The sequence below is a fragment of the Schistocerca serialis genome, chromosome 3 (assembly GCF_023864345.2).
Source record: "Schistocerca serialis cubense isolate TAMUIC-IGC-003099 chromosome 3, iqSchSeri2.2, whole genome shotgun sequence".
Taxonomy (NCBI): domain Eukaryota; kingdom Metazoa; phylum Arthropoda; class Insecta; order Orthoptera; family Acrididae; genus Schistocerca; species Schistocerca serialis.
The window spans coordinates 475,812,083-475,884,171 of record NC_064640.1 but is presented as its reverse complement, the minus strand read 5'-3'; the positions used below and the strand labels follow the sequence as shown (position 1 = coordinate 475,884,171).

General features: G+C 39.3%; 1 protein-coding gene across 1 annotated transcript; it reads left to right on the top strand.

Annotated features, from left to right (window-relative positions):
• Nucleotides 1-39,510: 39,510 nt before the first annotated feature.
• LOC126469519 (uncharacterized) lies at nucleotides 39,511-41,995 on the top strand. Its single transcript, XM_050096639.1, has 3 exons — nucleotides 39,511-39,629; nucleotides 40,179-40,269; nucleotides 41,333-41,995. Exons 1-3 carry the CDS (start codon nucleotides 39,596-39,598, stop codon nucleotides 41,880-41,882), a joined length of 675 nt encoding a protein of 224 aa, XP_049952596.1. The 5' UTR covers nucleotides 39,511-39,595; the 3' UTR covers nucleotides 41,883-41,995.
• Nucleotides 41,996-72,089: the final 30,094 nt, after the last annotated feature.

Sequence of the window (72,089 nt, the reverse complement as noted above, 5' to 3'; positions counted from 1 at the left end):
AATAGGGAGGGATCTAAAATAGTTGCTCCATATTCTCCACATGGATGCTGTGATTAGAGCAGTACCGAGTAATATTACCATGATTGTGGTTAATTTGAGAAGAGTGGTAGCTGAATACAAGGGCATGTTTTCCATCTGTAATACTGATGTGTCATTCCATACTGTTGTATTGCGCTCTGATTGAGGGGTAAGTGTGCCCAGTTTATCTTGATCTGTTGTCACATTGTACACATTGTACCCTTTTTTGAGGTGTCCTGTTCCAGCAAGAAATGTGTCTGTGGTATACAGTTGGATATGTTCCACAGTTTCCACTTCAGATCTCAGTGTTTTTGTGGTCTGAATAACAGTAGTCTCCTTGGTGAAATCAAGTCCATCATGATGTTTAGTGAAGCCCCCCATGTCAGTAGATACTTTGTAATTATCTACTGCCAGTGACACTCTGGATACTTGGCTGAAGTCTGAAGCATTCCTGAAACCCAGAAAAGTAAAATTATTAGTAATGTTTGACAGGAATATGCTAAAATTGTCACAGCAGCTAAACATCATTGTAGCTATTAAATTAATTAAATAAATAACAGTGGTGTCATAATGATAATTTTAAAATCAACCAAGAGGATTTATTAAGTATGATACGAATTTCCTTATCGAAAGGTATTGGAACATTCTGTATAAAACAGAATGTAGCTGAAAAATAATATTACAGTAGTAGAAAATTTAGATAGTTCTATGCAATGTTGAACAACTTAGACATAAGAGTATTTTCATAGAGGTAGCTACAAGTATAGATCACCCTCATGACTGTGCAACCTAGTTGCATTGTCTTTGTTTGAGAGTATAAAGTAGTATATGTTCGAATTAATGCACCAAATCATGAGAAACTCCTGTAATGAGTATCCCATGTACGGGACCACCCATATCGTCTTGTCAATTAAGATGGCAGGAAGTGAAGCAAATGCCTGTGTGTAGCTTTAGAGCGTTTTTGTTATATGTAGTATGTATACAGCAATCAGTTTAGTTTCCTTTAAGAAATAGTTTCCCTGTATCAATTAATTATAATTTGATGAGCAATTCGTTATAAGATTAGGCAGATAATTTTAGTAATAAATAGAAGTGAAAATCGTGTGGCATAATTGTCGTAACACACAAGACAAGCAAATAATAGTGATGACTTCATGTATGATAGTAAACATAACTCATTTTCTGTTGTTATTAAATTATAAAACATTGTACCCTTAAACACTGATTAATATGTAAAAGGAGGTTGTAACTTGCTAGCTGGGATTGCCTATAAGCCAAATGCCAAATCATAAATAAAATAAAATGACTACAACCAACATGGTAATCATACCTAATAAAAATACAGCGAATTCTTTGTCCTTAGACAGACCTTTGCTTAGTATCTATATTGTACACTTAATCTCTAAGTCCATTCATTCCTGTCCAAAACTGATTAAGATTCAAATGAAGCTATCAGAAGAACCATAAAGGGTAGGAACATGCTATGTAGTACTTACTCAAATTGACGATCAGACAGCTTATATCCAGGAACGATGGGTGTGAAATTCTCAGAATTTGTGGTAGGTTCTATAAGTGCAGCTGTAAAAACTGAAACAGAAGGAAGTCTGTAAGTACAAACATAAAATTACAATTGGGTAACGTTTTGCAATTCCTAACAATTTATCACAATGTGACTGTAGCAATCAATACAAACTGTAAATAAAAACATTGTTCGTAATGGGGGACCATAAACTGGGCTATCCTTTATGTGAGTAGGCCACATTTAATTATGACTGTTCAGCAATATTAAAATGGCGAAAAATGTTTGTTTAAGGTATCAACGAGTTCATCACCTGCAAAATATTTTAAAAAGTAGTCTCAGGGTTATATTTTTAGCAGATTTATTGTGAGCCTTCTACCACCGATCCTGCCACCAAAATTTTAAAACTATTTCAATAATTGCTCACCTTCACTGGGACCCAACACATTCATCACATACCAAATTTGGTTTGAGAAACTGAAATAAGCTGCAGTAGTCTGAGGAATCGATTCAAAACATTTCGTAAACAATGAAAAGCAACCAATAATTCGGAAGCTCAAATCAAAATGGTAGTAGTAGAAAGAAATGATTCATTGAGTAATGGTACTTACCAAAAATACTTAGCAAGGATGAGAAAAGATCCATGTCTGTAGTCAGATGGCAAATCAAACAAATTGGCCTGCACTAACGAATAGCTCACGTCTTCTCTACAAAATGGACAGCTCGGGAATGACGCGAGTCACTGCTGGCTTTTCGATGACGTGGTCAAATGAAGCGGTGGGCTGCTGGCGAGCGAGCCTAAAGCTGATAGTAGAGGTCGCCTTTACAGCGGAGACGCCAGCTCCCTCTCTTGGATAATCTTGGTATCAACCAAGTGAGTCCTTCATGCACACTCTTTTATACTGGCCTCCTAATTTTCTGCAACAAGTGACTTGCACATCACAAGAAAACAGTGGTTTTTAAACGGAAATAACCTGCTTTTTGAAATGAGGAATAGATTTAAGAGACATCAGTGAAAAAGTTTAACCATGCTGTGGTACATTAGCCCTGTTTCAGCTAAACATGCTTAATTCGTTATTATCGACATCATTACATATTATTTCGTTTAGAGAGTGATGTGGCTGTAGTAGACAGTGAAATACACAATCTCCCACATTTCATGAATCACAAGTAGGCATACACAAGCGGGATTTCGTAGTCTAAATCTGTTGCAGTTTTCATGCCTATAAAATATTTTTTACGTGTTAATGGTGTATATTGCTCAGTGTTACATAACACTATTAAGATGGTGTGAAAATTAGACACGTTGAACTGTTTTAAGGTAGTTATACTGTCTTAGCTCCTTTATATTCGTTGTTTTGGATGCTCTGTCACCAGTAGAAATTGGTCCAGGATCTCAACAGGTGTGAAATGGGGAGCTGACCTCAACCGTGTGCAAGAATTATTCTGCAGATTATATAACTGTAGGAAAGACCAACGAAGATGAAACAATGAAAATGTTGAAAAAGTGTATAATGTATTAGTGAATGAACAGCAAACACAAGTTTATGCACATATCATGCTAGTTAGTTATACAAAAGGTGTGTGTCATTTTTTTTTATCTTACAGTAAAACGGTTTTCAGTAACAACGGAAAATGGTGAATTTGGTATGCAGTAACTGAGTGAAACGTTTCTGTGCTGACGAGGATGGACTACAACAGCACATAAAGAAAAAAAAATCACCATAATTCAATCAGCAGCCGCACGTTCCTTTGCAACCGACAGATCACTCATACTAGATTTTTGATGTTTAATGACCATCTGGCGATAGTACCAGACTGCCCATTTTTTCTACACGAGCATTAATGTGAACAGATGCGTGTAGTGGAATATTCGAAACTTGCAATTTTGGAAAGTAATCATCTTATGTAATAGTGATTTAAAGCATACCACAATTAGCTTTTCTTCTTTGAAAATGTCTCATAATGAGACACTTGATTTTAATACTTAGTCTATCGTGTGCCTAACTTTTCTCCTTGTATGTGTTATATACTCATAGTCCCTCTACTCACTATTTCGCCAAAACTGAAGTGCTTCTTGCGTAACCATGCCTATCCACACAAAATATTTAAAATCGTTGTGTTTGTTTCATCTTCATTACTATTCATTACGCGTTTTGTGAAATTGGGTGAACATCTATAATCAGATACAGCGGATTTTCACATGTATGTTTCAGGTGCAGGTGGATAATTGTATGTTATCTTTTTCATTAAGGATTCCATTAAGAAGAAAACAGCAAACAAATACCACTTGCACGTTTGTATAACACTTTTGGAAAGCAGTAATAGTACATCCATCTTATAATATATTTATAATAACACCACACAGGCACCTCATTTAATCCAGCGTAGTGCATGAACCAGACGTGGCATGGATTTCAAAAATGGTGGGGAGTCCCTGCAGAAATATTGAAAAATCCTACCTCTATAGCCGTCCATCATTTCATGATTTTATGCACAAATTGACCTCTCAGTTACGTTCGGTATCTGGGGATATGGTTTGACGAATAATTCCATCAAATTGTCCAGAATGTTCTTCAAACCAGAGACGAACAGTTGAGGCCTAGTACCAAGACGCATTGTCAACCACCAGAACGTCATCGTTTTTTAAGAACATGAAGTCCATGAATAGCAGCAGATGGTCCTCAAGTAGCCAAACATAACAATTTCGAGTCAACGATCAGTTCAGTTGGACCAGAGGATCCAGTCCATTCCATGTAAACACAGCTCACACTGTTATGGAACCACCATCAGCATGCACTGAGCCTTGTTAAAAACTTGGCTCTGTGGCCACACTCGAGCTCTACCAACAGCTCTTCCCAACTGAAATCGTCACCCATCTGAGAAGGCCACGGTTTTCCAGTAGTCTAGGAACCAATCAATATCGTCACAAGCCCAAGGGAGGCACTGCAGGCGACAACCTGCTGTTAACGAAGTTAGTCGCATGGGTAACTACTGTCATAGCCAATTAACGCCGAATTTCGCCCCACTGACCTATGTCCAACAATGATTGCTCCAACTGATACATGCTGTGCTGCTTTGCTGTTACCACTGACGACTCTACGCAGGCGCCGCTGCTCTCGGTCGTTAAATGAAAGCTGTCAGCCACTGTGTTGGCAGTGTTGAGAGGAAATGCCTGAAATCTGGTATCTTCCGCACACTCTGGACATTTATGGTGTCGAAATACTGAATTTCCAGACTGACGATTCCTAGAAGCCTGGATGTGTCTTTTCAATCGATGCTTCCTTTTGGTGGAACTGTATAAGAAGTTCATTTTTTTTACAAATACAATTCAGTACTTCCAAATTAGTTACATGGTCTACCCATTTGTTATTCAGCATTACTTTGTAGCTCCCCATTTCGGTGGCTGCCATTGTCTTCTTGTCTGAGGTAATTATCGTCCAAGTTTCTCTTCCAGAGAAGGTTAAACTTATTAGAAAAATTGTCAGCGAAAATTCTCAATACTTCAATTTATATTTCATGTCAATAATTTTCTTACTATAAGTAAAGTAGAGTTCACACAGCAAAAAAGCAGCACCCGACGTAATTCGACTGTATTCCATTACCATTGACTGACTTTTGATTATGGTCATCTGGGAACATCATTTCAAAAGTGATCCTCGTGCAGCTAAGATTTTCTTTCTACTCTCTGATCATCATTTCCTTGGCCGAATTTCTCCCTAGTACTGTTTATTGGGGTTTGAATGTACACAATGAATAAAATGGAAGAGAAAGAACGAACCCGTATTACTCCCTTCTGAGACATTATCATGCTTTCAGGCATCCTGCTTTTATAACGACGGTCTCCTTTGTGCACAAGTTGTAGATAGTTTTTGCTTCTTGTATTATTCCCGCTACCTCGAGAATGTGAATGACCACATTACAGCGAACATTCTCCTAAGCGAATCTTCAGGTTATGGTGGCGCAAACACTGTTCCATTAAGTTTCAGGTATGCAGCCGCAAGAATTCTCCTTCTTCTTCTAACATTTCGGCTGTATAACGTTCAGCTATCTTCAGAGTGAGCCGCAAGACTGCCGCTCCACTGCTCGCTTCTTCCCTTAATACCCGTGTACCGCGCAACTGCGCATATGGCAACAGATGCACATGCGCCAGAGACGTTGGTCGGCATCAGAGACGTGCACAATGTGCGAGTTACATCTATGACTCCACAGTCGATCTGTGTTGGCATGTCGATATATCACTGTGAGTTGCGCTATGACGACGTATTTGTAAGTTTATTACACCAAGTGCCGGATTCCATGATTTATCAAGGTTGTGGCATGTTGAAGTCGAGAGAGGATGTGACCAAATCTGCCCTACGTGTTTTGAAATTTTGTTCGAGTTCCTGTATTATTGTACGCTAAATGTAGTTACTTATGTGGGTGTGTGCTATGTCAACCTTAGGTTCAGTATTATTTTAACAATATTCTCGTATTGATGCTCTGGTGATATGTGCCTCGAAATCAAATTGAATAACCCAAAAAGAAGTGAAGAATTATTATGAAATGAAATTGGTGATTTTCGATTTACAGTTTCATAATGCCATTCGTGTTGAATAATAGCACATCTCCTACAGATTTTGTTCACTTCAGTAATGACATCTTTAAAATCAAAACAAAAAAACGTGTGACAGTGATGTTAGTAATCAGTTACTGCCACGCTACTTACTTAATGAGAGACTCAATCGTTTCATTCACACGCACTATATTTGTGAATCACAACAGAAGTGTGTTCAAGACAAAAATCTGTCTGGTATCAGCAACGCGTTAGGAACTGCTCACATTGACGCAGTGAACAGAGCATTTTACAAATGTTAAGAAATTAGTTCATTAATGTGTTACCTCACTGTATATCAATCGCAAAGTACGAAAGTTTAAATCCAGCAATTTCAGAAGGTGATAATTGGGTTCTGTATTTGTTACTGCCAAACTTTTCGTGTGAGATCGACCCCTGGGGTTGATATCTCTCAAGGTAGCTTTCTTCTCCTTAAAATAAGAGGTCATGTTGGTGATGTTCTCTTTGTAAGATACGTCGTAGCGTCAGTAGGTGCTAGTCTGTTCTAATATTTGTCTGGCACAGTAATTTCGTGTTCCCAAAGTGTGGTGTCAAGCAATTTCTCTATTCTTCTACAAGTAATTCACATCAACGATTTGTTCAAATGGTTCAAATGACTCTAAGCACTATAGGACTTTACATCTGAGGTCATCAGTCCCCTACACTTAGAACTACTTAAACCTAAGTAACCTAAGGACATCATACACACATCTATTCCCGAGGAAGGATTCGAACCTGCGACCGTAGCTGCAGCGCAGTTCCAGACTGAAGCGCCTAGAACTGCTCGGCCATAGCGGCCGGCCAATTTTTTGTAATCAAGAGTGATTAAATATAGGTAGGTAATGTTTACACATTCCGGTATTTACCATTTTCAGAATTGCAATTGTTACATTCTTCCTGATGTCTGAGCGTATGCACCTGTCTGATATACCTCGCACATCAGGTGAAATAGCATTTTCGCAGCTCGCTCTCTCAAGGATCTCAAACATTCTTAGGGAATATCGTGTGCTCCAGAAGCAGCGTTTCGGCTCAGGACTTTCAGAGCTTTGTCACATTTTCCTCGCAGAATCACATATACCAATGTTTGCTCAGTTAGTGACTCAAATGGCTCTAAGAACTATGGGACTTAACATCTGTGGTCATCAGTCCCCTAGAACTTAGAACTACTTAAACCTAACTAACCTAAGGACATCAAACACATCCATGCCCGAGGCAGGATTCGAATCTGCGACCGTAGCAGCTGCGCGGTTCCGGACTGCGCGCCTAGAACCGCTAGACCACCGCGGCCGGCTGCTCAGTTAGTTCCTCTTCCCTTTGCATAGTATTGTCTTTAAGTTAATTTCCACTGTAAAGCCATTCTTCACATTCCTTAAGACTTTCAGTCTTTCCTTTATTGCTTAGAATTAGTTTGACATTTGAGCTCCTGAAATTCATACAGCTGCTCTTATTTTGTTCAAAAGTCTCTGCCCGTTTCCTACAGGCAGCAATCATTTTTTCTTGGTGATAGACAGTTCTGCAATTTTGCATTTGTCCTCTGATAATTCCTAGTTTTTTTCATTTTTTATAATCGCTCTGAGTCTAGTATGTTACACATCTTCATTTCACTTCCTAGATTAATTTATTGCGTTTTTATAACTTCTATTTTTTTAACTATGTTTAATACGCGACGTGTGAATAAGTACCGATGGACAAAAACCGATTCGGCTTAAAAAAACAACAAAAACTCAGGAAAAACCCCGAATTAAGTTCTATGTGCCGAAAACCGCAATACTTGTTTTAGCTATATTCGTGAATGGGAGTATGCAGGCTTGAAAGACGATATCCGAACTTTCAATACAACCGCCTGGCTCTATATTTGTTTCCTCCAAGGGGTTAATGGATATATAAATGTGACGTATATCGTGATGTATGAACTGTGGCATAAGACAAGACTGTGTGTTGGCACCTACACTTTTTGGAATTTTCCTCTCGTGTCTGCTCCAAGTGGCTTTCGAGAACTGCAGTGTTGGAGTACATCTGCATACTAGGAAAGATGGAAGGCTTTTCAATGTCAGTCTTCTAAACAGTAAGACAAAGCGCTACGAGATAGTCGCTCGTGAACCCCTGTATACTGATGATACTGCAATAGTTGCGAACTCATAAAATAGTTTGTTCAAATGGCTCTGAGAACTATGCGACTTAACGTCTGAGGTAATCAGTTACCTAGAGCTTAGAACTAATTAAACCTAACTAACCTATGGACATCACACACATCCATTCCCGAGGCAGGATTCGAACCAGCGACAGTAGCGGTCGCCCGGTTCCAGACTGTACCGACTAGTGCCGCACGGCCCCTCCTGCCGGCTGTTGCGAACTCCGCAGAAGAGCTGCAAGAGCTAGTATCAAGATTTAGTCAAGCATGCCACCTATTCTCGATGAGTGTAAACAGCAGTAAGACCGGAATTATGGGTCAGGGTGCTAACACTAATCCGAATATCACACTAGATGGCACTACTCTGCAGTCGTGGATCACTTCTGCTATTTTGGATCTATTATAGAATCAAACACGTCTGTTCACAAGGAAATTGATGCTCGTATTGGAAGAGCTGCGACAACTTTTGGCAAACTCTCTACCCGTGGTTTGAAGAACAACAAACTTTCTTTAACCACCAAAATTCTTGTATATCAAACTTGCGTCCTCATCATTCTTTTGTATGCATCGGAAACATGGGCTACCTATGCCAAACAAGAACGTCGCCTTAATGCTTTCCACATGCGGTGCCTCAGATCCATCCTCGGAGTAACGTGCAGTGACCAACGAAGCAGTGCTATCTAAAACTAACTGCAACAGTATTTCAGATATCTTGAAGCAGAGACGACTCCGCTAGCTGGGACACGTCCACCGTATGGATGCTGACAGAATACCACGTGAGGTGATGCTTGGAGTGATCTCTGTAGCCAAAAGACCTGTAGGACGTCCTGTATTGAGGTTCAAGGACTCCTGTAAAACGAAATATGGAGAGCTTTGGAATCGACACCAACAGATGGAAGGCACGGGCTAGCATGAGACCAGAGTGGCGTGATATATCATCTGGAATGTGGAAGCATGATGAAGGCTTGTTAGACAGATTAACGCAGAAAAAGCTTCGCAGTGCTGCCACTGCTCCTGCCTCAGCAGCCAGATACACTTTTGACAATTGCGGTAAGAGATGCTGTGTTGCCATTGTCTGGACAAGTCATATGCAAAAATTCAACCCATAAACACACAGACACTGCAACAATCATCTACCAAGACGTCGTGGCCAACATACAGGGTGTTACAAAAAGTTATGGCCAAACTTTCAGGAAACATTTCTCACACACAAAGAAAGAAAATATGTTATGTGGACATGTGTCTGGAAACGCTTACTTTCCATGTTAGAGCTCATTTTATTACTTCTCTTCAAATCACATTAATCAAGGAATGGAAACACACAGCCACAGAACGTACCAGCGTGACTTCAAACACTTTGTTACAGGAAATGTTCAAAATGTCCTCCGTTAGCGAGGATACATGCATCCACCCTCCGTCGCATGGAATCCCTGATGCGCTGATGCAGCCCTGGCGAATGGCGTATTGTATCACAGCCGTCCACAATACGAGCACGAAGAGTGTTTACATTTGGTACCGGGGTTGCGTAGACAGGAGCTTTCAAATGCTCCCATAAATGAAAGTGAAGAGGTTTGAGGTCAGTAGAGAGTAGAGGCCTTGGAATTGGTCCGCCTCTACCAATCCATCGGTCACCGAATTTGTTGTTGAGAAGCGTACGAACACTTCGACTGAAATGTGCAGGAACCACATGTTGTGTCGTGCTTGTAAAGGCACATGTTCTAGCAGCACAGGTAGAGTATCCCGTATGAAATCATGATAACGTGCTCCATTGAGCGTAGGTGGAAGAACATGGGGCCCAATCAAGACATCACCAACAATGCCTGCCCAAACGTTCACAGAAAATCTGTGTTGATGACGTGATTGCACAATTGCGTGCGGATTCTCTTCAGCTCACACATGTTGATTGTGAAAATTTAAAATTTGATCATCAGAATCGAGGAAGTGCAGTACATACTGACGAAACTAAAATGAGCTCTAACATAAAAATTAAACATTTCCGGACACATGTCCACATAACATCTTTTCTTTATTTGTGTGTGAGGAATGTTTCCTGAAAGTTTGGCTGTACCTTTTTGTAACACTCTGTATATCGTGATGCATGGAGCAACAGCAGCTGAAAGGACAACTACATTGACAAGTGAGATACACTATGACCATTGCCCACCGCGGTCCTGAACGCCGCAGGGGTGCGTTGTAACAACGTGACGTACTGAAGGGAGTACATAATAGATCATAAATGCACTCCGTGGACTATCTTTAAATGCGCTAGGGGGTCCTCTGACGTCATCTCCGAGCTCGTCGTTTTCGTGTGCTCGGAGAATCCACACGCGATTCTCCTCCGCTGAACCTGTAACCGACAACACGACACGTGTGCTGTTGTCGGATACAACTGTACTGTGGCAGTGTGGAAATGAGAGCAAGTACATGAGTTCGCGAGTATAACCGAGGGCTTGTGGCACTACAGTTACACGTTATTGCCTGTATGCATGTGAACGCAAACGCACACACACACACGCACACACACACACACACACACACACACACACACACACACACACACACATATATATATATATATACGTCTCCAGGCGGGGCAAGATGGGGAAGCTAATTTTAACCCTTAGAAAATGGTAAAAAGTAAACAAATTTATGTAGGTTTGATTATCATTTGTTTAGTTAACCATTGAATTACAATAACATGCAAAGAAACTGCAAACTTCTTACACTTAGTTAGAAATATCTCGATTTGAAACATAAACTACCAATTCCCCGTCTTGCCCCACTTGCGGGGTAAGATAGGGAGCTAGCATGACTTCATCTCTGAAGCTTAAATAAGGACTGGAATAACGATATCATGTGACGATAAGGTTTCGAAACATGGTTCTGCGAATTGTAGAATCAGGTATTACGTTTTATTTCTCTTACTCTCACATAGTACACAAGTGTGGACAGCCTCGCCATCATCACTTTCTATCCCTGCACAAGTGTCGTGGGCCCAGCGTCCGCAGCTAATACACCGTATCCAACCTCCTTCAGAGAAGTCATAGCAGTATAAACATTCTTCACTCTCTTCCTCGTTGTCATTCGACCTCAGTTTATTATCCCTTGAGCATGAAGGGGTGGTTAAGACGTCAGTAACGTTCGTCACTTTTTCGTTGTCATTATGTACTTTTGGTGGTATCCTAGGTTTATTAAACGTATTTGAGAAGAGTTTTCGTTTACATGCAGCACGTTCGGGGAGTCATTTTCGTTTAATCTCTTCAGATAGTTCACTCCTATATGGAGATTCGGTTAAAACAATGGGTTTTCCACGCCTGTTAGATGGTTTCCATTTGGTTTTTTATCCACCTTTGGAATAGCTAACATCATTTCAGGGCTTGTAACCTGAAAGTTAGACGAAACAGAGGCTTGATCGTCAGTTGTTAATTGTTCAGATGTTTTACGTCTTGACAGCATCTCTGGTATTTGGTCTTCCGTTTCTGTAACTTCAGATGTGTGAGCTTGATGAATGTCTGTAGTTGAACAGGGAAGGTAATCACTTTCCCGGAACACATTTCTGTTTACAGGCCAAATGCCTGTTTTCCGAAACCCGTTCACTGCTGTGGACACTGTAGATGAATGAATGAAGGCTTTGCCGAATAAACTTCAACGTATAATTTACGTGTTGACAACCCACAGCGAGGTAAACACACGAGACATTAAGAACGAAATGGTTGGATAGATAGTAGGCGCAAGACGGGGAAGCTCCCCATCATGCCCCACCCCGTCTTGCCCCCTACCATGCTGTCAGGTTATGTTACGCCTACATGAACTCTATTTAGTGAACATTGACTATTGACACAGCAGTTTACTGTTAATAAGACGTACTATTCAGAGCTATATATACAGTCTGGACAAATGTTCACGAAACACATGTTTTAGGACCTCGAAAGGTGTAAAACATTGCAAATCAGTATAAAAATTGTACGTACCTTGAAAAGCTCGCAGAAACCGCTGCGAAACTAAGGTTCAGCAATGTCAACACACTGAGACCTGTGTATTGATGATGTTGACGTAGCTATCCACAGATGACAGCACTCTAACTGTAGCTTATAGCCCTTCCCCGTCTTACCCCACCTCCCCGTCTTGCCCCACCTTCCCCTATATATATATATATATATATATATATATATATATATATATATATATATATATATATATACCTTGAAGAAATTATTGCGAAAAGCTTAGATGAGAAAAGAGGAATATCTATTGGTGGAAAGATAACAGAATGTATATGAGTTGCTGATGGCATGGTATTATTGGCAGAAAGTGAGCGGACAGTGAATCACATGCTGAAAGATATGAATGAAGCTTGTGTGGAATATGGGATGCAAATCAACACCGCAAAACCAAATAGTATGGTCATCAGTTCAAGACGCAGATCGTCCAATATTAAAATAGGACAATCTACCATTAGCCAAGTAAGTGCATTTAAACATCTTGGAAGCACAATAACTGAAGACTTTAGACGTCACCAGAAGGTGAAAACTCGGATTGCCATAGCGAAGGAGGCATTCAACAGAAAGACGAGACTCTTATGTGGCAAATTAGATAAAGGACTAAGGAAAAGGCTTGGCAAATGTTTTGTCTGGAGTGTGGCTCTATACGTGGGCAGAAACATGGACGCTGAGACGAGAGGATGAAAAAAGGTTAGAAGCATTTGAGATGTGGATGTGGAGGAGAATGGAGAGAATAAGCTGGATGGAAAGAGTGAGTAATGAAAGAGTATTGGAAAGGGTTGGTGACATGGTCTCGACTAATATATGAGGTAGTGCTGGAGGGAATTGACTCAATGAATCCAGCACGGACATCTCCTCTGAACATCAAGATGCAAGGCATCGCAGATATGCTCGATAATATTCATGCCTGGGAAGTTTGGTTGTCAGCGGAAGTGTTTAAAGTCAGAAGAGTGTTTCTGAACCCACTGTGGACACGTGGGGCGTCGAACTGTCCTGCTGGAATTGCCCAAGTCCTTCGGTATCCACAGTGGACATGAATCGACGCAGGTGATCAGACAGGATGCTTACGTACGTGTCACCTGTCAGAGTCTTATGTAGACGTATCAGGGGTCCTATATCACTCCAAATACACACGCCCCACTCCATTACGGAGCCTCCACCAGCTTTAACAGCCCCTGCTGACATCCAGGTACCACTGATTCATGAGGATTTCTCCATACCTGTACATGTCCATCCGCTCGATACCATCTGAAACGGGACTCGTCAGACCGAGCAACATGATTCCAGTATCAACAGTGCAATGACGGTATTGACGGGCCCAGGCATAAAGCTTTGTGTCGTGTAGTCATCAAGGGTACAGGAACGGCCCTTCGGCTCCGAAATCCCATGTCGATGATGTTTCGTGTAATGATTTGCTCCCTGACACCTACTGATGCCCCAGCCGCGCGGGATTATCGGAGCGGTCTAGGGTGCTGCAGTCATGGACTACGCGGCTGGTCCCGGCGGAGGCTCGAGTCCTCTTTCGGGCATGGGTGTGCGTGTCTGTCCTTAAGATAATTTGGGTTAATTAGTGTGTAAGCTTAGTTACTGATGACCTTAGCAGTTAAGTCCCATAATATTTCACACCCATTTATTTATTTATTTATTTTTCCGTGAGACCAAATTAATGAGAAACCTCCATGGTCATGGAACGAGTCAATACATGAAATTATAACACGATATTAGAAATAGATGAAATGAAATATAAAAGAACATATTCAGGTGACAAGTCGTAAGTTTAAATAAAGAAAATCAACAATGTAACACTGGAATTTGCTTAATTTCTTAGCTCTTCCAGGAGCTCCTCGACAGAATAGAATGGATGCAGCAGAATACTGCACTCCTTTCTGCGTAAGAGTCAAGGAAGTGCATTCCACATGCAGATTGGATTTCTTCCTAGTATTAACTGAGTGAAAGCTGTTAACTCTTGGGAATAGGCTAATATTGCTAACAACAAACGACATTAAAAAAAATATACACTGTGAGAGCAATGTCAGAATTCCCAGACTACTGAATAGGGGTCGATAAGAGGTTCTCGAACTTACACCACATATAGATCGAACAGCCCGTTTTTGAGCCAAAAATACCCTTTTTGAATCAGAAGAATTACCCCAAAAAATAATACCATATGACATAAGCGTATGAAAATATGCGAAGTAGACTACTTTTCGTGTTGAAGTGTCACTTATTTCAGATACTCTTCTAATGGTAAATAAAGCAGCATTTAGTTTCTGATCAAGATCCTGGACATGGGCTTTCCACAACAGCCTATTATCTATCTGAACGCCTAGGAACTTGAACGGTTCCGTCTCGCTTATAATACGCCCATTCTGTCTGATCAAAATATCGGTACTTGTTGAATTGTGTTAGAAACTCTAAAAACTGAGTCTTACTGTGATTTAGCATCAAATTATTTTCCACAAGCCACGAACTTATTTCATGAACATTTTTGAACTGATGCCCCAGCACTGAATTCTGCAGCAATTTGCGGAAGGGATGCACTTCTGTCACTTTGAACGATTCTCTTCAGTCGTCATTGGCGCCGTTCTTTAAGGCTCTTATTCCGGCGGTAGCGATGTCGGAGAATTGATGTTTTGCCGGATTCCTGATATTCGCAGTACACTCGTGAGATGGTCGTACGGGAAAATTCACAGTTAATCGATACCTCGGAGATGCTGTGCCCCATCTCTCGTGCGCCGACTATAACACCACGTTCAGAATCACGTAAATCTTGATAACCTACCATTGTAGCAGCAGTAACCAATCTAACACCTGCGCGTGAAACTTGTTGTCTTATAAAGTAGGTGCTGAGCGCTACATCCTATTCAACCTGTTTATATCTCTATGTATTTGAATACGTATATTTACACCAGTTTGTTTGGCGTTTCATTATATATATGTGTGTGTGTGTGGGTGTGTGTTTGTGTACAAGTAGCAACAAGACAGCACGAGTCACGTTTCTGTTTCATTGCTGTTCTGCAATGATTAGCTCATTTGAAGAGTGACGTTATTGTGGATTGGCATTATTTATAGCACAAGAAGCAAAACAAAGTAGTACTGTGTGCCTCATACCACGTTATAAATATCAAACATAATTTGCTTTCTAATGAACTCTCCAATCCCAAGCAGAAATTCTACGAATTATACAGAATGGGTCCAGATCGTTTCCACGTTTTGGAGTAAGTGGCATTAGCTACTTTGAGAAAGCTCCAAAGATACTTTGCAACCTTTCATGGTGAGAAACTACTCATTGTAATAAAGCAATCAGAGACAAGTATTTGGGTAACATTAGAACGTCACACTGAAAAGCTTATTTTTAGTAAGACCACTTTGTCCAAGTGGTATGTTTCCAAATATTTGCTAGAAATTAATGAAGGGAGGACAGTACGTCTACAACGGTTCAGTTTCGTCAAGTAATACACGAGTCCGCTTCAGCAGCATTCAGAAGCAACGTTCCTGAATTAGATGTGAGATTAATTGCCATCAGTGGAGTAGCAGTGGGTGGAGGACTCTGAGCAGGTGTAGACAATGCGTTTGAAGAAATCGAAGAAACCGTTGATGATAAGTATAATATCCAATGTGTACATTTCGTCTTCATTCAGTGCACATTCACAGGTGAAAGGAATTTAGTTTTCAGATCTCATCAGCTGATGACTCCTGGTGTCTTTTCATATCAGTAAATTTAGCATTGCCAGCCTTGGATTGTATCGGCAACATATAAAAAAACATAAACACGAGGCAGTTCTACACGTCGCATAACAGGGCGTAACAGGCGATAGGTGATAAGTCGTAAGTTTAAATAAAGAAAATCAACAATGTAACACTGGAATTTGCTTAAATTTTTAGCTCTTCCAGGAGCTCCTCGACAGAATAGGAGTGAGCCATGAGGTAACTCTTCAGTTTAGACTTAAAAGAGTTTGGGCTACTGCTTAGATTTTTGAGTTCTTGTGATAGCTTATTGAAAATGGATGCAGCAGAATACTGCACTCCTTTCTGCGCAAGAGTCAAGGAAGTGCATTCCACATGCAGATTGAATTTCTTCCTAGTATTAACTGAGTGAAAGCTGTTAACTCTTGGGAATAGGTACAGAAAGCTGGCCGAAGCCAGAGACAAAATCTGCCGAAATTTTACAAAGGCACAGACGCTGTTTAGAAAGGATAGATTGCATGCAACCGGTGGTGGAGTGTTCGTCGCTGTTAGTAGTAGTTTATCCTGTAATGAAGTAGAAGTGGATGGTTCCTGCGAATTCTTATGAGTGGAGATGGCACTCAACAATCGAACTAGGTTAATAATTGGCTACTTTTACCGACCTCCCGACTCAGCAGCATAAGTGGCAGAACAACTGAGAGAAAATTTGGAATACATTTCAAATAAATTCTCTCAGCATGTTATAGTCTTAGGTGGAGATTTCAATTTACCAGATATAGACTGGGACACTCAGATGTTTAGGACGGGTGGTAGGGACAGAGCATCGAGTGACATTATACTGAGTGCACTATCCGAAAATTACCTCGAGCAATTGAACAGAGAACCGACTCGTGGAGATAACATCTTGGACCTACTGATAACAAACAGATCCGAACTTTTCGACTCTGTATGTGCAGAACAGGGAATCAGTGATCATAAGGCCGTTGCTGCATCCCTGAATATAGAAGTTAATAGGAATATAAAAAAAGGGAGGAAGGTTTATCTGTTTAGCAAGAGTAATAGAAGGCAGATTTCAGACTACCTAACAGATCAAAACGAAAATTTCTGTTCCGACACTGACAATGTTGAGTGTTTATGGAAAAAGTTCAAGGCAATTGTAAAATGCGTTTTAGACAGGTACGTGCCGAGTAAAACTGTGAGAGACGGGAAAAACCCACCGTGGTACAACAACAAAGTTAGGAAACTACTGCGAAAGCAAAGAGAGCTTCATTCCAAGTTTAAACGCAGCCAAAACCTCTCAGACAAACAGAAGATAAACGATGTCAAAGTTAGCGTAAGGAGGGCTATGCGTGAAGCGTTCGGTGAATTCGAAAGTAAAATTCTATGTACCGACTTAACAGAAAATCCTCGGAAGTTCTGGTCTTACGTTAAATCAGTAAGTGGCTCGAAACAGCATATCCAGACACTCCGGGATGATGATGGCATTGAAACAGAGGATGACAATCGTAAAGCTGAAATACTAAACACCTTTTTCCAAAGCTGTTTCACAGAGGAAGACCGTACTGCAGTTCCTTCTCTAAATCCTCGCACAAACGAGAAAATGGCTGACATCGAAATAAGTGTCCAAGGAATAGAAAAGCAACTGGAATCACTCAACAGAGGAAAGTCCACTGGACCTGACGGGATACCAATTCGATTCTACACAGAGTACGCGAAAGAACTTGCCCCCCTTCTAAGAGCCGTGTACCGCAAGGCTCTAGAGGAACGGAAGGTTCCAAATGATTGGAAAAGAGCACAGGTAGTCCCAGTCTTCAAGAAGGGTCGTCGAGCAGATGCGCAAAACTATAGACCTATATCTCTGACGTCGATCTGTTGTAGAATTTTAGAACATGTCTTTTGCTCGAGTATCATGTCGTTTTTGGAAACCCAGAATCTACTTTGTGGGAATCAACATGCATTCCGGAAACAGCGATCGTGTGAGACCCAACACGCTTCATTTGTTCATGAGACCCAGAAAATATTAGATACATGCTCCCTGATAGATGCTATTTTTCCTGACTTCCGCAAGGCGTTCGATACAGTTCCGCACTGTCGCATGATAAACAAAGTAAGAGCCTACGGAATATCAGACCAGCTGTGTGGCTGGATTGAAGAGTTTTTAGCAAACAGAACACAGCATGTTGTTATCAATGGAGAGACGTTTACAGACGTTAAAGTAACCTCTGTCGTGCCACAGGGGAGTATTATGGCACCATTGCTTTTCACAGTATATATAAATGACCTAGTAGATAGTGTCGGAAGTTCCATGCGGCTTTTCGCGGATGATGCTGTAGTATACAGAGAAGTTGCAGCATTAGAAAATTGTAGCGAAATGCAGGAAGATCTGCAGCGGATAGGCACTTGGTGCAGGGAGTGGCAACTGACCCTTAACATAGACAAACGTAATGTATTACGAATACATAGAAAGAAGTATCCTTTATTGTATGATTATATGATAGCGGAACAAACACTGGTAGCAGTTACTTCTGTAAAATATCTGGGAGTATGCGTGCGGAACGATTTGAAGTGGAAAGATCATATAAAATTAATTGTTGGTAAGGCGGGTACCAGGTTGAGATTTATTGGGAGAGTCCGTAGAAAATGTAGTCTATCAACAAAGGAGGTGGCTTACAAAACACTCGTTCGACCTATACTTGAGTATTGCTCATCAGTGTGGGATCCGTACCAGGTCGGGTTGACGGAGGAGATAGAGAAGATCCAAAGAAGAGCGGCGCGTTTCGTCACAGGGTTATTTGGTAACCGTGATAGCGTTACGGAGATGTTTAACAAACTCAAGTGGCAGACTCTGCAAGAGAGGCGCTATGCATCGCGGTGTAGCTTGCTCGCCAGGTTTCGAGAGGGTGCGTTTCTGGATGAGGTATCGAATATATTGCTTCCCCCTACTTATACCTCCCGAGGAGATCACGAATGTAAAATTAGAGAGATTAGAGCGCTCACGGAGGCTTTCAGACAGTCGTTCTTCCCGCGAACCATACGCGACTGGAACAAGAAAGGGAGGTAATGACAGTGGCACGTAAAGTGCCCTCCGCCACACACCGTTGGGTGGCTTGCGGAGTATAAATGTAGATGTAGGTGTAGATAGTACCATCGCATGTGGGACATAGCTACCGACTCCGTCGCGGACAACCTCTAACATATCTCACGTACTTTCTGGAGAATAACTTTTAAAAATAATTTCGGTATGATAGCTCCATTCTGTATGCAGAAATCTATGACCTGAAATACATGAAACGTAAACAAGTTTGTGGTGGGATACTGTAATATTTTGAAAAATCTTTTTTTTTTTACCGAATATTTTCCTCAAGATCGAATGAGAAAGACAGCATAGAGGAGAACACACGCGAAACCAAAATTTGCGCTTTTAAATTTCTTAAGCTTAATGTAAAAGTTATACTGAGAAACTGAGTACAGAATCGAATATGGATTTGCTTTATCTAGATAAACAATTCATATTAGGCACACCGGATGACATGAAATGTCTGTCGTCGTGTCTTCTACTTGGAACGACCAGTAGTCCATGTCGAACAGGGCGTCACGACAGAGTTACATCTCGATGTAATAACGATGTCGTTAATGTTAACCAGGTAAGTCATTTCAACAGTGTCTATGTGAGCTCCGCAATGTAGATTGATTCTGCTCCGAATCGCAAGTCGCATCGCGTATCGTATTGCCTGTCTAAACGTCGCCTTAAGCCGTCGCCACCATATGACGACGTGGCGCCCTACGAGTTTTGTTATGTCACTTCCTATTTATTGTTGAGGAGCAGTTTTTTCACGTGAATTCCAAACAGGTCCTGAGCTATTTCGGCAACGTGCTACGTAAAGTAGAACCAATAGGAAGCTAAAATGCTACCTAAGTCACTATCAGAAAGCAAGGCGCCATACTGTATTCGTCGTATTCTGTAGTACTCTATGTTCGATGAATTTTTGTTATACGTTGATCCTATGAATATATTCTGTCTCAAAGCACGAGTACACTGTATGAGTTGAGAATACGAGTAATTCCTTATTGTTACGATTTTTTTTTACAATATAATTCACGTGTTATGAGAGCAAGCTATTTCAAGGCAACACAGAAGAAGATTCGAGGGTTCGTTATGATTTGTTATAACTAAATGTCAATAATGTTGTGTGTTTAAAGCCTTTACAAGCATGTTACATAAAATAAAGCGACATTAGAAACTGAGTTTCAGTAAAGTATACTTCGTTGAGGTGTCATGTTATGTAACCAAAGGTGGATAGATAGTGGATTTGTTCCACTCTAACGTGCTTTGTGTGCTCCCTATCATATTCGAAATCTACGTGACAAGTGCAGTACTAAAAATTACCACTTTTAGGAGAGCAAGTAACTATACTTTTTAAATTCTTAGGTCAATTAGTTTCAGAAGAGTAATTTACATAAAACGGAGTTTTTAGGAGTTTTAGGCTCTGAACTGTGCCATATGCTGTTATTAAAAGATTTTTTCGGTTTGAAACAATAGATTGTTTAGATGTACTTGATTGCTGAAAACAGTTACGCCTATCGTTTCCTTACTCCTCTTTAAAGAAGGGGTATGATTTCACTTTTTGTTTAGCCGAGCTGAAATGTGGACTAGTGAAGTGTAGTTTGTGGTTATTAAGATTCCGGCTTTTTTATGGATGTTCATAAACGTAATTTACAAAATCTAGTGGCTTGTTTTCAATAATCCATTATTAGAAAACACACCATCATCAGTCTTCTTATCATAAAGGAAACCCGCCGCCGCAAAACAATATAAAGCGCAGCATGAATAAAATAAAAACATTACAACTGAAAGCATTTTCTCTAATCACTACAGACAAATACTGTTGTCGCTGATTTAATAAGTGCTACAAATATTGATGCTCTCTTGTGCCATCCCTCATCTGAATCATTTAACTTTCAACTGTGTGATCAAGATAGAGAAAAAGACGCAAAGAAAGTATAAAGTAACAGAAAAAGTACTTTTCGACTACTTTGTAACTTATCTCCAGTATCATTTGTGTAAACATATTGAACTGCGTTTTTCTCAGTGATTCTTTGTACCAGAAGTTACACAAAATGTTATTACTTGCCTGTTGAGAATAAAATGGATGTTAACGAATTTCTACTTAACGCAGACGAAAGAGGAAACCTACTGATACTGATTTAACAATACACTATGTAAGTCACCTGTGTTCAGACATTCAATAACGTCTCAATAATCAAGTACCTGATCATGTGCATAAAATTGGAATCATTAGACTAATGAAAGGGCTATGCTCCATTCACACCTTCTGTATAATTAGCTATGGTCTTCTTAATTCTTTTATTCGAATTTAAATGCTTCTAGACTTTGAATAGGATACAAAATGATGAATATTAAATGTGCACAACGAACTATTACTGCTTCATAGTACTTGGTGTAATTAAGCTGATGGTTATCCGAGTGCTGCAGTGGTCACTGTATACATTACAGGGAGCTGAAACATCGTAGGGGCGATCGCGGAGCATTCTGAAGAAAAAAAAAGAATAGTTTCACCTTCTGCTACAAGGTGGAATTATGACGCTATAGGCAGGCAGGGTGTCTAATTTCCCCTGCTTTGAAGCCAGTATGCTGTTATTCGCTTGATGACGAGAGTTGATGTCTGTCTTGAAGTGACCAATGTTGTAAAAGTTTAAAATGGTTAAGTATTCCGCATGAAACGCAATGGCTTTTGAAACAAATGATCGTGCACTGCTGCTAACGTTGTTTTATCAGAACGGCAGAAATAGCAACAATGCACTGCGGTGATATCGCTGACAGAAACAGCTGCGTAGTGTCACTATGCCAATAACTGGGCTAAAGAATACCATCAAGAAAAAAGGTGAATTTGCACATCTCGTTGAAGTTGTTGTAGCTATGGCCCAGAGTGCGGTACACTCCTCAGACTCGGAGGCCAGTGCTCGATATGAGTCACGGGACATACCTTTAGACTGGTCAACAGTTTTAAGGACTTTGTGGTGCGTTTAACACTGCTATTCTACAAGTTGCATAACAATCACTAAATGAAGTCCCAAGATAGTCTACACATCAGTAATTTCTCCTTCGTCTTTTTTTCACATTTCGAAATATATGATATGTGGTAGGGGAGTATTCTTTGGACAGACGAGACACGATTCATTCCGTACAGTGTTGTGAACCCACAGAACTGTCACAGACGGGGCTCTACTCCGTCACATGTGGTGCAGCGACGTCCATTGCTCACAGCCTATGTGACTGTGTGGCGTGATTTCACAAGCTATTTCATTCTCAGCCCTCTTTTTCTTTCAGGAGATGGCACCTTCTGAGGTTGTTGGGTGTACAGTGATAGCTACACGTTATAGCGACCTTTTCGTGCAACACATGAGTCCATGTTTGCAAGAGCACAACTCTGACCAAACAGCTATTTTCAGGAAAGATGGTCCGACGCGACAGGTCGCTTGCCAGGTGAGAAAAAATGGCTCTGAGCACTATGGGACTTAACATCGGAGGTCATCAGTCCCCTAGAACTTAGAAATACTTAAACCTAAGTAACATAAGGACATGACACACATCCATGCCCGAGACAGGATACGAACCTGCGACCGTAGCGGTCACGCGGTTCCAGACCGAACCACCTAAAACCACTCAGCCACTCCGACCGGCGCCAGGTGAGAAAGATTTTGTCCGAGAAACCTTGGCTGACGCCCTTATCACCTATTGGCAATTTCAAGATGAGTGCCCTTCCACATTCCTCAGGGCCAATCCATGTGAGTCGGGAGACCACGCTGAACTCACATGGTAACTTGTGACCGTATCCTAATAAACATAACAGAACCACCGTTTTCTTGTGTTTCTTGCTTGTTTCCATTCCCTTGCTCCCATACCACATTATGACTGCTTACAGAGATATATTTTCACCTGGTGTCAGAAATGGGAACTATTATTTTCTTAAACATTCTCTGTGAACTCTCTGATAAATGAATAGACCCACGATGTTTCGGCGTCATGGGATGTATACAGTTTGCACTGCAACATTCGGAGTACTTTGAGTTTAACTCTAACCAGCAGGTAGACAAAACGTACAGCTCATTATCGCAGATAGTGCATATATCAAGTAAAAATTATACTGGACAAAATGTACCGGGAAAACCGGCACGTTAAATTCTCTCAACAGCAACGAGTGTGAACTTAGGCTACTTCAGAAAATGACTTTTGTCTGACTATTGAATTTCAACAGTAGGGTGTGATCTGAGGTATTACGCCAGAATTAATTCATGGTTATTGGAAAATTAAATTTATTACACCTCTTTAAACTGCTATGTATGTATTGTTGACGTCTCAGTCAAAAAGAAGTTTTATTCACACTTTTCAAGTAACTTTGATAATTTAAACATATATGATTAGAATGTGTTTCCAAATTAATCGCCGGCCGCGGTGGTCTCGCTGTTCTAGGAGCGCAGTCCGGAACCGCGCGGCTGCTACGGTCGCAGGTTCGAATCCTGCCTCGGGCATGGATGTGTGTGATGTCCTTGGGTTAGTTAGGTTGAAGTAGTTCTAAGTTCTAGGGGACTGATGACCACAGCTGTTAAGTCCCATAGTGCTCAGAGCCATTTGAACCTTTTTGAACCAAATTAATCTAAATTTTCAGCGGAGAACTTTGTAGTCAATTTTGACACGAAAATTACTGGAAAAGCATTTGAAATCTCTGTCAGAAACATGGGGATGTCGGATTTAAGAAGAAGAGGAAATTCATCAGTGAACCATATTGAGTTCCAAGAACAGCCCATTTGTTTCCTGTTCTTATTAAGATCAACACTGAAAACCTCGGTCACCAATTCCATTTTTAAAACATACAGTAGCTTACTATTATGTCATTCACGACTCGAAGTGTACCAGATGCAAAAGTAAATTATAGTTGCAGCTATAAACATTTTCATTTGAGGGCTACAGCTGACACTGGATGTAGAAAAGTCTGGAAAATAAATAAAATTTTCATGATTTATGCCATATCTGAGCAATACAAATTCACAACACCCGTTGCCAATTCAAATAAGGGAAATGAAGATATACAATAAGCCCTTAATATAGTAGCCAATTATTGAACGTTTCCACTCAGTATTACAGAAAAACGGTAATGAAAAGAGTTTTTTCATTTAGACCACTTTACAAAAATCTTCTACACACTGAGAAACAAATTGATCTTGAAGATGCAAAAAAAGATACGGATCAAAGTTTGTTAATGAAAAAGCAGGGATTGTTGTTGTTTCTACCGGAACTGCTAGTCCTCGATTCCCGTTAAATTGGATTAATTCGAAAAATATATTTACATAATTTTTTAATATTTTTGATAAACGTGATGGAGAATGCTAAAACGTGAATACTGTTGACAACTACTTGTTTCCAAAATATTTATTAACCTCTGGGTGTAACGTGGTATATATTTAGGAAAAATTGCATTTGTTTAAGGAGATGGAGATTGAATAATTATAATTTCTTTTAATTTATGGAACAATCGCTTTATTATGACACAGTTATAACAGGTTTCGGCCTACAGTGGCCATCCGCAGATCTGCTGTAGAAAAAAGAAAAGCTTCTGTTAGCGGATGAAACAAATACAAATAATTTCACTGGATCTACTCGTGAGCTAAGCACTATTAATACACTTATGGTTGAAACATATGTTCAGCATTTTGTAAATAAATTGTAGCGTACCAGCTACACTACACAGTAATGTGTAAATACATATTTCGCGACATTTCTTTTTGCTTGCATTTGGTAATAACAGTAATAACTTAGAGGCCTTATCTAAATTTAATGAGGAGCATTTCATGTCACCCATAACGCGACATGAATCCAAAATTTACGTTGTACTTCAATTAAAATAACGGGGGACACTTCAGATGGCGTTAGGCAGGCGGACGTTTTTAAGTTATGTATGGAAGACGATGAGTTGCCAAGAGAAGGGAAGTGCGAAAATAACGCAGCCACAAGTCGTACACTTGGGGCAGTTACACGGGGACACAGAACACTTCTCGATTGTTTGTGAACAATATTCGCGTAGCTAGACACTTCCGTCAGCTTAAAAGCGGGAGGAACGGCTATGTCAAACGTGAATCTCCATACAAGCCTGCTATGCAGCAAATAGAGTTATCACAAAAAACATAAATATTCACGCACGTTTTAACCACTCGGAATAAGAACAAGTTTTTAATAGTAATCTCACCTAATCAGTCAGATTCCTCCGCCACAGTTTGTTTTCGTTTATTTTCAAAACTGAGTAAATCAAATGTGACTCATGAAAACTGAGGAACGTGTTCAGTTGGAGGGGTTCCAGATAAGCTGTCGGCACACTCGAAAGCATGTATCTCTTGAGGCCTGCCTGAGAGGCAAGTCACGTAGACGAACTCTCCCCAAATACCTTCATCTCCGAATTGATGTAGTACTTTTCGAATACTATCGCTTTTCGAATACTATCGCTTTTCGAATACTACTTCGAGTCTACGCTCTTCGGATACTACTCCAACTGTACGGCACTGCATCTGGGTAGCGACAAGTTATGCAACAAGCATTACATGCAACATTTTGTACGAGTAGAAAGAGATTTTGATGTTCTAGGTATCAATTCATTAGTGATTGATGGTGCTAATAGCCCAGAGAGCTGTACAAGACAAACGTACGAGGTAATGCTGTTCCAAATAAAGTAAATGTTCGTGTCTGTGACGGTCCTCTTTTGTGACTGACACCTTACAACAGCGTCATCAACGACGTGCTTGACTGTTATTGTCAAAGAAAAATAGGAGTTAACCTTTGTTTTGTTGTGTTTGTGAGCTTAGTACACAATCAGCAGCATTTTCGTACGTCCAAATCGCAACGCCGCTGCCCTGCAAACCTCTATTTCTGTCAAGTTCTCCGTTTTCACTGCACTCGCAGTTAGAAGAGTATCAGTAATACTCGTTGTTTACAAGTACTGGCAATAACGAACGTTGGCCAACGGCCACATGGCCTTTCAGGTGTTGGGCGTGGTTTCTACGCCCGCTGTGCGGTAGCTCTGCAGTTGATCAGTTACTAAGGTGCAGTCTTGTTTGTAGTTTTTTCCGTAGTGTAGGGGAGTTTATTCGTCTTTAAATTCACTATTTTTGTTAATAAATCCATGAAATTTTCCATTTAGGTCAGACAGGGAAACAGAAAAGATCTCACTAACTATTTCTACAGCCTCATATGCAAGTTCATACAGATTTATGTGTCTGAAGTCTCTGTATGTAGTTAGTTTCTGTTTGCTTCTCCGTCTTTCTATTGAACACATCATGAATGTTATGTCACTGGCACACATACCAGGTGGAGATATTAGAGACGCATGTGAATATGGTCGTTGACCTGAAGTGGAGGAGAAACCTGGAAACATTAGACGATCACAATTGCAACGTGTCCTTCTATATTAATGTATACCTGTTCGACGCTAGTCTACTGATAACAAAGCGACGGCCTGTTTTGTTAAATGTTATCGTGAACACACGTAACGTGTAAGATCTTCGTCTAAAACTGCATGACACTCGCGCTTTCGACTCTTATTTAAGGCGCACAATCATCATACCTGTGATTTGTACATTCGCCTGACGTTTCGGCAATGGAAATTATCAGAATATGGTGTTGCGACGCCTAGCTCTTCACTCGCCTTACTCAGACTACTGTTATTGCAATGTTGATGGACAAACACAATGTATGAGTGGAGAACAGGGAGAAATACAGTCATAGCTTCTTCCCATTCAGTTTGTAGCACTAGAATAATAACTTTCTCAATTCCGACAGACACAAAAAATTGTTCAAATGAGTGTGAATTCCTAAGGGACCAAACTGCTGAGGTCATCGGTCCCTAGACTTACACACTACTTAAACTAACTTAAACTAATTTATGTTAAGAACAACACACACACCAACAACCGAGGGAGGACTCTAATCTCTGGCGGAAGGGCCCTCACAATCCATGCATGGTGCCTCAAACCACTGTACCCTGAATACAGAAGCGTCATTCAAACTATTGAATCTTTCCATTAAGTTAGTATTACAGAAAAATAGTAATTAAAAAAGCTTTTTCATTAAGACTACACTACTAAAAACATACCTGTTCGACGATAGTCTACTGATAACAAACCGGGAGCCTTGCTTTCTTAAGTGTTATCGTGGAGAAATGCAACGTGTCATATCTTGGTATAAAACTGCATGACACTCGCGAGTTCGACTCTTATTTATGGTGCACAATCATCATACCTGTGGTTTGTACATTCGCCTGACCTTGCGCTAATGGAAATTATCTGGAATACGGTGTTGCGACACCTAGTTCTTCACTCGCCTGACGCTGCTGTTGTATTTTTGACGGAGTAATACTACGTGTGAATGGAGAACATGGAGAAATATAGTCATAGTCTCTTTCCATTCATTTAGGAACACCAGAATCATAACTTTTTCAGTTTCTACAGACACCTAACACAATGTTCAAATATGTGGGAATTTCTACGGGACCAAACTGCTGAGGTCATCGGTCCCTAGACTTGCACAGTACATAAACTAAGTTATGCTAAGGACAACACATACACCCACGCCCGAGGGAGGTCTTGAACCTCTGGCGCGAGGGGCCGCACAATTCGTGACAGGCCGCCTCAAACCATGCGACTACTGATAGCTGCTACAGGAACCATAAACATTAATATGGCGCTCGTATACATATAATTTTTCTCTCAAATAATTTCAGTATAGCTATAGTTTAGTCCACAGCAGAATACATTTTTTGAAGTAACGACAGTGAGCAAGATATATGCATAATAATAATGTGTTTGATGAGGATACTCTTAATTACTGTACAGGGAAAGGAAATATATTTACCTCATGGGAGACGCTTCAGGAAATAGACATTCAAAAATCTATTCATTGCACTTCACTTTTTCCATCCAAAATGAGATTTAAGCTAAGTTACTGTGCTTGTAGATAATAATGCTGAATTAAGTATAGTGCACTCTGTGCTAGAACTCAATATCCTTCAACTTGTTACCTTTCCAAAGATTTATAGCCATTGATGATTCACCTCGAACAGCTTTCTTCTGTATTCTTTCAAGTTTTGCTTAGTATGTGTCCTAGGGCTGCCAACAAAAATTAGCAGCAAGTGTGTATTAATAGAACATATCAACACTGCTACAAATGACCTGTCCTGAGTAGAACTTGTTTGCCTGATGAGTGTGTTGTTGTTATTATTTTTGCATTTAAAGAGAATATATCTCATAAACATACCCAACTTATCAATGTTGCTTCATTGCTGTGGCTGGAATGTAAATCTACACTTCTAAGCGCATTAAGTCACAGAAAGGAAATACCACCCAAAATTTTCAAATCCTTATGAGGAAACGTTAATTTAAATATAAACCTTACAACAATATATTTAGCACGTAAATAATAAATACCGTTCAGGACACGTTGCTCGATGACATGATGACATTCGGTGCTAATTTAGGCTTATTACTGAATTCTATTGACGGCTACAGTATACACTTACAGTAAAAGGGAAAAGGAGAAAGAATAAAAGAGAATAATTAGTGATGATATCACAAATTCGGTGGAACATTTTCTGCAATTATAGAAAGCGAACCACATTCTGTGCTTGCAAGAAGGGGTACCCTCTTTAAGTCATTAAGCCTTTAGTTCACGTTCTTCAATAATGCACTACAGAAAGTATAACCTTAGCAATCAATACGTTATCGTAGAGGTGAATGGCATTTCTCTCTCTGGAGAGGGTTTGCTTAACCCTAGAGATCCCATTTAATAAGTCGCTACCATCTAACGCAAAATGTAGCACGAGAGTTCGTGTTTTTTAACAGTTAAATTTTCTACATTGATAAACAGCAATATGGACAATCTCAGTATGAAACCTCAGAAATCAATCTTATATTATTTTCTCAGTTACAGATATTTTTTGTGGAAAGAGATACCTCACAAATTAATCTCATTTTCTTTTCTCAGTTACAAATATTCTTTGTGAAAAGCCAGATAATAAATTGGAGAGCACCTAGAAAATACATCTACATATGTTAGAGTCACTGTGAGCAAGGGGACTGATGACCATAGATGTTAAGTCCCATAGTGCCCAGAGCCATTTTGGACCACTGTGAGCAACATTCAGCATAAGATTGCTCAGTACAAAATTTCCAAGACAGCTTTGTGTTATTAGTAATATAATTTTATCAGTATCACTTCTGCTTTTCATTACATCATAAAATTAGAATAAAATGTTAGTCTGATAATGTTGTGTTTCGGGATCTGTATGCACTAAGATTTGCCCATGGAATTAACACTTTATTTATACAAATATCACGTGCGAAAGCTAATTCTATCATACAGGTTAAATTACATAAACTGCAATAGACATACTGTAATATATGAATTATCTACAACTGGAATGATTTTTCAGCTGTCTTTCCATTTTCATTTGAGGTTATTGATGTGCATTCATCAAAAAAATTTTCTCTAATAGGCCCCCTGAAACAATGTGTGATCTCTTTGCTTAGCTATGATTATCATAAAATTAAGCTTAAGTGAAGTTGCATAAGGTCAACATTTATCTTTCAGGTAAAGGATTGGACATCCTATTAGAAATAGAAAATTAAGCTTTAGAAAAACGGTTCACAGAGAATTGTCATCACTAACATAAGACTGTAATATATATAACATTAAAGTAAAAGGAATATAATAATTTAGACGTTTTGTAAGTAAATTAACATGTCTGCAAATCAATAAAGTGGATGTTACTTACATCATCTCCATTGCATTAAAAGAAGCATCTGCAGCACGTATCTATATTCCAGGATAGGTGATTAAATTATTATATTGCTGACAATGTTTAGACAGGTGTTTATATGGTTCCACTTCTTCATTATAGTTATTCAGCAAGAGTGCATTTAGTGGATTAGATAGTTATGATGACTTCATTAACTTCTACATGAACCAGGGATTGAAGACATAAGTTTCCTGCAGTATAATGCTTACCTTGATATACTCTATATACAGTGACAACAGTCTCTCCCTCTCTCACTCCTTCCATCAATGACCTAACATTCCATTTACCCTCACTGTTCGCTGGTAAGTAACACCGTTTCTGAAGCTAACTTGGAGCTTTGTGTAATGTCCATTCCACACAAAATTAGAGAAAAATCATACATTATATTATTTATCGACATTCATAAGCAATTTTCACTACATCCATAATCTCTGTTCTTTTAAAACTCAAAAGAAATCTTAATACATTTAATAAAAATTGCCGTCAGATCACAACAGTATGAGGAGGGCAGACAATGAAACTTAAGTCGACAGAAATTATTCAAAAGTTATTTATTTTCATATAGATCCACTACAAATTCATAACTGTAACTACACAAATGTTGTATACATTAAAGACCAAAGCAAAAGAGGTAACCTGCCTTACTGCTCTTGTAAAATAATCTTTTGTTCTTTTAAACATACTGCAAACATTATCATGATCCACTAAAGTTATTACTAAAATACATTAGATTATAATACTTATATACAGAGTAAACTAAATTTTACAACTGTAACTACCCAAAATTGCTTACAATCAACATAAAAATAAAATTATAACTTTGACAAAACTGTATATTCAACTACTTTTGTCAAACAGTCATTAGCTTTGTGAAACACATTGTGTGACAATCTCATAGTCCCCAGATATTGTTAGTTTACCTATATTCTCAATTTTCATAAACTGGACAAGGGTAATTTTCAAAAAAGAAGGTCGTAAAATTGACAAGACAGAGTACTAGGAAGCTCTTGTGATACCGCCAGCAAATTACACTCTTCAAAAGAGAATTCACCTTACATAACCTAAATTTCCTAGCAGAATACAGATTTCAGAAGTACAGTTGTTCTCTGTTATACAAGGGACACGGACATTGAACATAACTGTATCCACTATTACACTGTTGTTGACTGAAGATGATTTTCGAATTTCGTATATCCTTGTGCAATGTGGGTGGTGGGGGGGGGCGGCATTTGTGCGTGTTTACATACGCAATAATGGATACATTAGACAGTAAGCATAGGGGCAGAAGGGTAAAAGGGGAGAAGGGATAAGAAACTTAGTGTGGTGGAGCAGAGAAGAGGAGAGGTTTGTTTCTGGGTGTATGATGGATAAGTTTGTAGAGTGGTAATTTTAAGCATTCTTAACAGTAACTGTATCATGGTATTCGACAGTAAGGAATTTTCCTTTACTGTACTGCATTGTGTATTTAATAGTATACTCAATAGAGAGGAATCTAAAATAGTTGCTCCACATCTGCCAAATGGATGCTGTGATTAGAGCAGCACCAAGTAATATTACCATGTTTGTGGTAAATTCAGGAAGAGTGGTAGTTGCATACAAGGGCATGTTTTCTATCTGTAACACTGATGTGTCATTCCCTACTATTGTACTGCGCTCAGATTGAGGGGTAAGTGTGCCCAGTTCAGCTTGTTCTGTTGGCACATTGTACTCATCATATTCTTGTTTGAGGCGTCCCATTCCAGCAACAAATGTGTCTGTGGTATGCAGTTGGATATGCTCCATAGTTTCCATTTCAGATCTCAGTGTGTTTGTGGTCTGAAAAACAGTAGTCTCCTTGGACAAATCAAGTTCAGCATACTGTTCAGTGAAGTGGCCCATGTCAGCAGATACTACGGAATTATCTACTGTTAGTGATGTTTTCGATTCTTTGCTGAAGCCGGCAGCATTCCTAAAACCCAAAAACGTAAAATTATTAGTATAGTTTGAGAGAAATTAGCTAACATAAATGTGACAACAGCCAAACACATTATAACTACTAATAGAAAATAAATAAATAACAGTATTGTCGTAATGATAATTTTAAAGTCAACCAAGAAGATTTATTAAGTATGAATCGAATTTCCTTTTCGAATGGTATTGGAACACTCTATATAAAATGGAATGTAGCTGTAAAATAACATTACACTAGTAGAAAACTTTGATAGTTCAATGCAATGTTGAACAACTGAAACATAAGAGTAGTTTCATAGAGGTAGCTACGATTATAGATGACCCTTATGACTGTCAAACCTACCTGAATTGTCTATGTTTGAGAATATAAAGAAGTATGTGTTACAATTAATGCACCAAACCTTGTGAAACTTGTAATGAGTATCCCACGTACTGTTATGTGTATTATGTATACAGCAAACAGATTTGTTTCTGTTAAGAAATAGTTCCCCTGTGACGATTAACTGTAATTTGATGTGCAATTCATTTTAACATTAGGCAGATAAACTGAGTAATAAACAGAAGTCAACTTCATGAGGTATAATTGTCCTAGCATACAACATAAACAAATAATAGTGATGACATCATGTATGCTCATAAACGTAACTAATTTTCTGGTGTTATTAAATTTTAAAAAATTGTTACCTCAAGAATTGATTAATATGTAAAAGGAGGTTGTAACTTGCTAGCTGATATTATTTATTAGCCAAATGCCAATTTATAAATAAAAGAAAATGAATACCACCTACTTGTTAATTAAACCTCATAAATATACAGGGAATTCACTGCCCGTAGAGAGGGCTTTGCTTGGTGTCCATAGTGCACCTTTAAGGAATGAATTCACTTAATCTCAAAGTCCATTCATTCCTGTCTAAAACTGAGTAATATTCATATGAAGCTAGCAGAACAACCATAAAGAGTAGGAACATGCTATGTAACACTTACTCAAACCGACGATCTGCCAGCTCTTTTCCAGGAACAATGGGTGTGAAATTCCCAGAATTTGTGGTAGGTTCCTTACGCACAGCTGTAAAAACTGAAACAGAAGGAAGCCTGTAAGTACCCACACCAATTTGAAATTGGGCAACGATTTTCACTTTCCTAACAAGTTGTCACAATATTATTGTGGCAATCATTACAAACTGTAAATAAAAACATTGATCATAATATGGGAACGTAGCAAGGAAAATAAAAGATCCATGTCTGAGGTCAGATTGCAAATAAAAAAAAAATTGGCCTACACTGACGAATAACTCACGTCTTCTCCACACAGTGGACAGCTCAAGAATGACGCGAGTCACCGCTGGCTTTGCGATCACATGGTGAAATGAGGTGTTAGGCTGCTGGCGAGCGAGCCTAAGGCTGATATTAGAGGTCGCCCTCTTAGCCAAGACGCCAGCTCCATCTCTCGGATAATATTGGTATCAATGAAGAGAGTTATTCTTGTTCAAAATGGCTCTGAGCACTATGGGACTTAACATCTGTGGTCATCAGTCCCCTAGAACTTAGAACTACTTAAACCTAACCAACCCAACACACATCCATGCCTGAGGCAGGACTCGAACCTGCGACCGCAGCAGTCGCGTGGTTCCGGACCGAGCGCCCAGAACCGCTTGACCACCGCGGCCGGCGTTCTTCTTGTGCTTTCTTTTACATTGGTCTCCAAATTTCCTGCAACAGGTGGCACGAATCTTAAAAGAAGACGATGACTTTTAAATGGAAATACCTTCTGCTTTGAAGTGAGGAATATAATTATGAGACATCGGTGGAAATCTTTAAACACAGTGTGTTACATGAGCCCTGTTTCAGATAAAAACCTGCTTAATTCGTTATTGTCGACATCATTACCTATCAATTCGTGTAATGTGTGTGTGACTTTAGTAGCCTGTGAAATACACAGCCTTCCACATTTCGTGCATCGCAGGTAGACGTGCACAATCGGGATTTCGTAGCCTAAATCAGTTGTAGTTTTTATACAACTAAAATAATTTTTGCGCGTTAATGGTGTATGTTGCTCAGTGTTATATAATAGTATTAAATTCTTGTGAAAATTAGACACATTGAACTGTTTTAAGGTAGTTACACTGTATTAGTTCCCGCATGTTCGTTGTTTTGGATGGTCAGTCGCCAGCAGAAATTCATCCAAGGATTCAACAGGTGAAACACAGTGAGCTGACTTCAACCGTGTGCGAGAATTATTCTGCAGCTTATTTAATTATAGGATGACCACCGTAGGTGAAACACATGAAAATGTGGAAAAAGTGTATAGTGTATTAGAGAACGAACAGCAAATACAAGTTTATGTACATATCATGGTAGTTAGTTGTTGTGAGGTGAAAAATGGTCGCTCCTCTACGTGGAAAAATCGGAACAGTAATAGACGTCGTGGCTGGAGGTTTTTAGCCACGAAACGAAAAGGTCGACACAGATTTGATCGATTGTGTGACTAGTAAGAATGACATACAGAAGGTGTGTCTCATATTTTTTATTTTACAGTAAAACGGTTGATTAGTAACCATGAAAAATGGTGAATTTCGTGTACGTCAACTAAGTGAAAAGTTTTTGAGCTTACGAGTATGGAGTACGATAGCACATAATAAAAAACCTTAATTTACACAGTAGACGCACGTTCCTTTGCAACCGACAGATCACTCATACTAGATTTTTGATGTTTAATAACAATCTGGCGATAACACCAGACTGCTCATTTTTCATCCAAGAGTGTTAATGTGAACAAATGTATATGGTAGAACTATCGAAACTTGAAATTTTGGGAAATAATCATCTTATTTAATAATGATTTAAAGCATACTGCAATTAGCGATAACACCAGACTGCCCATTTTTCCCACACGAGCGTTAATGTGAACAGATGCGTATGGTGGAATTTTCGAAACATGCAATTTTGGAAAATAATCATCTTATGGAATAATGATTTAAAGCATACTGCTATTAGATTTGATTCTTTGAAAAGCCTCATAATGAGTGTTTTTCCTTTAAAACTCTTACTTAACCATGCCTTTCCACGAAAAATATTTAAAACAACTAGGTTTGTTCCATCTTCATTACTATTCACGACGCGTTTGGGAAATTGGATGAACATATATAGGCAGATACAGCGTGTTTTCGCATGTATGTTTCATCTGAAGGTGAATAGTGGTATGTTATCTTTTTAATAAAGGATTCAATTAAGTAGCACACAGCAAACATATATCACTTGCATGCTTGTATAACACTTTTAGAAACCAGCGGTAGTACATCCCGCTCTTAATATCTTTATAATAATACCACACAGGTACCTCATTTTGTTCTGCGTATTTCTCGAACCAGTCATGGCAAAGGTTCCCAAAATCGAGAAGAGTCCCATGCAGAAATATTGACAAAAGCTGCCTCTATAGCCACCTATAACTGCATGATAATATGCAAAAATTGATCTCTCAGTTACGTTTGGTATCGGGCGATCCGGTTGGCCAAATCATTCTCTCGAACTAACCAGAACGTTCTTCAAACCAGTGATGAAGAATTGTGGACCAGTAACTTGGCACATTGTCATCCACCAAAACTCTATCGTTTTTTGGGAACATGAACTCCATGAATAGCAGCAGATGTTCTCCAAGCAGCCGAACATAACAATTTCCAGGCAATGATCAGTTCAGTTGGACCAAAGGATTCAATTCGTTCCATATAAACACAGCTCACAGTGTTGTGGAACCACCCTTAGCATGCACTGTGCCTTGATGGTAACTTGGCTCACACTCGATCATCAGCTCTTCCCAACTGGAATTGAGACACATCTCAGATAGCCACGGTTTTCCAGTAGTCTAGGGTCCAACCAATTTTGTCCCAAGCCCACGAGGGGCCCTGCAGGCGACGATCTGCTGTCAGCAAAGGCACTCGCATAGGTATCTACTGCCATAGCCGACTGACGCCAAATTTCTCCGCACCGACCTACGTCCCACAATGATTTCTCCAACTGCTTCGTGCAGTGTTGGCTTGTTGTTACCACTGACGATTCTACGGTATCGCTGCTGCTCTCGGACGTCAAATGAAGGTTGTCAGGCACTGCGTTGGCCGTGGTGAGTGGAAATGTCTGAAATTTGGTATTCTCGGCATGCTCTTGGCAATGATGATCTCGAAGTACTGAATTTCCAGATTGACGATTTCTAAAAGCCTGGATGTGTCTTTTCAGTCGATGCTTCCTTTTGGTGAAACTGTACCACTAGTTTCTTTTTTTTCCCCACAGTTCGGTACTTCCGTATTAGTTACATCGTCTACCTATTTGTTTTTCAGCATACGTTTGTGGCTCCCCATTTCAGTGGCGGCCATTGTCTTCTTGTCTGAGCTAATTATCGTTCTGGACAAGGTTAAACTCATTAGAAATACCATCAGCAAAAATTCTCAATACTTCAATTTATATTTCCTGTCAACAATTTTCTTACTGTAAGTAAAGCAGCGTCTACACAGCAAAAATCGTTGATTAATTTTAGTGTATAGTTTACTAACTTAATTCGGTCAGCAGCACCTGACGTAATTAGACTGTATTCCATTGCCGTTGACTGACTTTTGATTATGGTCGTCTGACAACATCATTTCAGAACATTGTCCATTAAGTTATTAAATTCAACTGGCCCTCGAAGGCCATTCATGTCTCTGACAGAATTACAATGTCATCCTCGAGCCGCAAATTTTTTTCTACTCTATGTACATTATTTCCATTGCCGAATTCCGACGTAGTACTCTTCATTGGGGTTTTAATGTACACAATACATAAAATAGAAGAGAAAGGAAGATCCTGTACTACTCCCTTCGGAGTGTTTATCATGCTTTCAGGCTACCCACTTTCGTAACGATGGTCTCCTTTGTGCACAAATTGTAGGTACCTTTCGCTCCTTGAATTATACTCAATACCTTGAGAATGTGAATGAATGTGTTATAGCGATGATTCTTCGAAGTTTCCCCCAAATCTATAGAGGATATAAACGTAGAAATTCATTTATTCAGTCGATCTTGTAAAAAGGAAGTATTACAAACATGCAAGATATCAGCTCTAGGAATCGATCCGCATGAAATGTGGACCGTTATTCTGGCAGTAGGTAGATATTGCCTTTCGTATCTACAGCTTTGAAACTTAAGTGCGCACCGGTTGTTTGTTACTCGCTCCATCCCACTGGAGCCGCCTAATGCCCGAGCGTGATATACTATACAGCGGAGCGAGAGCCAGAACCCTCCTATCTGTGACTTGTTGAAGTCGAGGGAGGATGTGAACAAATCTGCCCTACGCGTTTTGAAATTTTGTTCGAGATCCACTATTATTGCGCCCTATATATAGTTACTAATGTGAATGTGTGTTACGTCAACCTTAAGCACATGCAAGTATGGCGAGAATATTGTTAAAATAATATTGAACTTAATGTTGACATAGCACATGTTTGCCTATTTGGGTACCATCCGCTGCTATTCATGGACTTCGTGTTCCCAAAAAACGATAGAGTTTTGGTGGATGACTATGCGCCATGTTACTGGGCCACAATTGTTCGTCTCTGGTTTGAAGCACATTCTGGACAATTCGATCGAATGATTTGGCCAAACACATCGCCCTATACGGAACGTAACTGAGAGGTCAATTTGTGCATAAAATCATGCGATTTAGTAAGGATATTGAGGCACCATTTCACAATATTTTTGCTGGGGACTCCCCACGATATTTCGAATCTATGCCACGTTGGCTTTCTGCATTACGCTGTACAAAAGGAGGTACCTGTGCGGTTTTATTAAAAAGATATTACAAGCCGGATGTACTAGTACTTGTTTCTAAAAGTGTTATACAAGCGTGCAAGTGATATATGTTTGCTGTGTGCTGCTTAATGGAATCCTTAATGAAAAAGAGAACATACCATTATCCAAATGGTTCAAATGGCTCTGAGCACTATAAAACTCAACTTCTGAGGTCATCATTCACCTAGAACTTAGAACTACTTAAACCTAAATAACCTAAGGACATCAAACACATCCATGCCCGAGGCAGGATTCGAACCTGCGACCGTAGCCGTCGCGCAGTTCCAGACTGTAGCGCCTAGTACCGTTCGGCCACCCCGGCCGGCATACCATTATCCACCTTCAGCTGAAACATTCATAAGAAAATCCGCTGTATCTGCCTATTGATGTTCATCCAATTTCACAAAACGCGTCGTGAATAGTTACGAAGATCAAACAAACCCAGTGGTCCTAATTATTTTGCGTGGAAAGGCGTGGTTACCTAAGAAGCACTTCAGTGTTGGCAAAATAATGAGTTGAGGCAGTATGATTATATAACAAGTACTAGGAGAAAAGTGAGGGACAAGACAGACTGAGTTTAAAGGCAAATCCCTCATTATGAGACTTTTCAAAGAAGCAAAGCTAATGGCAGTATGCTTTAAATCATTATTCCATAAGATGATTATTTTCCAAAATTGCGTGTTTCGAAAATTCCACCATATGCATCTATTCACATTAACGCTCGTGTGGGAAAAATGGGCAGTCTGGTGCTATCGCCAGATGGTCATTAAAGATCAAAATTCTATTACGAGTGATCTGTCGGTTGCAAAGGAACTTGCAGCTACTGTTCATATCAAGGTGATTATTTTCTTTACGTGCTGCTGTAGTCCATACTCGCAAGCACAAAAAGTTTTCACGCAGTTGGCGTACAGAAAATTCACCATTTTTGTTGGTTACTGATCAACCGTTTTACTGTGTGATAAAAAATATAAGACAGACCTTCGGTATGATATTGCTACTAGTCACACAGTGGATAAAATCTGTATCGCCCTTTCAGTTTCGTGGCTACAAGCCTTCACGCTCGAAGTCTATTACTGCCGATTTTTCCATGTTATGAGGGGCCCAATTTTCACCTTACTATAAGAAACGAGAATGATAACTACATAAACTTGCATTTACTGTTCGCTGACTAATACATTATGCCCTTTCTCAACATTTACACATGTTTCACCTTCGTTGGTCATCCTATAGTAAGATAATCTGCAGAATAATTCCCCCTCATCTTTGGAGTCAGCGTCTCTCACCTGAATCTCTGGTTGAATTTCTGCTGTCGACCGACCATCCAAAACAACGGATATGAAGGATTTAAAACGGTGTAACTATCTTGAATACAGTTCAACATGTCTAATTCTCTCATATGATTAATACTTTCATACAACACAGAGCAACGTACACCATTAACGAGTAAAAAATATTTTATTCGTATAAAATCTACAACTGATTTGTGTACGCCTAACTGCGATGCACGAAATGAGGAAACCTTTGTATTTCACTGGCTACTAAAACCACATCACTCTTTAAACGAAATCATAGGTACTAATGTCGACAATAACGAATTAAGCAGGTTTCATCTGAAACAGCGCTCATGTAACACCACGTGGTTAAAGATTTCCACGGATGAGTCTTAATTTTATTCCTCATTTCAAAGCACAAGTTATTCCCGTTTAAAAGCCATCGTTTTCTTATAAGATTCAATTCACCTGTGGCAGAAAATTTGGAGGCCAATGTAAAAGAAAGCCTATGAAGAACTCAGTTGGTTTGATACCAAGATTATCCGAGAGATGGAGCTGGCGTCTTCGTTGGAAGGGCGACCTCTACTCTCAGCCTTAGGCTCGCTCGCCAGCAGTCTAACGCCTCATTTGTCTACAACATCACGAAGCCAGCTGGGACCCACGTCATTCTCGAGCTGTCTGTTGAGTGGAGAGGACGTGAGCTATTCGTCAGTGCTGGCCTAATTTTTTTGATTTGCAATCTGACTACAGACATGGATCTTTTCTCTTCCTTGCTAAGTATTTTTGGTAAGTACCATCACTAAATGAATAATTTCTTTCTACTACTTCAATTTTTATTTGAGCTTCCGAATTATTGGTTACTGTACACGGTCTATGAAGTGTCTTGAATCGGTTTCTCAAACTACAGCTGCTTATATCAACTTCTCAAACCAATTTTGGGATGTAATGAATGTATTCAGTCGCACTGAAGGTGATTTACTATCGAAATAGTTTTGAAACTTTAGTGACAGGATCAGAGATAGAAGGCTCAGAATAAATCTCCTAAAAATCACACACAGGCACTATGACAACTTTTTAAAAAATTATACATGAGATGAACTCGTAGATAACTTAAACAAATATTTTTTGCTGTTTTAATATAGCTGAATGGTAATAATTAAATGTGGTCTGCATACATAAAGGATAGGACAGTTTATGGTCCCCTATTATGACAATGTTTTTACTTACAGTCTGTATTGATTGCTACAAAAATAATGTGACAAGTTGTTAGGAAAGTGAAAAACGTTACCCGATTTTAATTTGCTGTGGATACTTACAGACTACATTCTGTTTCAGTTTTTACAGCGGTACTTAAGGAACCTACCACAAATTCTGAGAATTTCACACCTGTCGTTCCTGGATATGAGCTGCCTGATCGTAAATTTGAGTAAGTACTACATAACATGTTCTTACTCTTTATGGTTGTTTTACCAGCTTCATATGAAAATTACTCAGTTTTGGACATGGATGAATGGACTTTGAGATGAAGTTAATTCATTCCTTAAGGGTACACTATAGATACTAAGCAAAGGCCTCTCAATGGGCAGAGAATTTGCGGAATATTTATGAGGTATAATTACCATGTAGGTTGTAGTGATTTTCTTTTATTTATGAATTGGCATTTGGATAATAAGTAATAGCAGCTAGCGAGTTACAACGTCCTTTTACACATTAATCTGTTTTTAAAGTTACAATTTTTTATAATTTAATAACAACAGAAAATGAGTTGTGTTTACTAACATATATGAAGTCATCACTATTATTTACTTGTGCTGTGAGCTAGGAAAATTATGCCACACGATTTTCACTTCTGTTTATTAGTACGTTATCTGCTTAATGTTAAAACGAATTGCACATCAAATTATAGTTAATTGTTATAGGGAAACTATTTCTTAAAAGAAACAAAACTGATTGCTGTATACATACTACATATAACAAAAACGCTCTAAAGCTACACACAGGCACATGCTTCACTTCCTGCCATCTTAATTTACAAGACGATATGGGTGGTCCAGTACGTGGGATACTCATTAGAAGAGTTTCTCATGGTATGGTGCATTAATTGTAACATATACTCCTTTTACTCTCAAACAAAGACAATTCAACTAGGTTTGACAGTCATGATGGTGATCTATAGTTGTACATACCTCTATGAAACTACTCTTATGTTTCATTTGTTCAACATTGCATTGAACTATCAAAGTTTTCTACTAGTGTAATGTTATTTTACAGTTCATTCCATTATATATAGAATGGACCAATACCATTCGATAAGGAAATTCGTTTCCTACTTAATAAATCTTCTTGGCTGATTTTAAAATTATCATTATGACAACACTGTCGTTTGTTTTATTTATATTCGTAGTTATAATGACATTTATCAGTTGTGAGATTTAAGTTAGCTAATTTCTCTCAAATGTTACTATTAATTTTACTCTTTTGGGTTTCAGGAATGCTGCCAGCTTCAGCCAAGAATCGAAAACATCACTAACAGTAGATAATTCCGTAGTATCTGCTGACATGGGCCAGTTCACTGAACAGTATGCTGAACTTGATATGTCCAAGGAGACTACTGTTATTCAGACCACAAACACACAGAAAACTGAAGAGGAAACTGTGGAGCATATCCAACTTTATACCACAGACACATTTGTTGCTGGAATGGGACATTCCAAACAAGGTTCCGATGGGTACAATGTGACAACAGAACAAGCTGCACTGGGCACACTTACCCCTCAATCTGAGCGCAATACAACAGTAGGGAATGACACATCAGTACTACAGAAAGAAAACATGCCCTTGTATGCAACTACCACACATATCGAATTCACCACAATGATGGTAATATTACTTGGTGTTGCTCTAATCACAGCATCCATCTGGAGAATGTGCAGCAACTATTTTAGAGTCCTCTCTGTTGAGTATAGTATCAAATACGAAGTGCAGTACAGTAATGGAGAATTCCTTACTGTCGAATATCATGATACAGTTACCGTTTAGAATGCTTAAAATTCTCCCTCCATACACTTATACATCATACATCCTGAAACAAACATCTCCTCTCCTCTGGTAAACCACACTTAGTTTTTTATCCCTTCTTCCCTTTTACCCTTCTGCCTCTATGCTTACTGTCTAAGTTATCCATTACTGCATATGTAAATACGCACACATCCCCACACTCCCACCCTCCTCCCCCTCAACCCCACCCCCCCACACACAAGAATGTATGAAATTCGAAAATCATCTTCTGTCAACAACAGTGTAATAATGGATACAGTTATGTTCAATTTCTTAGACCCTTTTATCACAGAGAAGAACAGTAGTTCTGAAATCTGTATTCTACTAGCAAATTTAGGGATATGTGAAGTGAATTATCATGTGAAGAGTGTAATTTCCTGGTGGTATCACAAGAGCTTCCTAGTATTCTGTCCTGTCAATTTTACTTTTGTAAATTACCCTTGCCCAGTTTATGAAAACGGAGAATATGGGTAAACTAAGAATTTCTGGTGACTATGAGATTGTCACAGAACGTGTTTCACAAAGCCAGTGATTGTTTGAGAAAAGTGGTTGAAATTACTGTTTTGTCAATGTTTTTACTTTTATTTTTATGTTGGATATAAGCAACTTTTGTGTAGTTATGGTTGTAAAATTTAGTTTATTCTATATATAAGTGTAATAATATAATATATTTTTTGTAATAACTTAAGTGGAATATGATAATGTTTACAGTGTGTTTATGAAAATGAAAGATTGTTTTACAAGAGCACTAAGACAGGTCACCTCTTTTGCTTTGATATTTAATGTGTACAACATTTGTGTATTTACAGTTATGAATTTGTAGTGGATCTATATGAAAATAAATAACTTTTGAATAATTTCTGTCGACTTAAGTTTCATTGTCTGCCCTCCTCATGCTGTTGGGATCTGACTGCAATTTTTATTAAATGTATTAAGATTTCTTTTGAGTTTTAAAAGAACAGAGATTATGGATGTAGTGAAAATTGCTTATGAATGTCGATAAATAATATAATATATGATTTTTCTCTACTTTTGTGTGGAATCGACATTACAGAAAGCTCCAAATTAGCTTCAAAAACGGTGTTACTTACCAGTGAACAGTGAGGGTAAATGGAATGTTAGGTCATTGATGGAAGGAGTAAGAGAGGGAGAGACTGTTGTCATTGTATATAGAGCATATCAAGGTAAACATTATACTGCAGGAAACTTATGTCTTTAATCCCTGGTTCATGTAGAAGTTAATGAAGTCACCATAACTATCTACATCCAGTAAAAGCACTCTTGCTGAATAACTATAATGAAGAAGTGGAACCATATAAACACCTGTCTCAACACTGTCAGACAAATAATAATTTTATCATCTTACCTGGAATGTAGATACGTGCTGCAGATGTTTCTTTTATCGCAATGGAGATGATGTAAGTAACATCCACTTTATTGATTTGCAGACATGTTAATTTACTTATAAAACAACTCTCACATTAAATTATTATATTCCTTTTAGTTTTACTGTTGTATATATTACAGTCTAATGTTAGTGATGACAATTCTCTGTGAACTGTGTTTCTAAGGCTTAATTCTCTATTTCTAATAGGATGTACAATCCTTTACCTGAAAGATAAATGTTGACCTTATGCCACTTCACTTAACCTTACTTTTATGATAATAATAGCTAAGCTAAGAGATCACACATTGTTTCAGGGGGCTGGATTAGAGAAAATTTTTTTGATGAATGCACATCAATAACCTCAAATGAAAATGGAATGACAGCTGAACAATTATTCCAGTTGTAAATAATTCATATATTACAGTATGTCTATTGCAGTTTTTGTAATTTAACCTGTATGATAGTATTAGCTATCGCACGTGATGTTTGTAGAAATAAAGTGTTATCTTCATGGGGCAAATCTCAATGCATACAGATTCCGAAACATAACATTATCAGACTTTTATTTTATTCTAATATTATGATGTAATGAATCGCAGAAGTGATACTGTTAAAATTTTATTATTAATAACATGCATCTGTCTTGGAAATTTTGTACTGAGCAAACTTATGCTGCATGTTCCTCACAGTGACTCTAAAATATGTAGTGTATTTTCTATGTGCTCTCCAATTCTGGAATTATTATCTGGCTTTTCACAAAGAATATTTGTAACTGAGAAAAGAAAAGAAAATTAATTTGTGAGGTATCTCTTTCCACAAAAAATATCTGTAACTGAGAAATTAATATAAGATTAATTTGTGAGGTTTCATACTGAGATTATCCATATTTCTGTCTAGCAATGTAGAACATCTTGCTGTGAAAAACACAAATTCTCGTGCAACAACTGATAGCCACTTATGAAATGGGAGTTCTAGGGATAAGCACCCCCACTCCAGAGAGAGAAATGCAATTAATTTCTATGGTAACGTATTAATTGGCAAGGTTAATCCTTGTGTAGTGCATTAATGATGAACTGTCAATTATAGACCTAATGAATTAGGGGTTGTACCCCTTCTTGCATTCACACAATTTCGTTCGTTTTGTTTAATTCCAGGACATGTTCTACCGGATTTGTGATATCATCACTAAATTTTCTTTTCTTTCTCTTTTTACGTTTTACTTTAAGTGTATCCCGTGGCTGCCAGAAGAAGGAAGCTATAAGTGTAAATTAGCACGGAATGTCGTCATGGCTTTGGGCGACTTGTCCTGAACTGTATTTATTATTTAAGTGCTAAATCTATTTCTATAACTTTTATATTTGACTTAACGTTTGCTCGTAAGAATTTGAAAATTCTGGATGTTACTTCCTTTCTGTGAATTAATGCATTTCACACTGCAGAGTTACATTCCAGCCACTAGAATAAAGCAACATTCATGACTCGGCAATGATTTTGAGGTAAATTCTCTTGAAAAACAAAATTAATATCAACAACAGATTTATCAGGAAAGTAACAAACAAGTTCTACTCAGGACAAGTCAGGTGTAGCACTGATGATATGCTCTATTAATACACACTTGTGCTGATTTTTGTTGGCAGCCCCAGGACAGATATTAAGCAAAAATTGAAAGAACACAGAAAAAATGTGTTAGAGTTGAAATAGCAGTTGTTAAAAAACTTTTGAAACTAATCAAATTGAAGGGTATTGTGTTCTAGCAAAAAGCGGATTATCCTCAATTCATTATTATTATCTGCAAACACAGGAACTTAACTTAAAACTCATTTTGGATAGAAAAAGTGAAGTGCAATGTATTGATTTTTGAATGTTCGTTTCCTTGAGCATCTCCCATGAGGTAAATATCTTTACTTTCCCTGTATAGTAATTGAGAGTATCCTCATCAAATTCATTATTATTATGCATATATCTTGTTCACTGATGTTGCTTCAAAAACTACAATCTGCTAAGGACTAAACTATCGCATTACTTAAATTACTTGAGACCAAAATTAGAAATATACGAGCGCCATATTAATGTGTATGGTGCCTGTAGCAGCGCTGAGTAGTCGCGTCGTTTAAGGCGCCGTCACGGATTGTGAGGCCCCTCGCGCCAGAGGTTCGAGTCCTCCCACGGGCATGGGTGAGTGTCTTCTTCTTAGCATAAACTATATTAAGTACTGTGTAAGTCTATTTACCGATGACCTCAGTAGTTTGGTCCCGTAGAAATTCACACGCATTTGAACATTGTATTAGGTGATTGTGGAATTTGAAAAAAATATGATTCTGTTGCTCCTAAAGCAATGGAAATTGACTATGACTATATATCTCCCTGTTCTCCACGTAGTGTTACTCCGTCAACAATGTAACACCACCGTCAAGCGAGTGAAGAGCTTGGTGTCGCAACAGTAGATTCCAGATAATTTTCATTGGCGGAACCTCAGGAGAATGTACAAATCACATGTATGATAATTGTGCACCACAAATAAGAGTCTAACTCGCGAGTGTCATGCAGTTTCATACCAAGATCTTACACGTTGTATTTGTCCACGATAACACTTAAGAAAGCAGGCCGCCACTTTGTTATCAGTAGACTAGCGTCGAACCGGTATAGATTAATTCAGAAGGACTAGTTGCAATTTTGTTCGTGTAATAGTTCCAGTTTTCCTCTTCACTTCAGGTCAACGACGATATTCAGGTGCGTCTCTAATATCTGCATCTGGTATGTGTGCAAGTAACATAACATTCATGACATGTTCACTAGAAAGTCCGAGAAACAAACTGAAACTTATTTCCTACAGAGGCTTCAGACACATTAATATTTATAAGAACTTGCAAGTGAGGCGATTGAAATAGTTTGTGAGACCATTTCAGTATCCCTCTCTGACCTAAACGGAAAATTGCATAGATTTATTAACAAAAATAGAGAATTATAAGACGAATAAACTCCCCTACACACCGGCAAAAACTAGAAACAAGCCTGTACTTAGGTAAGTGATGAACCACAGAGCTGCCGCACGGCGGGCGTAGAAACCACGCCCTACACCTGAAAAGCCATCTGACCATTGGTCAACGTTAGTTATTGCCAGTACTTGTAAACAACGAGTATTATCGATACTCTTCTAACTGCGAGTGCAGTGAAAACGGAGTACTTGTCAGAAATAGAAGCTTGCAGGGCAGCAGCGTTTGAGGTATTGTTGAGTGTTACTTAAGTAAATAAATTAGTGAAATCAAAGTGAACTAGAAATTAGAATATAAATGGAAAACTTGGTTTAGTTTAGAGAGTTACATACTGGCATTCAGCGTGCAGAACAGCAGAACAGAAGAGACAATGACCGTGAAGTCAGCAGTTCCACATAAGCGGGCACTGTCGATTCAGCCGTCAGGGCATCGCCTGACTGGCTCACGTGTTTCTCAGTTGTCGCATGTGAGCAAAGGCCCTCGCCTACATTCCAAGAGCCAATGACCGACGTCAAGAAGATTCTTCGAGAAGTTTTTCAACGTGACGGAAGAGGCAATGACCGGCTCACGTGTTTCTCAGTCGTCACATGCGATCATAGGCCCCCACCTACACTCCAAGAGCCAATGACCCAGGTCAAGAAGATCCTTCGAGAAGCTTTTTAACGTGACAGAAGAGGCAATGGCCGTGAAGTCGTTCACCTCCAGTGAACTGAAGTGAATAAATACGCGAGACGCGGTGGGCCCGACAGATGAAGACGGGGACGAAGACGAAGACGGAGACGGGGATGGAGACGAAGACGAGAGACGAAGGAAGAAAAGAAGAGCAGCAGTAGTTTTCAGTCAGTTTCGGTGCTGAAGACCGTCTTGCAAGAAGAGACTGCATCATGCACAGACGCACCAAGTCCGCCGCTGTAATGGAATAGCAAGCAGGAGCCGCGGCGCCAGAAGACAGAAGTTAAAAGGTATTTGAAGTCTGGTTTTTACATACCCGAGTGACTCGTGAGGACGGGAAGGAGACGGCCTCACATCAGTAGTCACCTGTGAGCTGGGATGACGACCTGACAGCCGAAGACTGGCAAGCGGGAGTCCGTGGTTCGAGTTCGGGACACTGGCCTTGCCCGCCGCGCCGCTCCGCTGGTCGACGCACAACACAGGCGGCCGCTTACAGAAGAGAAACACTGGGATGCCACACCCAAGGTATCATCTGATGCACGACTTCGCTCGCAATAGTTAAACCGGCCACCTCGCGCTTCGCGTCTCCCGTCAGCTGGGCGAGACGGCGACACGAGATACACAACGCTTCGCGTAATCAGACGCCGCCGCCGCCGCCGCCACCGCCTCTGCCGCAGCAGAAGACTTCACAACGACACAGCTGCCGCTCTCCGAACCAGAACATCCCGTAAGATACAGTTGTACAAATCTTCAATAAAAGTTATCTTACGTAAAAATGATGGTTCATTCGACCTCATACCCGAGCCAAGGGAGAACCCACCCTGCCCACATGTTGTTAAGAGAGAAAAGTTAATTTATTTAATAATTTCACCCTGACAGAATGCTTTAGAATGCTCATCCTGACAATTGACAGCATCGAAAGAGAAAACCCAGTTACATTGAGTGACAGAAGTGTCACATTTAGTAACACAACTGTTACATTTGAAGTCAGAAGCCGTTATAGTTGTTACATTTGATGTCAGAAGCCGTTTCAGTTGTTACATTTGGTGTCAGAGAAAAAACCCTTGGCTCAATATGAGGTGTGAATGACAGTCACTAAAGGTCCACAGTTAGTATTGTTTAATGTGTGAAAGGATAGAAGTTTGCATAGCAGTCCTAATATTTTCTTTATTTAGAAGTGTATTTTCTCTCATGATTTTAAGAGTTTGTCGGAAATATTTAAACATATTTTAAATTCAGTATAGGAAGATTGTGCGACTAACAGTTTGTAAAATGATGACACGAAATCGTACAAAGTCGGAGTCAGCACCACAAGCGGTTTCTACTGATGAAGCTATTCAGAGCTTAGTTAATCAAATGGCACAGCTTGAAAATGATAATAATGCATTATTTAAGCAGTTTTGTGAGGTTAGGCAAACCAGTTCAATCCCTCCCACCCTAGATTCCTCAGCAGCAGCCTTAGTAACTCCTTTTTCAGGTAAACCTGGCGAGGACATAACAGCCTTTTTTGATGATTTAGTGGCAGCTGCAAAGTTAGGATCATGATCAGATGAACAGCTCTTACAAATGACAAAGTTAAGATTGACAGGAGAGGCTAAAGCACACGTCTTGTACCATGAAGAATTACGGAATGCTCCAACATTTGAGGAATTGAAGAAAGGATTACTTAAACGTTTTCAAAAACAGAACAGCTGTAGATTTTATAGGGAAAAATTACACACTATCACTCAGAGGCAAAACGAGTCGTTAGAAAGTTTTGTAGATAGGATTAGAAAATTTAATATTAAGACGTATCAGTTGACAACTAGTGATGAAGCAAATAAGGTTATTTTACAAGAGGCAGAAGATAGAGCTCTGGACACATTTTTACGTGGGTTACCTCCTGAAACGTCCCGTCGTGTCAGGGCAGAGTTTCCTAAAAATTTAGCAGAAGCTGTATCTGTGGCGACAGCTTTTGAAGAAATTGACATTGCCACCAGATACAAGGAGAAGCGAAATATATTTTCAGCAGGAGTACGATATTTTAGGTACGATCGACATGGACATATAGCAAAAAACTGCAGACAACCTCAATGCACTAATTGTCAAAGAATAGGTCACACATTCAAGGAATGCAGGTCTAAGAAAGTTTTGGGAGATAGAAATCAGTTAAACTCAAACGGGAATGTCGGAGCCGCCGCCAGGCGTTCCCAATATAATTTCATGCCATTAAGGCGAATGTGAAGGCGGAATGCTGGTTATCTGCTACCATACAGGATAAAGAGGCAAGGATACTGGTGGATACAGGCGCAAACGTATCAATAGTAAGTAATGAATGTATTGGAGAAAAGAAATATGACCCTCCAAGGTATAGATTGAGTGGAGTAGGAGGAGGTACAGTTAAGTCATTAGGATGTACATCATTGATTTTCTATATTCACGGTGTACAATTTCAGGAAGATGTAGAAGTGGTAACAAAGGTAACTGACGGGTACGACGCGATCCTAGGGTTGGATTTCCTGAATAAACATCACGCTAAAATCGACCTCAGACAGCAAACTGTAGAACTTAGCGGAATAGTGTTTCAGCTAGGTGACACCACTGCAAAAGGCCCTCTGCCGCAAGATTTCCCTAACCGGAAGGCGAAATCAACTATACTGCGAGCAACATCCTTGAAGGTTGATTCGCGGGATCAGATATCATCTCGCTCAGGAAAACTTTTCTGGATGACCGTTGACCACGAAGTACCTACAGATACAGTGTTTCTAATAGAGCCTTTAGAGGAAAATGAGGAATTAGATGTATCACATTGTTTTGTACGTAGGAGTGTTGTACGGGTTCAAGACGTTGAGGGAGAAAGAAAAGTACCGGTACATATCGACAATTTCGGAGTGGAGGACAAAGAGTTGCATAAGGGAATATTAGTAGCTACAGTCAGTACTTTTGAAGAAGATTTCATTTGGTCAGATATTACTGTTGGTCAGAAACCAGACGCCTATAAAACCGCATTGCGCCAGAAGATTGAGCATTTGAAAGGAAAGGATAGAGACAGGATAGAAGCAGTTTTAGTTGAGTTCCAAGATTTATTTAATGCAGAAGGTCCATTGCCAGCAACAGACATCACACAGCATAGGATCCCAACAGGAAATAGCCCCCAGTTTATAGGAAGCCTTATAGAGTTGCGCATCACTTACAGCCAGTACTGGATGAATTTATAGAACAGCATCTAAAAGATGGAATTATAGTATATTCTGATTCGCCTTATAATTCAAATATCGTAATTATTCCAAAGAAGTCTCCCGATGGTACGAAACGATATAGATTTTGTTGTGACTACAGACACCTTAACAAACAAACTATCTCAGATGTTTATCCTCTCCCAAACATTACAGATATCATTGACAGTTTGGGTAACAGTAAATACTTTTCAACAATCGATCTACGTAGCGGATATCATCAATTGGAAGTTGCACCTGAAGATAGGCATAAAACAGCATTTTCTACCCCTGGAGGCCACTGGCAATTTAAAAGAATGCCTTTCGGTTTGAAAAATGCACCAGCAACTTTTCAAAGACTACTCGATGGAGTATTGCGAGGACTCAAAACTCAGCAATGTTGTGTATATCTAGACGATATTATTGTATTCTCCAGAGACATTAATGAACATGCTGTGCGTCTGCGTTATGTTTTTCAGAGACTTAGAAAAGCTAAATTAACATTAAATATGGAAAAATGTAGTTTTGCATTGACAGAGGTTTCATACCTAGGGCATGTCATTAGTGAAAAAGGAATTAAAACAGATCCTCGATTAATTTCGGCAGTTAAGGACTTCCCAACACCACAACGCGTTAAGGAAGTACAAAGTTTCATTGGTCTCGCATCGTATTATCGAAAATATGTTCAAAATTTTGCTGAAATTGCCCGACCCTTAACCCAATTATTGAAAAAGGGTGCAAAATTTCATTGGTCTGAAGATTGTGAAACAGCATTTCAAACCCTTAAAGATAAGTTAACACACAGTCCAGTATTAGCCTACCCAGATTATAACAAAGAATTTATTTTATCCTGTGACGCAAGTGGTCATTCAGTAGGAGTTGTTTTGAGTCAGAATATTAATGGCACGGAACACCCCATAGCCTACGCTTCGAGACAACTAACAACGGCAGAAAGAAATTATTCCACAACGGAGAAAGAATTGTTAAGTGTTATTTATGGTCTCAAATACTTTAAATGCTACTCGTATGGTAGGAAATTCAAGGTCATTGCAGACCACGCAGCTTTAAAATGGTTGCTTGGATTAAAGGATCCATCTAGTCGTCTTACCCGTTGGGCCCTATGTCTTTCCGAAATGGATTTCGAAGTTATCAATAAACCAGGCAAAAAACACACGAATGCAGATTGCCTAAGTCGGAAAATAGCACTTTTGGAAGCAACAGGCCGAGATACTGAGGACTGGAGAAAGGCACAAGATGAGGATACAGAATGTAAAAAATACGCAACTCAAAAACAATTTTGCTTTGAAGATGGTGTATTATGACGTGAAACAAAACTTGGACCGCGAATTGTTATTCCCCAACACCTTAGACAAGAAATAATGGCAGAGGCCCACGATCATATCCTTGCAGGACACGGTGGACAGCGGACAACCGAAAGACGAGTAGCAGAGCGATTTTGGTGGCAAACCAGAAAGCAGGATGTTGCGCAGTACGTTCGTAATTGCATTGCGTGCGCACAACGAGCTGAACTTTCTCGTTCAAAAATACCCTTACAGACGCTCCCCGAGGCTTCATGTCCATTTCAAATCTGCGGAGTGGATCTCTACGGACCATTTCATAAAACACCTGCTGGTAATAAGTATGTTCTTACAATTATCGATCACTTTTCACGCTATCTAGCTATGGTGAGTCTCCCAGATCAGCAAGCAAATACAGTTGCCCAAGCTTTAGTTAACAACTGGATACTTAAATTTGGCGTACCTGAAGCTATTATCACCGATCAGGGATCTAATTTTATGTCTGAATTAATGAAACAGCTATGCCACTTATTAAAAATACGCAAATTACGCACAACTCCGTTACACCCTCAGTGCAACGGGCGCACAGAAAGAGTTCATCGGAGAATTGGCAAGATGCTTAGTTATTATATTAACGAACAACATTCTAATTGGGATACGTATTTACCAATAATCGTGTAGGTATACAACGCCAAAACGCATGAAGCAACTGGCATGTCACCTTATGAAGTGGTCTATGGGAAAAAAAATGCCGTCCCCTTTTGATGTAATCAGGCAGAAAAACGGAAAAGTCGGAGAAACAGTAAGAGATTTCAGTCGAATGATGAAGGATGTATGGAAAAAGGTTCAAAAATCTAATACAAAGGCTTTGGAACGACAGGAAAGATTAGGTAATACCCAAGCTAAATATCCAAATTACAAAATCGGTCAGTGGGTTATGCTTTCAACTCCTTACATAGCGAAAGGAAAAACGAAGAAATTTGTAACAAATTACAGACGTCCTTACCAAATTATGGAGATCACGTCACCAGTCAACGTTAAATTGCAACTGCCCACCTGAACTACCATTGTCCATGCAAGTCGTTTAAAACCTTTTAAGGGCGCTCCAGATGTAATTCCTTCAACAATAGTGTCTGCTTTTCCGAAGGGTGGAGGAAGTTCCCGAAAAGGAAAAAGAGTAGCCACGCCAGCACAACATACTGACACGGCACCATACAATCTTCGACCAAGAGTGCGAATGTCCTAGTTGAATCTTAGTAGACTGTAGTATACAAATGTAAATAATTAATAAATGATAATGGTTTATTTTTTAAGAAAAAAAAGTTGTACGTAGAAATATGTAGATCTTGTAGTTAACAATGTATTTCCTCTTTTTTTTATTTTTGTTTTTACTAGGTTGGTAGTTTCATAACCATGTTGTTAGCTTTTTTCAGAAAACGCCATGCAAGCATTTCCTACACAAAACCTATCCTACCTCAATTACTCCCTTGGCAGTTCCCTTCTGAAGTCATTAGATATGTTCATAAACTCGCAGCAAGGCATAATTGATGCCAATGTTATGATGCAACATGTCTTACAATTAAGAGGTGAACAAAACTAAAATAATGCTAGAAACGGGTATATCTGCAACCTTTGTGTTGGTGTTTCTGCTTTGTACAGTTTCCTTTTATTTAAGACGAAAAAATAAGCCAAATAATAATATACCACTTCATCAAATCCCTGTTAAATGGATACCACACTCTTAAGTGGTGTACTTCAGTAGTTACTTTTGAGCATTAGTGTATTAATTTTGTTTATTGTACTTCATTCCTTATTAAACAGTCTCTTGTTAACATAAACAATACTGTAGAATAGATATTCTTGCATTAGTATAGGGTAGATTAAACAGCTGTTGCTATGTAATTTTCTAAGTGCAAAATCTATTTTTTGTTTATTCATTGTCATCAAGATTTGTTACACTTATTACAACCATTTATGTAAGAACTATGTGATTCATGACCGTACAGTGCTTTTGTAAAGTGATAAAGTATTTTCCACATACTTAATGTGAAGTGTGTGTAATCTTCTAACTCGAGAGTTTTCAGTGTTTTTGCTTTTGCCGTGTGAAGAGTGGAGGAATGTTGAGTGGTAAATTCGAGGGCGAATTTCTCCTAAGGGTGGAGGAATGTTGAGTGTTAGTTAAGTAAATAAATTAGTGAAATCAAAGTGAACTAGAAATTAGAATATAAATGGAAAACTTGGTTTAGTTTAGAGAGTTACATACTGGCATTCAGCGTGCAGAACAGCAGAACAGAAGAGACAATGACCGTGAAGTCAGCAGTTCCACATAAGCGGGCACTGTCGATTCAGCCGTCAGGGCATCGCCCGACTGGCTCACGTGTTTCTCAGTTGTCGCATGTGAGCAAAGGCCCTCGCCTACATTCCAAGAGCCAATGACCGACGTCAAGAAGATTCTTCGAGAAGCTTTTCAACGTGATGGAAGAGGCAATGACCGGCTCACGTGTTTCTCAGTCGTCACATGCGATCAGAGGCCCCCGCCTACACTCCAAGTGCCAATGACCCAGGTCAAGAAGATCCTTCGAGAAGCTTTTTAACGTGACAGAAGAGGCAATGGCCGTGAAGTCGTTCACCTCCAGTGAACTGAAGTGAATAAATACACGAGATGCGGTGGGCCCGACAGATGAAGACAGATGAAGACGGGGACGAAGACGAAGACGGAAACGGGGACGGAGACGAAGACGAGAGACGAAGGAAGAAAAGAAGATCAGCAGTAGTTTTCAGTCAGTTTCGGTACTGAAGACCGTCATGCAAGAAGAGACTGCAACATGCAAAGACGCACCAAGTCCGCCGCTGTAATGGAATAGCAAGCAGGAGCCGCGACGCCAGAAGACAGAAGTTAAAAGGTATTTGAAGTCTGGTTTTTAGATACCCGGGTGACTCGTGAGGACGGGAAGGAGACGGCCTCACATCAGTAGTCACCTGTGAGCTGGGATGAAGACCTGACAGCCGAAGACTGGCAAGCGGGAGTCCGTGGTTCAAGTTCGGGACACTGGCCTTGCCCCGCCGCGCCGCTCCGCTGGTCGACGCACAACACACGCGGCCGCTTACAGAAGAGAAACACTGGGACGCCACACCCAAGGTATCATCCGATGCACGACTTCGCTCGCAATAGTTAAACCGGCCACCTCGCGCTGCGCGTCTCCCGTCAGCTGGGCGAGACGGCGACACGAGATACACACTGCTACGCGTAATCAGATGCCGCCGCCGCCGCCGCCGCCGCCGCTGCCGCAGCAGAAGACTTCACAACGACACAGCTGCCGCTCTCCGAACCAGAACATCCCGTAAGATACAGTTGTACAAATCTTCAATAAAAGTTATCTTACGTAAAAATGATGGTTCATTCGACCTCATACCCGAGCCAAGAGAGAACCCACCCTGCCCACATGTTGTTAAGAGAGAAAAGTTAATTTATTTAATATTTTCACCCTGACAGAATGCTTTAGAATGCTCATCCTGACAATTGACAGCATCGAAAGAGAAAACCCAGTTACATTGAGTGACAGAAGTGTCACATTTAGTAACACAACTGTTACATTTGATGTCAGAAGCCGTTATAGTTGTTACATTTGATGTCAGAAGCCGTTTTAGTTGTTACAGTATGAACGTAAAAAACGCTCCTGATTGTGTACTAACCTTGCAAACACAACACAACAGAGGTTAACTCCGATTTTTCTTTGACAATAACAGTCAAGCATTTGGTTGGTGACGTTGTTGTAAGATGTCACCAAAAGGGACGTTCACAGACCGGAACATTTACTGTATTTGTAACAGCATTACCTCGTATGTCTGTTTTATCGCTTGTCGCAGTACATACCACACCCTATTTGTTAGTATTTTGAGTTGAATGTGCCTTTGCATCAATTTGGAAATTTTCGCAAATCCTTGAAGGAATATTAGACATATTAAACAGTATGTAACTTATGGCAGCTCGGTCTCGCACGTGTTCTGAAACACGCTTATAATTCTAATAGTACAACTGCCGAAGAAAATCTCTTCATCTTGCGTTGCTCCCTGGGCTATTAGCAGCATCAATCGCAAATGAATTGAGACCTAGAACACCAAATTCCCTTGATACTCGTACAAATTATTGCACGTAATACTAGCGGAATAACTTGTCACTGCCCAGCTGCTGTGTCGTACAGTCGGAGTCGTATCCGAAGAGGGTACACTCGGACTAGTATCCGAAGAACCTACACTTGGAGTAGTATCCGAAAAGCGAAAGCATTGAAATGGTTCAAATTGCTCTGAGCATTATGCGACTTAACATCTGTGGTCATCAGTCCGCTACAACTACGTAAACCTAACTAGCCTAAGGACATCACACACATCTTTGCCCGGGGCAGGATTCGAACCTGTGACCGTAGCGGTCACACGGTTCCAGACTGAAGCGCCTAGAACAGCAAGGCCACACTGGCAGGCCTAAAGCATTCCTAAGGTACTACATTAAATCGGAGATGAGGATTTTTGGGGAGCGCTCTTCTACGTGACTTGCATCTCAGGCAGGCTTCCGGGCGCGCCAATAGCTTATCGGCACCCCCCAGCCACTGAACATGTACCTCGGTTCTCGTGATTTTAAGCTGACTGAAGTGTCGAGGTACGCGTAGATTGTTCACAAACATTGGGGACGTGTTCTGTGTCCCCGTGTGACTGCCCCACCTGTAGATCTTGTGACTGCGTTATTTTCGCACATTCCTTCTCTTCGCAACTCATAGTCTTCCATACAAAACTTCCAGACGTCCACCTGCCTAATGTCATATGAAGTGCCCCCCCCCCCCCCCGTTATATCAACTGAAGTACAACGTAAATAGTGATTTCACGTCGCCTTACGGACGACACGAAATGCTCCTCATTAAATTTAGAAGAAGTCTGAGTTATTACTGTTATTACAAAATGCAATCTAAAAGAAAAACAGCGAAAGATACATCTATACACTAGTGCGTGGTGTAGTCGGTACGTTACAATTGATTCACAAAATGCTGCCCATAGGGTTCAACAACACGTGTGTTAATAGTCCTAAGCGCACGAGTAGATCCAGTGAAAATACTTGTATTTGTTTCATGAGTTAACATAAGCTTTCCTTTTTTTCATGTAGAACCATTAGCAAGTCAATCTCCATCTCCTTAAACAAACATAGTTTTTCCTAAATATATACCATGTTACACACTGAGGTTAATAATTCTTTTGGAAACAAGTAGTAGTCAACAGTATTCAAGTTTTAACATTATCAAAAATATATCCGAATCCAATTTAACTTGAAATGAGGAGTAGCATTTCCGATAGAAACAACAACAACTTCTGCTTTTTCATTAACACTCTTTGAAACGTAACTTTTTTTGCATCATCAGGAACAATTTTTATCTCAGTGTGTAACAGCTTTTAGTGTAGTACTCTAAATGAGAAAACTGTTTTAATTAGCGTTTTTCTGTAGTACTATCAGAATGGGAAGTTGAATAATTTTAACGATGCTTCTATATTCAGGGCTTATTGTATATCTTCATTTCCTCTACTTAAATTGATAACGGGTGTTGTCGACGGGTATTGCTCAGTAATGGATGAAGTATCAAAATCTTAATAATTTTTCAGCCTTTTCTACATCCAACTTCAGCTGTACCACTCAAATGAAAATGATCATAGGTGCACCTAAACTTTAGTTCTGCATCATCGTGAATGACATGATAGTAAGGTACCGTACGTTTTGGAAATAGAATTGCCGACCGAGGTTTTCATTGTTGATCTTAATATGAACAAAAAACAAATGGGACGTTTCTGGAACTCAATATGGTTCATTGAAGAACTTCCTCTTCTTCTTAAATCCGACATCACCACGTTCCTGACATAGATTTCAAATCCATTTACAGTATTTTTCATGTCATAATCGGCTGCAAAGTTCTTCGTTGAAAATTTAGATGTATTTGCAAACACTTTCTAATAATATATGTTTACATTATCAAAGTTAGTTAAAAAGTGGAAATAAAATTTCTTTTTGACTGAGACGTCAACAATACATACTTGGCAATTCAGAGAGCTGTGTTAAATTTAATTTTCCATATCCATGAATTAATTTCTGGCGTAATACTTCAAATCACACCCTACTGATGAAATTCTATCGTCAGATTAAAGTCATTTTCTGAAATTGCCTACGTTCTCATTCGTTGCTGTTCACAAAATATAACGTGCAGATTTTCCCGGTACATTTTGTCCAGTATTATTTTTACTTGATATATGCACTATCTGCGACAATGCGCTGAACATTTTGTCTACCTGCTGGTTAGAGTTAAACTCACGGTATCCCGAATGTTGCAGTGAAAGCTGTATACATCGCATGACACTGAAACATCGTGGGTCTATTCATTTATCAGAGAGGTTACGGAAAATGATTAAGAAAATAATAATTCCCATTTCTGACACCAGGTGAAAATATATCTCTGTAAGCAGTCCTAATGTGGTATGGGAGCAAGAAAAAGGAAGCAAGAACGAAACACAAGAAAACGATGGTTCTGTAATGTATATTAGGATACGGTCACAAGTTACCATATGTGTTCAAAGTAGTCTTCCGACTCAGTAACATACTGTATCATTGACACAGTATGGTCGAGAGCTGCTCGTAGAATATCCAGTGTAATTCGCAAGATATCTCATTGTATGCCACCTTTCAGATCAGGAAGAGTCTGCATACGTCCACAATAGAAACGATCTTTAAGATAGCCCCACAACCAGAAATCAAATGGATTTTGCCTGGGGAATGTGGAAGGGCACTAATCTTGAAATTGCTAAGAGGTGATAAGGGCGTCATCCTAGGTTTCTCGGACAACATCTTTCTCTCCTGGCAAGTGACCTGTGGTGTCGTACCATCTTTCATGAAAACAGATGTGTACACAGAGATGCAGTCTCGCTATCATGGAATCACGTGTTGCACGAAGAGGTCCCTATAACGTGTAGCTATCACTGTACACCTAACAAGCCCATGAGGTAGCATCCCCTTGAAGGAAAAAAGGACCGATAATGAATGAGCATATGAAACCACACCACAAGCACATAAACTCAGAGCAATGGACGTTCCTGCACAACATGTGATGGAGTAGAGCCCCATCCGTGACAGTTCTGTGCGTTCACGACACTGTACGGAATAAAACGTGTCTCGTCTGTCCAAAGAATACTTCCCGACCACATGACATTCATTTCCAAATGTGAAAAAAGACGAAGGGAAAAGTGGCGGATGTGTAGCCTATCTTGTGACTTTATTTGGTGATTGTTATGAAACTTGTAGGGACAGCAGGGTAAAATGCACCACAAAATCCTTAGAACTGTTGACCAGTGAAAAGATATTTCCCGTGACGAAGCTCGAGCACTGGCCTCCGAGTTTGAGAAGTGTACCGCACTCTGGACCATAGCTACAGCAACTTCATCAAGATTTGCAATGGAAAATGGCCTCCTCCCTTTTCCTGTTGCACACCCAAATTCACCTTTTTTCTTCATCATATTCTTTAGCCCATTTATTGGCATAATGACACTACACAGCTGTTTCTGTCAGTGATATTACCGTAGCGCATGACTGCTATTACTGCCGTTCTGATAAAACAACGTTAGCAGCAGTGTGCAATCTTTTGTATCAAAACCCATTGCGTTTCATGCGTAGTACTTAACCCTGTAAAACCTTTATAACATTAGTGACTTCAAAACAAATATCAACTCGCGTCATCAAGCGAATAACAGCATACTGGCTTCCAAGCAAGGGAAATTAGACATCTTGCCTGCTTATAGCGTGATAATTTCACCTTGTAGCAGAAGGTGAAACTATTATTTTTTTCAGCTTACTCCGCGAGCGCACCTACGATGTTTCAGTGCCCTGAATGTATACAGCGACCACTGCAGCACTCGGAACACTGTAAGCTTAATTGTGAATACCAGGCACTAAGAAGCAGCTAGAGTTGATTGTGAACATTGAAAGGTGGCTACACTGAGTCACAGCGCCAGAGATTGCGCCAAAGATTATTATTCCGCCACCTCCAATAGTGCAGTAGTAGTTGAGAGGATGTCGACGACAGTCGTTGTTGTTCTGTTGGGCTAGAGAGTAGATGCTGTTCGGTTGATGTAATGTATTGATGGAAGACGTTCCAATTGTCAGAGTGTAATTGAGGAGATGGGTTTTTGATTTATGATGCTGGTATAATGGAAAATTTTCGTCAATATATGAGGTAAAAAGGTATTACAGTTTTCATTAATGACAATACCTCTTACTCACAGGAGCAGTCAACAAAGCATCTGGCTCGTGTTCATTTATTAGACGTGTAGTTCTGGTTTCTATGTGCAATTATAGTATTTCTGGTTTTTCAATTAGTTCATTGTAAATGGTGTTTAACATATTTGTCGTATTGAGATAGAACCGAGCCAGATACATGTACGTTGAGTCACACTACCACACACAGAACAGTTACACTTGTGCTTTGTTGTTTCGTAGCTTTTATAGTTGCAGGGGACTTAACTAATCAATTGTGTTAATGCAAATTCCTTGTCATTCTTTATTTTTATTTTATGCAGTCCGATTGCGTGCTAATACTAGTCTGGGCCAACCGGTTACGAAACTTCTTGTCATTCTTCTGATGGTATTTTCGTAGAATTTAATTTTTGATGTGTCGTATACGGGTTTGACAATTTTGCGCAATTGTGAAGGTTTTCATTGTTCGTTAATCTTGTTTGTCGGGAAGCATTTCATGTGAATGGTATTGTTGGTGATAAAGTGTTATATTGTGTGTAACTTTCGTACAGTGACGAGTTTTGTATGTTTTGTAAATGATTACCCGCTCGATGAAAAAGGCAAGAATGATGGATAGTCAGAATAACGAAATTGTTAACATGGCGAACTCTCCAACACAGGAGAACACTATGGTGATTAATAAAGTAGAAAACAATTTAATATGCCGGGAAAATAGTCCGGAACCAGTTCAAAACTTTTCCCAATTGAAAAATTTTCAGAATACGAGATTAACGACAGAAGATTCTGGAATAGTATCGAACACAGATAGCTTTACGGCTATGACGAAGGAAGTTAGTTTCATGGGAAATGTTAGAGGCCAAAAGAATTTCGAACCAGTTAATATGGAGCAGTTGATGAGTGCAATATTAAATTTGGGATCACAAATGGGAACAATGGAAACACGGTTTTGAAAACATGAAAAATGAATTAAAGAAAGAAATTAGAGAAAGAGTACAACCGATTTTGAATGCTCATAGTAATAGATTAACTTCAATAGCAATTAGACAAAAGGAAGAGGATAGAGAACAGGAAGAAAGGGATCGCGTGATAGTTTAAAATTTTTCCGAGTTAAATTTGCAACGTGCTCACGATAAGGAAGAAATATTTGAAAGAATCAAGGAATCCGTACCAAATGACAGAATAAATAACCTAACACAACAATATGAACAGTTAACTACTAAATGTGTCAATACTGAAACCCGAGTCGTGACACTTACGGAAGACGTAAATAAACAGAAAGAACAAATAGGTGACTTATCGGAAAGAGTTGAGGAGATTTCAGATAAATTGACAAATCGTAGTTTAAATGGGGACAGAGATTGAGTACCAGAATATAAATAAACATGTAGAAAATCAGGGAAAATTTAATGAACGCGTTAAAAGGGAATTTGAGACTTTACGAAAGCAAGGTAAGCAAATTGAAAGCGAAATCGTAGGAAAAGACACTAGAAGAAATTTAGAATCACCGATAGCGGGGGGTTTTGAAGAAAATAATTTATTTCATTTACGAGATGCAACAAGAGAGCGCCAGGCGTGCGAACTTGACAATAATCGACATTCGGACTGGGATAGACGCGGTAGGTCTATGTCGCCACGAGGCGAAAACTTTGACTATAAACACTTTTTAACAGTTCGGAAATTTAAGATATTTCGCAGTTCTAGTAATGACATAGATCCATGTTCATGTTTATATCAATTTATGTACGCACTTCCGCCAAATTGGCTACTAAGTCACAAACTGGAATTTATGTGTGGATATTTAGAAAACGAACCGGCGACGTGCATGCGCGCACGTATTAGAGATTGTAATAATTTAAATGATTTTTATCATGGATTTCTATCGGCATGTTGGTCCGAAAACACGCAAGACAGAGTCAAACATAGTCTTATTATGCAGCGTAATTTTAAAGAGTCTGTGTTCGGCATACCGGTAGAATACTTTGAAAACATGATTCGAAAGAATCAATTCCTTTCCAACCCTTATAGCCCGACTGAATTAATTCTTATTTGTTTAACTAAGCTGCCACAATCGATAAGACACACTGCTTTAGCCGGAAGATGTAAAGACGATATTGAAACTTTTAAGACTTTGCTACAAGAACTTGAGTATGACAACGACGACGGAACTTCTTGTAATTTTTTCAGTAACGGTAACCACAATAGGTTTTCAGAGAAAAGGGATAATGATCGGAACGGACTTTATAGCGGTAATTTTGAAAATGACAGACGAAACAGACAGGACAATAGATACCAGCCTTACGACAAAGGAAAGCGTAGCGATTAGACAGTATTATTTAGTTCGCAATGATATTCCTTTTAAACGGAAATCGGTTGACAACTCTTCTTGGTTAGTTTGCATTCCTGATGAGTGGGTTAATAAATCGATTTGGTATACACCTTTCAGCTATGCACACTTATGTCCCAGAAAATGCTTTCATAAATTGGGAGAAAATTGCTTCTTCAGTAATATGGAAAAACGCATGCGATTTCTTCTTTCTAAATGCAAATTATGTCAAAAGGCTCAGCCGCCAACTATTTCTCACAGAGCACCGTTGTTTCCTATCATTCCAGCGAGATTAAAGGAGATGGCTGCAGTCGATTTGTTCGGTCCAGTGGTTCGCTCTACTAATGGTTTTGTGTACATTATGGTAGTAGTGGAACTGACATCAAAATATGTGTGTTTTACACCTTTACGCAAAGCAACAGCTCGTTCAGTATCTAATGCTTTCATCAAACATTTTCTTAAAGGAGTGGGTAATGCTGATAAAGTTATATCAGATAATGGATCACAGTTTCGCTCTAAAATTTGGCTTCGTACTCTACGGCGTCGAAATTTAAACCAATTTTCATTTCACTTTTTCACCCTCAATTTAACGCGTCAGAGAGATGGATGAAGAAAATTGATAATTTTGTCGTCTTTATTGTCATAATAATCACAGAACGTGGGATCAGTATCTTCATACTTTTCAAAACATTCTGAATGAACTCCCTAATGATTCAACTTCTTTACCACCTATATTGATATTAAAAAATAAAGCACCGACAAATCGTATTTCTGAAATCGTTCCTTTTCCGCCTACATGGAAACTGCGGCATTCTGAAGTTGTCAACCTGGTTCTACAAAATATTGCATCTGCGGCAGCTATAAGGGAGAAATCAGCTAAACGTCCTGGTCGTTTGAAAACTTTGTCAGTTGGTCAAAAGGTGTTAATTAAGCCTCATCGTTTGTCTCACAAAGGAAAAGGTTTGTGTCGCAAACTTTTTCTGCTTTATAACGGTCCATATAGAGTTCGCAAAATTATTCATGATAACACTGTTGAAGTAGAAACTCTTAGATCACGGTGCTCTAAGGGAATACGTCATATATCAAACGTTAAAATTTTTGTGGAATGACATGCTTTTGAAAAATTAAGTTACACGTAAACACGCACAGAAGACAGAGATACCATGCCGTGTTCTAGCGGCAGCACATACACAAAGCGACAGTCAGTCAGCGCGCCGCACAAAGTAGCCGTTGACCGCAAACAATTGCTACCTACGTCACGCCACTGGACTCGCATTCGGGAGGACGACGGTTCAATCCCGTCTCCGGCCATCCTGATTTAGGTTTTCCGTGATTTCCCTAAATCGCTTCAGGCAAATGCCGGGATGGTTCCTTTGAAAGGGCACGGCCGATTTCCTTCCCCATCCTTCCCTCACCCGAGCTTGCGCTCCGTCTCTAATGACCTCGTTGTCGACGGGACGTTAAACACTAATATCGTCCTCCTCCTCCTCCTACGTCACGCTTACCTACAGCGATCGAGCGCTCAGTGCGAATGCACTGACAGCCGTAGACAAATACACAGTCTAATTTCTCCGATTAAATTTAGTATAAAGCTATACTGACTTGATAACTTACGTTATTAACGTTCAGTTTTTCCAGGATACAGTTGTATAAAATATTTAAGAACTTCAGGTAAATTCTCTGCGTGTCCGACATTAAGAAGACTAGCTATCCAGAAAATTTCAGGAAGAATGTAATTTCGAGGAAGAAAGTAATAAACCAACATGGTAAACATTAATTGAGTTTATTTTTCAGGTAACATATTTCTACTTAGGTATGTACTTTATAAGTAATTTGCTGCTCGCGATTACGTGATTTATAGTTTGTGTTAAATTTTATGCTCTATGAATTTACTTGTGAAGCGACATGCTTGCGAACATTTGCTGATTTTGTGAATGTTTTATTAATGAACAGGGTTGTTACTTGTGTATATTATGCATCGCTTGGCCGCTATGGTTTTTCACTGATGTCATGTTTTTTATTATGTGCCTGCTCTGCCTATTTATTTAAATTATAATTGTCACCTGATTAGTTGTGCTGATATGGCTGTGTATGTAAGTTATACTTTGTGATTTATCTACTTGCGCCTTCATGTTTACTTATTAAGATTACCAAAAAAAATGGCTCTGAGCACTATGGGACTTAACATCTATGGTCGTCAGTCCCCTAGAACTTAGAACTACTTTAACCTAACTAACCTAAGGACAGCACACCACACCCAATCGTCACGAGGCAGAGAAAATCCCTGACGCCGCCGGGAATCGAACCCGGGAACCCGGGCGCGGGAAGCGAGAACGCTACCGCACGACCACGAGCTGCGGACTAAGATTACATATGAACATTTATTTGCTTATGCTGATATGATGGTAATGACCTATTTATTATGTAAGATATATAGTTTCTGCTTTGCATATGGATTGCATATTTACACATTTCTGTTTTGTTGTCATAACTACTCTTTAATTTAGTATATAGAAATACTTATATACTGTGTACGAACATAGAGTTTCGGTTACACTATTGTATTATTTATAAATTGTTCGCTTGGCAGAGCCTCGTTGTAGGGATTGTGCTGCATTCACTTGTTGACATTCTGTTCTCTACTGGTATATTTACTCGCTATTGCATGTTTTGCTTACGCTCAGTGCTTTACATTTTAAGATAATAAAATGAACTGCTATAATTCTACGAACTACATGGGTACAAAAACTTCATTGAAGTCACATGAACTGGAGGTTTTATGGATTCTGTATACATTCATTATAATAGAAAGGAAGCTGACGACAAGCAATACCAACACTAGCTTCAGACCATTGACATTTATTACACTGCATTCTTCGTAAGCAATTGAAATAGCAAGTGACGCTTGACATAAAGAAATCTTCCACATATTTCCTTCTGTTTTGCCATGATTCTTGAAGTGGTGTACACACTGTGAAATCTTACTATTTATTCATTCACATTCTTATGTGATCACAAACATTGTGTACTCGCACCTACTTACCGAAAGTTATTCAAACTGAACGCTGTTACAGGCCATGTATGCATTTCTTTTATTTTATGATGTACAAGATAACCAAAATGTGTTTTATAATTCATAATGAGTAGAAGATTTGGCTCAGGTGGATTACACAGAGGTTGTGTGTGGACATTATGTCTTCGGATTGTATAGAATGATGAACTGCAGTTTGCACTAGGATTTAATTTGTACTTGTTCGAGGAGACTGACTAGAGGAAAGAGTTGTTATGGAAGTGAAATAATATTAGTGTTAAGGTTTATATGTATCGATGTACTGAAGAGGTATTATTGAAGTATTGAGATTGTGTGATTTTGATGATTATTGGAGTTTTGGTGGATAAGAGGTAAGGTAAATGATATTAGTGATAAGGTTTATACGTATCGACGAGGTATTATTGAAGTATTGAGATTATGTGATGCTGATGATTATTGGAGTTTTGGTGGATAAGAGGTAAAGTAAGTGAGGAGCATTTTTTTTTTTTTGTTGGTTTATATGGAACAAGAAGGATGAAGATGGCAGACTAGAACACTCCAGTGGAAGGAAGATTGTCTACACACACACACATTTAAATCAACAAAGAGTATAATTTTTTTTTTGGGTGGGAGGGGGGGGGGGGGAAGGAAGTATTTACGTATCTTGGCAAACTGACAGTTCTTCAGCAACCATACATTATGATGTGGCTTGGCAAACATTGGTCTTGACATGATGACTATGACGTTGACTAACTATTATTGACCATTATACACTGCTGCCACTACTATTTGATACGCATGTAGAACATCAAATTTTGACAGAATCGCATTTACCAGTTAACACTATTCATTTACTCAATAGTACTTAGTATGTGAATGAAAGATGAGTGAGTGTGTTTTGTGTGTTTTCCTTTCCTAATCTCAAATAATTGGTACCGACTTACCTCCTAAATATTATTTTACTTATTTGTTGTGGCTTGCACTGACACCCATAAATATTATAGGCTTACTGATATTTGTGTATTTGTAATAGTTAATATGTGAATTATCTGATATCATCTGTGTGTTTATTATAATTTGTATGTTTAGTGTAAGAGCATTGATAATAATTCTGTAAAAGCAATTGTGTGTGCATTCAAACTGATGTTCGTGCTTACACCTATTATCATTGGTGGGTGCCACCTGGAAATGTGTAATTTCTGCTGATGAAATCTGGTGAACTGTTTAATTATTGCTGGTGAATATTATGGACTGTTACCTGCACTTGTTCAACATTGATGGGTGCCACTATTGGAACTGTTTAATTACTACTGGTAAATTTTATGGGACTGCTGTCTGCACCTGATCGCCATTGCTGGGTGCCGGTGCCACTGTTGGAACTTCTCAACCACTGATGTGATGTCACTCATTCCTGTCTGCACCTGCTCGCCATTGCTGGGTGCCAGTGCCACTGTTGGAGCTGCTCAACTACTGGTGTGATGTCACTCATTCCTGTCTGCACCTCCTCGCCATTGCTGGGTGCAAGTGCCACTGTTGGAACTACTCAACCACTGCTGTGATGTCACTCATTCCTGTCTGCACCTGCTCGCCATTGCTGGGTGCCAGTGCCACTGTTGAAACTGCTCAACCACTTCTTGGAACTGCTCAACCACTTGTTGGTGTCTTCACGAGCTCGCCATTGCTGGGTGCCACTGTTTGAATTGCTACTATTGATGTGATGACACTCATTCCTGCCTCCACCTGCGCGCCATTGCTGGGTGCCACTGTAGGAGCTGTTCAACCACTGCTGATGAAATGTTATGGGACTGCCATTTGCACCGGTTGACTATTGCTGGGTGCTACTGTTGGAACTGTCAACTACTCTGAGAAGTGCTACTTGTTTATTGAACTATTGAAAAAATTTTATGTGAATATTTGTGTAAACTGATTTATTTTGTATTTACTGTTTATGAAATGTTATGAGACTCTTATCTGCACCTATTTGTCATTGCTGGTGCCATTGATTGAACTGTTTAACTACTCTGAGAAATGATACCTGCGTAAACTACTATGCAAAATCACATGTATGCAAGCATTGAATTCCTTACTTTAATTTAATATATTAGGTTATTGAAGGGTCAGCGCAAAGCCAAAATTTATTTAGTTACGTGATATTTACTTATTAATATCATCTTTCATTTTTGTCTGTGTTTTTTGAACGAATATGGTGGTATCTTCACCACCAATGCTGGCAAAAATACCACCAAATTCTAGCCCGTGGAGGAGGGGCATTTGAAAGGTGGCTACACTGAGTCACAGCGCCAGAGATCGCGCCAAAGATTATTATTCCGCCGCCTCCACTAGTGCAGTAGTAGCTGAGAGGATGCCGACGACAGTGGTTGTTGCTCTGTTGGGCGAGAGAATAGATGCTGTTCGGTTGGTGTAATGTATAGATGGAAGAAGTTTGCAATTGTCAGAGTGTAATTGAGGAGATGGGTTTTTGATTTATGATGCTGGTATAATGGAAAATTTTCGTCAATATATGATGAGGTAAAAAGGTATTACAGTTTTCTTTAATGACATTGCCTCTTGCTCACAAGTACAGTCAACAAAGCATCTGGCTCGTGTTCATTTATTAGACTTGTAATTCTGGTTTCTATGTGCAATTATAGTATTTGTGGTTTTTCAATTAGTTCATTGTAAATGGTGTTTAACATATTTGTCGTATTGAGAAAGAACCGAGCCAGATACATGTATGTTGAGTCACACTACCACACACAGAACAGTTACACTTGTGCTTTCTTTGCTGTTTCGTAGCTTTTATAGTTGCCGGGGACTTAACTAATCAATTGTGTTAATGGAAATTCCTTATCATTCTTTATTTTTATTTTATGCAGTCAGATTGCGTGCTAATACCAGTCAGGGCAAACCGGTTACGAGACTTCGTAACCGGTCACACAGCTGCTAAAACTATTGCATTTATTCATTAATACTTTTAGTTAAGCCCCACGCAACATTCAATACTAATATTTTTTTATTCCTATTCAAAGTCTAGAATCATTCAAATCCGAATAAAAGAATTAAGAAGTCCATAGCCATTTCTTCATGAGGTGCAAATGGAGCATAGCCCTATCATTAACCTAATGATTCCAGGTTTATGCACATTATCAATTACTTGATTATTAAGACATTATTGAATGTTTGAGCACAGGTGACTTTCATAGTGTATCGTTAAATCAGCATCAGTAGGTTTTCTCTATCGTGCTGCGTTAACTAGCCATTTGTTAATATCCATCCGGTTCTCAACAGGCAAGTAACTTCATTTTGGGTAACTTCGGATACGAAGAATCACTGAGAAGAAGCCTGTTCAATTTGTTTACACGTATGATACAGGAGACAACTAGCAAAGTCGTCGAAAAGTACTTTTTTGTTACGTTCTACTTTCTTTGTATCTTGTTTCTTCATCTTGTTCACACAGTTAGAAGTTAAAGGATTCCAATGAGGGATGGCACAAGACTCATCAGTGTTTGTAGCACTTACTATCTCAGTGATAACAGTATTTGTCTATCGTGATTATGAAAAAGTCTTTCACTTTTATCTTGGCTTTCTTTTTTCATGTTGCGCTTTATACTGTTTTTTGGTGGTGGGTTTCTTTTATGATAAGAAGACTGATGATGGTGTGTTTTCTAATAATGTATTGTTAAAAACAAGCCACAAGGGTTTGTAAATTACGTTCATGAGCATCCATGAAACAGCCGGAATCTAAATAACCACAAATTACTCTTCACTAGTTCACATTTCAGCTCTCCAAAACAAAAAATCAAATCATACGCCCTTCTTTAAGGAGGAATAAGGAAATGAGATGTGAAACTGTTATCAGCAATCAAGTACATTCAAGCAATCTATAGTTTGACAAAGAACCAATATTTTAATAACAGCCCATGGCACAGTTCTGAACCTAAAATTCCTCAAAATTCCGTTTCATGTAAATTACTGTTGTGAAACCTATCAATTTAAAAAGTACAGCTTTTTGATCGCCTAAAAGTGGTGATTTTAGTACTGCACTTGCCACATAGATTTCGAATATGATAGAAAGCGCACAAAGCACGTTAGAGTGGAACGAAAGAAGACTTTAAAATATTTGTCATCAGGTGAAAACTCACATCTAAAGCAGTTACCACAAGGGTCGTGGCATTTCACGTTGTGAGCTGCGAAGAGGCAATATCCAACCTCACGAGGTACAGCGCCGTTAACTTCCTGTTCGAGTAGTTCGACGTGATTTGGGGCTCTCAGCGCTCTCCATTGGCCCTTGTCCGCTTTATTTGGCTTGCAGACCATGCAGTTTGTTCACAAAAATGGACGACTGTAGAATTCCTACGTTAGCACTATGAAAACGCACATTTCCTATCTTGACTAGTCGTCTTGTATCTTGTATTATCAGTGGTGTACATAATCAAAATTTCAGTATCTACAATTGTGTAATAAGACAAAGGTGAAAGATTCATGTCCACTTAGTAAGGTCTTCAGCTTAAAAAGTTCACAAAACCGAACAAATTCAGTCCTCATAGAGCGTGACCTTATGTTTACGTAACATCAAATATTACATAAATGATTTCTATTAATTCCATAGGAAACTCCAGAATCCCTTAGAAAATGCGAAGATGGAAAAAGTGTGTGCAGTAGGACGCGAATCCACTACCTATCCATCTTTGGTTACATAACAATGGCACCTCAACGAAGTATGCTTTACTGAAACTCAGCCTCCAATGACGCTTTATTATATGTAATAGGCTTCTAAAGGCTTTAAACAGAGAAACATTCATGACATTGAGTTATAACATGTCCTAACAAGAACAAGAGATTTATTCACTCGATCTTCCAAAAAGAAAGTATCACAAACTTACAAGATACCAGGATTAGGAATCGATGTGCGTGAAATTTGGTCCATTATACTGACAGTATGTACCTACTGCCTTCCGTATCCAGAGCTTCGAAACTTTAGTGCGCACCTGTTGTTTGTTAGTCGCTCCATCCCACTGCAGCCGCCTAATGCCCGAGCGTGATGTGCTATACAGCGGAGCGACAGCCAGAAACCTCCTATTTGTGATATGTTGAAGTCGAGACAGGATGTGAACAAATCTGCTCTACATGTTTTGAAATTTTGTTCGAGTGCTGTATTATAGTACGCAAAATGTAGTTACTAATGTGGGTATGTGGTACCTCAAACTTAAGTTCAATATTATTTTAATAATATTCTCGTATTGATGCTCTGGTGGTACTTACCTCGAAATCAAAATGAATAACCCAAAAGAAGTGAAGAATTATTATGAAATTGGTGATTTTCTGTTTATAGTTTCATAATGCCATTCATGTTGAATAATAGCGCAACTCCTACAGATTTTGTTCGCGTCAGCAGTGCCAGCTTTAGAATCAAAACAAACAAAAAAAAAGTGTGACAGTGATGTTAATAATCAGATTGCGCTACGCTACTTATTTAATGAGAGACTCAATCGTTTCATTCATAAGCACTACATTTGTGATTCACAACACAAGTATGTTCAAGACAAAGAGATGTCTGGTGTCAGCCACGGTTTAGGAACTGCTTACTTTCAAGCAGTGAACAGAGCATCTTACAAATGAGGGAAAGTTGTTTCACAAATGTGTTACTTCACTGTAAATCAATCGATAAGGACGAAAGTTTGAATACTGCACTTTCAGAAAGTCATAATAGCGTACTGTATTTGTTATTGCCAAAACTTACATGAAAGATCAATTCCTGGGGTTGATACATCACAAGTTAGCTTCCTTCTCCTTAAAATATGAGGTCACGTTGGTGATGTCCTCTTGTAAGATACATCGTAACGTCAGTACGGCTTAGTGTGTTCTTACATTTGTCCGGCACCGTAATTTATGTTCCCCAAGTGCGGCGTCTAGGTCGGTAATATTTACACATTCCAGTATTTGCCATTTTCAGAATTGCGATTATTACATCCTTCCTGCTGTCTGAGCATATCCACCTGTGTGATATACATTGCACATCACGTGGAATAGTTTACTCGCGACATTTTGTTCCTCTTCCCTTTGCGTAGTATTGTCTTTAAGTTAATTTCCACTGTAAAGCCATTCTATACATTCCTTCAGACTTTCAGTCTCCCTTTTTTTTGCTTAGTATTAGCTTGACATTTGAGGTCTTCCAATTCTTACAGATGCTCTTCTTTTGTTCAAACGTCTATGTCCGTTTCCAACAGGAAGCAATCCTTTTTTCTTGGTAATGTATAGTTCTGCAATTTTGCATTTGTCCTCTGACCATTTACAGTTTGTCATTTTTTACAATCACTCTTCGGCTCGTATGTTATAGAACTTCATTTCCTATTCCTTAGTTCATTTATTGCGTTTTAATATTTTCTCCTTTCCTTAACTAGGTTTAGTAAGTGACGTTGCAATCAGTGCCGATGGACCAAGATCGATTCGGCAAAAAAACAACAAAACCACTAGCAATGTTTCGAATCACGTTCTAGGTCCAGAAAACTGCGATACCGATTGTAGCTATATTCTTTAATAGCAATATGCAGGCTTGGAAGACGATATCCGAACTTTCAATAACACCGCGTGCCTCGATATTCGTTTCCCGGAACAGGCTAATGGATTTGTAAATGTGACGTATATCGTGATCCATGGAGCAACAGAAGCTGGAAGGAAAACTTGATGAGTCAGAAAAACTGTGACCACTGCCCACCGTGGTCCTAAACGCCGCAGGTGTGTGTTGTAACAACGTGACATAGAGAAGGGAGTACATTATAGATGCGCTACATCAACTCGCTTTAAATGCGCTAGCGGGTCCTCTGACATCATCTCCCAACTCGTTATTTTCGAGTGCTCAAAGACTCGACACGCGAGTATCCGCCATGCACATTTGTGACCCACACACACTCACATAAACACACACATACTCATATATAATAAACCATAAAGGCTTATGACGTCATATGCCTATATACATAAACATATATATACATACATACATACACACATGTGTG

Bases quoted from the DNA above. Each gene is read 5' to 3' on its own strand.
- LOC126469519 (XM_050096639.1), top strand. From the start codon at position 39,596: ATGGATCTTTTCTCTTCCTTGCTAAGTATTTTTG. The intron at 39,630-40,178 runs GTAAGTACCATC...ATTCTGTTTCAG, and splicing joins TTCCTTGCTAAGTATTTTTG to TTTTTACAGCGGTACTTAAG. The intron at 40,270-41,332 runs GTAAGTACTACA...TTTGGGTTTCAG, and splicing joins CTGCCTGATCGTAAATTTGA to GAATGCTGCCAGCTTCAGCC.